The sequence below is a fragment of the Bidens hawaiensis genome, unplaced genomic scaffold (genome assembly GCF_021521415.1).
Source record: "Bidens hawaiensis isolate Kalapana, Puna unplaced genomic scaffold, B.hawaiensis_p1.1 tig00030250_1, whole genome shotgun sequence".
Lineage (NCBI taxonomy): Eukaryota > Viridiplantae > Streptophyta > Magnoliopsida > Asterales > Asteraceae > Bidens > Bidens hawaiensis.
Genome location: NW_027495041.1, coordinates 91,070 through 163,158, shown reverse-complemented (window position 1 = coordinate 163,158; position 72,089 = coordinate 91,070). Strand labels below are relative to the sequence as shown.

Genomic DNA, 72,089 nt, shown 5'->3' with positions numbered 1-72,089 from the left:
CACACCCGCAGGGTAATGGTGAGGTGGAAAGAGCAAACAAGAGCATCGTCGACGGCATAAAGAAAAGACTATTGGAGCATAGATACGTCTGGGTGGACGAAGTTCCACACGTCCTTTGGGCGAACAGAACGCTAAAAAAGGCAAGCACGGGCGAAACCCCGTTCAGCCTCACCTATGACACTGAAGCCATGGTTCCAGTCGAGATCGGTCTACCCTCACCAAGAGTCATAACTCAACCAGAAGACAACGATGCGGAAAGACGGTTAGACCTTATGCTAACCGAAGAACGCAGAGACTTAGCCGCAGCGCGTGAAGAGAACTACAAGAGACAAATGCGAAAGTACTACAACACGCGGATAAAACTCTGCAACTTCAATGTCTGGGAGGGGCCATACATTATTAAAGAAGTTTTGGGAAAGGGCGCATACCGGCTCGAAAGGCTCGATGGCACCCCCATCCCAAGAACATGGAATGGAGCTCAATTACGCAGATGTTACATGTAGATCAATTTCAAACTTGTAAAGAAAAGGCCTAGAGCCACTTCTAATGGAAATGATTCTCCTTATCACATTGTGTTGATAGCCTTACCTTTATACTTATGAACTGACCACACTGATATGCCGGTATTCACCGCATAAATAAGTGAGGGGAAGTAAGTCGTTGCGTGTAGAAAGCGGCACAACCCGCATAAACACAAAAACAGTAAATATTTCTAAGGGGAAGATGAGGAAAACCTTCACGCAGGTCAGATATAGGTAAAGTTTGGTCATCCTACTAAGTGAAAGTGACGGTCCTACCCGCACAATCATGATAGAGGAACAGAACATTAACCTATCATCTGACACGCGTCGAAAGATTAACTTATTCAAAACACTTAGAAAATTGCTAAGTTAAACTAAAATATGCATGAGCAAATCATATAATGTTTACAAGGAAAGACGTTAACAAAACATTTATATTCACAACAAAAATTCAAACATTACAAAATGGCTTGGTATTTACCCGCCTACAAAAATACAAATCTACCCTAACGGTTGAAAGGGATCTCAAGGTTCAAGCTTCGGGGCCACTCCCTCCAAACCCACTTGAACCCGCACCATCAGTTGGCTGCGGCGGTTCAAGGAAAGCTTTGAGAACAGCTAGCCCGTCATCAGCAGCAATTTCATTCACCTTCTCCACAACCGGATGCGGGAAGGCAGCATACTGGTTCACAGCTTGGTCGTAGGCAGCTTCAGTGTCAACATCGTGTAAAGGAAAGTTGGAAGGCGGGATGCCCTTCTCTGCAAATCCTAGACCAAGCAAGAAACCAGCTTTCTCCCCATCCTCATGAGAAGCATTGAGGGCTGCACTCATGGCATCGTCATAAGATGTGTTCGCGAAAATCCGATGCACAACCTACAGATATATATATATATATATATATATATATATATATATATATATATATAAAACTTTTCTAAGTATAAAGAAGCGTAAAGCAAAGAAATTATGGAACTATGCGTACCTGTGGCAACGCTTCTCGTAGAAGCCATCCCTTGTTGGTCAGAGCTTCTTGAAGGGTAGCTTGAGCTTGATCGCGAGCGCGTTCGGCTTCATTCTTGTTGAGGTTGGCAAGAAACACATCCTTGGCAGCAGCCTCTTCAATGCCCATAAGCTTGCGCTCAGTGCGATCAAGCATACCCTTCTGATTCAAGAGCTCTTGTAGCTTCTTAGCATCTTCTAAAGCCAAAGCATCATGAGCCTGCTGAAGCTTCTCTAGTTTGGCTTTAAGCTCTTCGTTCTCAGCGCGCAGAGGCTCAGCAACGGCTTCAACTTTGGGGGCATTCCGGTCGCATTACGCGCAGTTTCCTTGGCCAACCTAAGCTGTTCATTAACAGCTTGGGTAGCCTTGGAACGGGCCTCATGCCTGGCCTGGATCTCGACCTCAAGGTCCTTGAAGGCCTTCTCCTTCTCCGCAGCGGTGGCAGCAAGCTTCTTATTCTCCTCCCGCAGTGATCGCACCTGAGCCACTTCCAGGCTACGCGCAGTCTTTAGCTTGTCGTTTTCACGACAAAGTAACTCGACACGCGGCTGCATCCTAGCGAGAAGGATTCGGAGCTCGTTGGACAACCTGCCCTCCTGGTAGCTAGCCATTGCCTCCCCCAACGCACCGCTTGGGGAGGCAAGGCGCGCCCAGTCAACGCAGTCCGCAGCCGTCCGGAGGGTCGTTCCCCGGCGGATATTCAAACCTGGAGCATACACCTCATTGGAATCCGAAACTGCAAAAACAAAAAACAGTTAGGAAAAAAATGATAAGAATGAATAATAGGCCAAAGTAACCCCACACACCTGTAGGGTCGATAACAGGCCGGTAGCAGCCAAACTCATCACCCGAACCTAAGGGATATCCATCCAAGAGGTCAAGGAGATGGGAATGAAGCAAAGATTGGACCCCCTCATCAACAGAGGTAAGTCTAGAGGTCCCAACCCCAAACATACCTGAAGAACCGGCCAAGGACGAGGCAGTCGCTGACACCGGAGGGGGCACGGTAGAAGCCACTGTGGTAGAGACCATCGGAGATGAACTCATTTGAGATGAACTCATAACCGTGGTCGCCGCTGCGGAGGAGCTCGCAGAAAAAGTCACTGCCGGCCCAGTGAAGGATGTGGTAAAGATGGCACTGACGGCCGGCGGAGATGACGTCATAACTGGAACAGTTGCTTCAACAGTATGAGCAACTGAACCAGCACCGGAAACAGGCGCAGCCGCCTGGGTCATCGCCTCGGATAGGTTGACCAAACCTATCGTCGTGGGTCCTGAACTGCTTCCTCCCGCACCGCTCTGGAAGGCGGATATGTCCACTCCTGCATAAAGAACAAAATATTAAAAACAATGGCGGAAAGAAATGCAGAAAAGGTACACAAAAAATATACTTACGGGTTTTCTTAATCTTGAAAGACCTGACAGGTGGAGAGGAACCCGATGGAACTGGCCTCTTCACGCCATTCACCGTCGCAACGCTTGGTTGCTCGGAGGTGACAGCCGTCTCAACCTCCGAGACAATGGGCTCGCCACCACCAAGGTTCCCCGCCGCCTCCTCACTTTCAGTCTCGGAATCAGACTGATTTCCCAGGTCGACGATGGAAGTAACCTTCGCCTTGCCCTTCACGCCAGCAGCCTTCTTCTTCCTCACAAAGAAACGCCCATCTGCGGATCCCTCATCAGAAGATGACAAAATCAGAGGAACTCCAGCAGAAGTTTGAGCATGAAGAGGACGAGGATTAAAAAACTCCTTACCTGGCCGAGTGGCACTCAAAATTTCGTGGCCCGGCGGGTAGACCTCTACGAATCTATCCGCCGTTTGCTCCAGAATGGGCAACTCGTTCTCATCGAGATCACGAGTACCCAACCGTGCGGGACCACCAGTCTCCCGCGGATGCAAGAGCGACTGTAAGTCGTTCCCCTCTAAAATAAAAAAGATAATGTTAGAAGAAAAACCCTAAACCAACACAAAAGACAGAGCATACCGTAAGGGAAATAGTTCAAATCGTATTCAAGAATGATGGGTATTTGCGGCGTCCCAGACCCAGCATCCTTCCACACGCGGCTCATCCCGAGCAGCACCATCCCAGACTCCGCGAAGCGATAGACCGGAGTCTGGATCTGGGAGATCTTGGCGAACCATTCCGTCTCCTGGTAATTGGAGGCGTGAAGGTTGGGGAGCGCCCGCCCATTCTTGAACGTCATCGCGATGGGGACGATGCGAGCGGAGATGAAGAAAAACTCCCGCTTCCAAGAATGAAGACTACGCTCGGTAGCGCAGATTTTTAACCCCTTGATCCGAGTAACAAGGGTATACCAACCCTGGATGCACCTCCAGGTGTAGAAGGTCATCAGACGGTCGACGCGGGGCTCGATGCCCAAAATACGGCACACCCATTCGAAATGGCGAACTTTAGCAATCGCCATTGGGTGCACCTCCGTCAAATGCACACCGTGTTTCTCCAAAACACGGTATACGAACTTCGTTAATGGGAATCTTAGATTCCCATATATGAAGAACGAGGCGTAAACCCTATCTTGCCCTTTGGGGCATCGTACACCATCTGGTGAGGCTCCGGAAACTCTGGCTCATACGGCTCCAGCATGAACTTCTTGACGATGTAATGGTACACATCGACAGAAAGAGTATACTGGCACTCGCCAGCAGTACTCTTATCGTCCTTATCGGACGTAGACATCGGGTTCTCGAGGTAAACGTCAGACTCCTCGACGTTAACCTCAGGATCGTGAGTGGAAGAAGACATTTTTTTAAGAAAGTTAAAAGAAAGCGGTTTCAGAAGAATGCTCGCCGGAAAGGATGAGTATTCGCCGGAAATCGCTTTAAGAGGAAAAGAGTGAAGTGAAGGTATGGAATGAGATGCACCCTCTCCCCCCTTATATACTCATCGCAATGAATGCGATGAATTTAATGCGGAGGAGAGAGAGAGCGCAGGTGCAATGAAAGGGCGACACGTGGATAAAACAAGCTGGCAACAGGTGTCAGAATGGCGCGTAACATGAAACTCGCGCCCACGCGCATGAAAAAGCGTCCTGATTGACCACATGCTGTCACGTCGTCATAACTTCCTGCACGTCCTGAAACCGTCAGAAGACGCCAACGTCCCTTCAGCCGTTTGGATTGTCCTTATCCTTTCACCAACTCTTCGAATTTCAGAAAGATTCAAAAAGATTCAAAGATAAGAGGGAATATACCTCCTTACCTTGGAAATCAAGAAACCATAAAACAAGTGCGGGTACATTGTCAAGGCGAAACCCTTCACATACTTAGCACTTGCAGGGAATTGAAGCCAAGAAAATACCTTGGAAAACAAGGAACCGTAAGACAAGTACGGGTACAGTGTCAAGGCGAAACCCTTCACATACTCAACACTTGCAGGGAATTGAACCTAAGATGGATCTTATGGATCATGCTTGCGGAAAGGGAAATAACGCATGACGGGAACGTTGAGAACTTGATTGTTTGAAGCTTCAAGGTGGAATTGGTTGTTTAACATAACTGATCACTATGTCTAAAACTACCAGTACCCCGTGGAGAATCTATACAAGTGAAACTAAACGCTCCCGACTTGTGAAGAGGTTACGCACCTACCCGCATCATACCCAAAGATCATGCAGAAAAAGTCGGGAATTTTCTGCAAGTGACATTAGGAAAACCGCGGGAAGAATCCCCACGGAAAACCTTAAAAAACGAAAACCCCCTTTTCAAAACCCCTTGCTTAAAGTCCAAAAGTTCACCTCACTTATTAAAAATTCATGAGAAGAACAATGGATGGGGGGGACTTGAAGAGGTAGGTCCCAGCAAAGCCCAGTTGGACCCGCAAGACTCACCTTAGAGGTACGTTTGCGCAAAGACCAACTGGATTCGCAGAACCCACCATGCTCAGAGAGATGAAGACCTTACACGCAGTAAGCCAGCTGTTCCCGCAGGAAAGCCTCCCTTGGTACAGTACCCTGCCTGTTCCCGCAGCTATGGGTACAAACCAAGAAGGAAGGCTACCCGCACTAACAGTAAAGCTACACGCATAAAGCACTGACTCTTATACTTCAGCAATGTCACCTGAAGAAGGAATGAGCAGGGCGGGAATATTCCCGCCCAAAAGAGCCAGTCCGTACGCTTCCAGAAGATCTTTTGTACTATACCTACCAAGGTATGGACAAATAGACAAGATCTGGTAAAAGCGACCCATGAACCAATCACAGGGTGACAGCTCACCGACAATAGTACGAGGAGGAGCATGCTCCAGTACAAAACGTCGCCATCAGCCGCTGCCTACCCACCAACTCCCATCGTGGCACGAACATAGCCCGTAGTTGGTGGAAAAGGAATATTATACAGCTCGCCGTACCTGCTTGGAAACCTACCTTCGGCTATAAATACTCCAACACCTTGGAACGGTATCATCATCTTATCTTCTCTCTAGCTATTTATCTCAATATACACTTATATTCAGAGCAATCTAGTCTGATTCTCACGCCGGAGGGTGGTCACAAGGAGGAACCCCCCCTTCTCAGTGACGAGCTCACGGTGTCTGTTTTGCAGGTCGAGAAGAATAATCGTCTTTGCCGGACCTAACCCTCGTGGGAAACATCTACTTAACCCCCAGATTATCCTTAATCTGCCGGGGTCATTTAGTGTTTCTTCACGACATGCGAGATCATCTGCCTCCATTCACAGACCTGTGAGACCATCGAGTCTTCAGCAGACCGACAATAGCAAAGTCAACAATGTACTCAGCAAGCAGTCGATCAAGGCATGAAGCACATACAATATTCACTGACTCTTTTTAATCATTAGATTTCATGTTTTTGGTGGTTTAATTTTGAGAATTACTGCACTTATTTATGTGTATATTTATTTCAATGAATCAATGTTTCAATTTTTAATTTCCTGTTTCAATTTTAAAATGGTTGTGTTAATTTTTAGATACTATGGGGCTGTTTGGTTCATTCAGATCTGAATGATTCAGGTCTGAATGAGCCTCTGTCCCATTCAGAGGCAACAAGAAGTCTGAATGATTCAGACCTAATTTTAACCATTCAGATATTTTTCTGTTTGAAACCAAACAGTCTGAAGTCTGAATGAATCAGATGTTTACATCTGAATGGTTCCATTCAGATGTAAACAAACAGCCTCTACGTCTCATAATACTTCATTTTTTATATATTTTTATGGTAATTTTATAATATTAATGTTGATTTTTGCTATTAAGACTTTTATTTTGTTTATTGTTACTCTAAATTATATAATAGTTTTTGAGCTTGTTTTTTTAGGGCCCTTTTTTCTATATCCCATACCTTGGACTTTTATTTTTAGATTCTCGGGTACGTGATTATAATAACAAAACAATAAATAACAATGTTTCACCCACGTACACCCACACTAATTGTTGTCATATATAATACCTACTAAAAAAATTAATTAATTGACTATAACACTAAAGGAAGAAATTCAAAGTTGGAGCATGTGAGAATTTTTTGCTGATTTAGATGGGTTAGAGAAAAAAAAGTGGTTTTAGGTAGTGGACTAGAATTTAATTGCTTTTAGGTAATCATCTATCTGAGATGGCGGATTACATGTACACGCAAGCATGCTTTCCACGTGTCTCCAAGTCCAAGTCGGATGCCATGTCAACGGGTTCTACACGTGGAATCCTCTATCTAAGATAGAGGATTACATAAACTTATTTTACCAACATTTACCATATGGAATCTCCTTTTTTACCTCCTGGACACATGTCACAACCCTTGAAATCCTCTATCTCAAATAGACGATTGTCACACAAGAAATATATGGTAATAACTCTCGTGAATGAATTGTATTTAACCTTCATAATCTAGTAAATGTTATATTTGTACCATAAAAATGTATCCGGCTTTCTCGTGATCTTCCATCTTTGCATATAAAGATATGATTATAACTATTCTTCACACACTCTTAATACAATATTAATTAACTTTTAATGTCGACGAATATGTTACATTTACGTATAGTTAATTAGGGGCTGAGATAAAATAAAAAAATATATTTTATAAATCCTTCACTTTATTTTTAATATAATACATTACATTAAAAACAATAAAATGAAAGCACAAAACAATTCTTCAAACGATAATTTACATTTTATTGCTTTTAATGTAATGTAATATATTAAAAATGAAGGGATGGATTTATAAAATCTATTGTTATTTTATCACAGCCCCTAACTAACTATACCTAAATGTAACATATTCGTTGACATTAAAAGTTAATTAATATTGTATTAAGAGTGTGTGAAAATAGTTATAATCCTATTTTTAAATGTAAAGACGAAGTATTCCTAATGTTACATTTTAAAAGTCCAATGCAGATAATTCACTTATAAAAAATGGTTTTATTCATGAGAAAATTGAATACATTTTTATGGTACAAATATGACATTTACTGCTTATGAAGGTTTAATACAATTCATTCACGAGAGTTATTAGCATATATTCATTGTGTGACAATCCTCTATTTGAGATAGAGGATTTTAGGGGCTGGGACACATGCCCAGGAGGTAAAAAAGAAGATTCCATACGATAAATGTTGGTAAAATGAGTTTATGTAATCCTCTATCTCAGATAGAAGATTCTACGTGCATTACCCGTTGACATGGCATCCGACTTGGATATACACGTGGAAAGCATGCTTGCGTGTACATGTAATCCGCCATCTCAGGTGGAGGATTACCTAAAAACAATTAAATTCTAGGCCACTACCTAAAAACACTTTTTTTTCTCCAACCCACCTAAATCAGCAAAAAAATCGAGCATGTGATGGAAAATGAATAACCAATTAGTCTAGTGGTACTGATATGGTGTTCCGCTATTATAGTTATGACGTTATGGATTTAAATCCTTGCAAATGCAAGATAAAGTTGGAATTTTGTTGTTCAAAAAAATGTGACGGATAATGAACCTTTTTAAGTTTCAACAGAAGAAAAAACAAAAAATTAATAACTCGTACATTTTGAGTGAATTTATTTTTTGAACTGTTAACAAAATGAGAATTGTCTGGGTATTTCGTACGAGGTGATCCAATGACAAAAGAACACTGCAAACGTTTTGAGTGAAATTAGTTTTGCTTTTCAAGCCCTCAACTCATAAGGACAATCCTTTACAAGGGTTAAATTTTAAAAATTAAAAGTAGTCATCAAGTACCACAATTAAGTATAAAATATATTGGCTAATTACATGTGTTAATTACTAAAGGGCTTGTAGCTAATGGTCCTAGTGAGCGAAGATGTTTCTCCTTAAATGACTAAGAGCTCTAATTTCATAGTGAACATTGGTATAGATTAAGAGCAAGTTAAGTGTGTATTCGCTAAAAAAAGGTTACATGTCTTTATTGCAATATTTATTTCTCATGTTAAGTACTTTCATGTAATTTTTAATTTGGGTTTCTTCGAAGCATTTTTTTTTTACTTTTAAACTCATTTTCACTCATTATGCCTATAGAAGTTCGTGACATTGGTACGCTAAGTTATTTGACCATTGTAAAATTGTCATTCCAATAGCCATAATATTCTATAAATAGGCATATGGGAATCATGCATCTCCATCCTCAAACACCAATAGTTTAACAAATAAGCTAGAGTACGTTATGGGGTCTTTCAAACTTCAATATGCAGTTATTTGTTTCTTGAGTTTGGCCATGTTTCAAAGCACCCACGCACAAAACAACCCAGGAGATTACTTAAATGCTCATAATGCGGCACATCCCAAGTGGGTGTTGGAAACATGGTATGGAACACAACTGTGGCAGCCTATGCTCAAAACTATGCTAACCAGAGGGCACGAGACTGCAATCTCATCCATTCCAATGGCCCATATGGTGAGAACCTTGCCGCGGGTAGTGGTGCATTCACGGGTGTTGCAGCTGTGAACTTATGGGTAAGTGAAAAAGCAAATTATGATCACAATTCCAATACGTGTGCTAGTGGAAAAGTTTGTGGGCACTATACTCAAGTGGTGTGGCGTAATTCTAATCAACTTGGGTGCGCTAGGGTGCAATGTGTCAATAATGGTTGGTGGTTCGTTATTTGTAGTTATTATCCTCGTGGTAACTACATTGGCCAGTCTCCTTACTAGTGAACTACTTGATATATGCTGTTGGTCGGTTTACTTATGTGATGTATGAATAAACTTGAATTATCAGGTGCAATAATCAATAATAAATAATCAAGCTTGAAACGTTGAGTTCTTTTTAAGTTATATGTAATATCATATTCATATCACCAAATGCATTATTTTGTGACTGTTTATGCGACGAAAACCTTTTGTACATGACCACTTCACAAGCTATCTTTTTGCTACTGGACACCTTAAGGTCAATTTTTTTTTTGAACTGCAAAAGAAATCTTATTCCATCAAAAAGCTAGCAAGAAACTAGATACACCGGAAGAAACACCAAGAAAACAAAAAAAAAGAACAACTAAAACACTTAAAAAATAAGTCACTAAGCAGACTAAAAACACCATCACTCTTAAGAAACCGAGAGAAGCATCTAACAGAAGATGGAAGATTAAGATCAAATGGTGTTTAGATTTTAGAGATTATTACATGGTATTTTGTTTTGACAAATATTATATAGGAAGAACTATTTATTAAAAAAAACTGTTTCGTAAAATACGAATTAATTTTTCATTAAACACCAAGGAGGGTGGATAGCCCCACCTACGTTTTAAGCATTGCCATTGACTACGCCATTTTTCTTCGTCTACATTACTTTGTAAGAAAAAAATGTCTATTAATTACAGAAACGAGCAATAATACAAAGTTAAAGAAACAAATAATATTATATGTAGGTCTAATAAAACTCTATAAGTAGTTACTTATTTCCTACACTATAAAACCGAGTATTTATGATTAGAGGTGTAAATCATAATCAGTTAATCGAATCAAAACCTGTTAATAGTCGATATTGGAGAAACTCGTTACCATCCAATTGTTACAGGTGGTTAGGAACCGGTTATACATTTTTTAACTCCATCCGATTACTAATCGGTTAACCCAAAACCGATTATTTTTAATAAATCAAAAACTGGTTATATGCTTACTAACATTTATAGATGTTTTTGAACATCCTGACCCCTTTCTAACGGCTATATGTTGGGAATCCCGAGTCTCTGTGGCTTGGTGCGTGGGACGGCTAGGATATACATTGGCGTGCGAGTTAATGATTAAATAATATTAATCAATTTTATGGATGATTATCTAGTTTCCTATTGTTTATATGTTAGGAAGATGATTATTATGGAATTGGTTAATTAGAATCCCGGTTATAGTATAACGTGTTAGTTTAGATATAAATATCGTGTTTAGGGTATGAGACAAATTGTATCAAGTTTTTGAGTCAGATTTCTTGATCAATAAAGTTTGGGTGTTAGCCAAATATTGTTTCTTTGTTCTTGTTATTACGCACCTCTGATTACTACTATATAGCCGTTTATAGCAGTTAGAAACTGGTTATTGACCATTTTAACCCTCTAACTGTAACACCCCGGCTGGGGTGTGACACTAACTTAGTTTAAAGAGGTATTGGATTTTTTACGTTTGATTACACTACTTCTTCATCTGTCAAAAAGTCTCTAAAATGCAAAACCAACAATTCAAGTCTCATCCCAGTTTGTTCAAAGGGAAAATGCATAAAACATTGTTTGATGAACAACTAAATTTGGTTGAAGATCGACTTATGTTTAATGTCGGACAACACTTTAGTAGCTCGTTGCAAATATTGTAGCGTGTTCCTTAAAGCCACGTCCAACTCCACTTTGCGATTTTTGCCCACGTCCTTGTGAATACAGGCTCTATCCCTTGGTAATCCTATTGATAGATAGCCTGACTGGTAGGTGGCCCAGTTGTTGCTACCATGGCTTCGTCGATCACTGTAGGGGGCGTTAGCCTGTTAGGACAGCCGATGATTGTTGTCCTACTATTTGTCGTTGTTGCTCGAGTTGAATCACGGTTTGGGTCGTGTCCATTGAGGGGGCACTTTGATTAATGATGCATTGATCACATCAATATATTCTCTCGAAGACACAAACTAATTGAAGGACAAGTCTGGATACGCTTACCAGGTGGTCGACGTCTCCTAGTTCGTCTGCTAGGTCTTTAAGTTTCTGGCAATAGGCATCCATGGATGTGCATGAACTGAGTAGGAGATTGGTTATCTATCGCTAGGTCTCATGAGCCTTTTTTGTTTTAAAAATGAGTTCGACTTTAGTCCAGGCGATGGTGTCGTTCTTTAGAACCCGGACTAGCTGGTCGGTTGACAGAGTATTGTATACCCACCGTACGACTAGTGATCGAATTGAATAACAAATTACTTATCGCAACGTATGGGGATTAATAGATAGTTCCAAATCATTTTAAATGTGTTTCAAATATATCCTCTAATAATAATTAATACTTACGTAAAAGTGAAATGAAAACGATAGAATCATGTTTAAATTAATTTAAAGACAAAAACTACTTCCAGCTCGTTGAAAGCCGCGGACTCCCAAAATTTGAATCCTGGGATTTCTACCTAGCTAATGAATTAAACCAATCACCGGCCGAAGTTTGAAGCCCAAACGCCGACATTCTGGTAACCAACTTCAGCTCCTTGTGTCAATATCTTTGTTATTTCTTTCTTGGTGCTACTTGAAACAACTCTTTATACTATCTTTTGAATCCATTTTAATTTTGGTAAATTACCATGATGAAGGCTAGCTAGGCCGTAAGAATATTATCTACAGCTACGTTTTATAAGATGTCGACAACAACTCCAATTGGTATTGATCGATCTTGGAACAACATACTCGTGTGTTTCTGCATGGTTTAATCAACACAACTGTGTTGAGATCTTTACTAATGAACAGGGAAACAAAATCACCCCATCATGTGTGGCTTCTGACAACCACACACACCTTTTAGTAGGTGGAGCCGTGAAGGGGCCAGAAACCAAATCACCAGAAACCCTACTAACACAATTTTTGGTGAGTTGTACTGTATTAATTATGAACTTTGATATTTGTCACAAGAAATGATAGATTTATCCTTTTTGGAGTATATAATATACTAATTAGGAAAGTTTATGTACTTTCATTTTAGGTAAATTTCAGATGTTAATATTTGGTTATCTGATCCAACAGTTAAGCGTTTAATGGGGGGCAGATTCAGTGATATCAGGCTGCAAATTAAAAGACATAGAATCATGGCCTTTTAAGGTTATAGACGGAGCTAATGATAAGACAATGATTGTACTAGAACATATGGGAGGAGTTTTCACCTGAACAAATATCTTCTATGATTTTAAAGAACTTGAAAGTGACTGCTGAGGCATACCTTGGAACAACCGTTACTGTGCAGTTATTACCGTCCCTGCGTATTTCAGTGACAAGCAACAAGAGGCAACAAAGGATGCTGGTACACTGGCTGGTCTCAATGTCATGAGCTTGATTAGTGAGCCTACATCAGCTGCAATTGCCTACGATACCCAAACCACCCACAAAATAAAAAGTTTCCGTCTTTGATTTAGGTGGATGGACTTTTGATGTGTCACTTCTCACTATCAGCAGGGACGGAACCGTAACTGTTAAAGCAGTGGGAGGTGACACTCATTTGGGTGGAGAGGATTTTGACAACGCGGTGGTTGGTCATTGTGTATAAGAATTTATGAGAAGACAAAGGAAAGATATTAGTAAATATGCAAGAGCAATGGGGAGACTGAAAGTTGTGTGTGATAAAGAAGAGGGGTCTGTCTTCAACATCAGAAACTTCAGTTGACATTAGTTACATTATTGCTTGTATGATGGAACTGATTTATCAAATACCAATAAAGATCACCCGGACGAAATTTGAGGATCTGAATGCTGGTTTTTTTTAAGAAGCGCATTAAGCATGTTGAAAATTGTTTAAAAGATGGACATATGCACAAAAATAATGTTTATTATGGTGGATCAACTAGGATTCCTAAGATACAAACAAATTAATGCTGGGGGAATTCTTTGACGGGAAACCACTTTGCAAGAGCATTAAATAATGCAGATGAAGCGGTCGCTTATGGAGCAGCGGTGTTGGCTGCAAAATTAAGTGGTAATGGAAATAAATCTATGAAGGATTTGATACTTTTAGATGTGCTCCATGGGAACGCTAGAACCATAAGAGTTGTTCCGTTAGAAAAAGTCTCTTAGGGGTGTGGAAATCTACAACTGAGATAGACAAGAATTTTGTTAAATATGGCCTGGACCTTCATAGAAATCTTGTGTGCAAGGTTGGAAAAGGTGATAAAAGTTATTTTTGGGGGGATAACTGGGGCGGATTGGGCCTGTTTTGCGATATTTTCCCTTCCATTTTCAAATTAGCAGCTCACAAAAAGCTTTGGTTATGGATTGTTGTGAGGTTACAGGAGGGATCGGTTCTTGGAGATGGCGATGGAAACGGAGCCCGTCTACAGCTGAAGAACGAAACCAATTTCAACAGCTTACAGAAGTTTTAGCTCATAAATCTCTTTTCCAGAAGATGAGTGGGTTTGGAAAGATGGGTTACACGGCCGGTTTGAAGTAAAAATGGTCCGTCTTGATTTGGAGCAATCAAAAGGCATTATGTATCAAGTTCATTCTTTTGTTTGGGATTGTTGGGCCCTGTCCAGGGTAAAAATTTATGTTTAGCGTGCAATCGATGGTAAAATTCCAACCAAGAGTGGCCTAGCCTATAGGGGTATGGCATTTTCTGATTTGCTTTGTCCCTTTTGTTCTATGGAGGATGAAGACGCGAATCATCTTTTGGCGAGTTGTTCGTTTTTGGTGGCCATTTGGGAAGAGGTTTGTAGGTAGGTCAAAATTCCTAGCCCGGGTAATTTTGGGCATGTCAAGTCAATTTTGTTTTTTGAGAATGACTAGAGTTCAAATAAGGTGAAAAGGAAATTGCTTAATACTATCTTCTTCGTTACATTGTGGAGCGTATGGTGTAATCGTAACAAGAAGATTTTTGACGGCAAGGTTATTTTGTTTCATAAAGTATTGGGCGATATAAAAGAATTGACTTTCTTATGTTCTCTATACGGTCCAAGACATAAAGGAGTCGAGGTTATGATTTGGTTTTACCTTGGATGGTACGATGTATTAGGTGTTTTTGTTTAGCTCTTTTTGACCTCTTTGGGCTTGTTCCTTAACTTGTTGCTGAGTTTCTTTAACATATACTCTATTTTTATGTTTTTATATAAGCCTTGCTGTCAAATAATAAAAAACGATGTCACCCCTTTATCCCTTAGACAATCTCCAACAGTTTTTGGTTCAAACCAACCACATCACTGCCACATCGGCTTTCTTACCACCTTTTTACTCCAACAATACAAATTCTCAAACCATCTTTACATTTCCACATCATCACTTACTATTACATTTATTTTTTAAATAAGAATTTCACAATACTATAAAATATATAATCAAGATATGAACATACTTTTTGCGGATCGCTCGCATATGAACCCGAAGAGACCATCGATTCACAAGAAAGTATGTGACAAAATAATGGCGAAATACAGGTTGGATGACGTTGATTTGGATAAGTAGGACTTTTTGCAACCGTTTTTTTTTCTAGGACTCTTTGTAATGTCTAGGACTTCTTGTAACGTTTTTTTTCTAGGACTCTTTGTAATGTCCAGGACTTCTTGTAACGTTTTTTTATCTGTGATTTCTTGTAATTGTTTTTTTATTCGATTTAAGCGTCGTAATTAAATAGATAATAAAATCGTTAAAAAAATAGCCGTTAAAATATTTAACCGTTAAAAGTTTTTGTTATGTAAAAAGTAGACAAACAAAAAAAATACATATATGTATCATATTTTAATATATTTTATAAATATAAATATTGTGTGTGTATGTATATACATATGTGCGTGTATGTGGTGAAAGATGTAATGCTGGGGGCCATAATTAATGGTTTTTGGTGGTTTGAAAAACCAAACTTGAAACATTGGTTTTTAGTTTGAACAAAGCTCTCCAATGGTTTCTTGGTTTTTTAGGTTGGTTTGAACCAAACAAAAACCACCAATGGAGATGCTCTTAGTATTAAACACAATTTCCGTATATGAGTCTGTTAATCCCAAGGAACGCACCCGTGGACCAGCGTAATCAAGATATGATTTTATGTCCACGCTTAGTTAATGCCTCAAATTAAAAAAATATTATATATAAATATATATTAAATAGGCGTATTAGAAAGAAATATATCTATTGGTTTTGCGGTAACCTTGTGTGTTGCTAACTTACGGATCACAAGTTCAAGACTCATTATTAGTACATTTTTCTTGGTTTTTTAAAACAAGTCATAAAAGGGTCACAAAATTTCATTTTGATTTATGCCTTCAAATTCATTAAGTCGGCCTAATATACCTACCACAAAATAGGGTTTTTATCATACACTTGAGGACAACCAAGTAAAATTAGATGTATCTCACAACAACCCAAGTTAAAGACAACATCTTCCTTGATGAAACCCACCAACAACCCATTTCTTTGAATATGTCGACCCATTTTGACCCAAAATAAGGTGAAATTTCAAGTGACCTAATTTGACCATTTTTATTAAATATGTGACTCAAGCCAACCCATATAAGTTTTAAATCAACCTAAATTGACACATTTAAAATAATTTAGATCAAGATTGTCTACCTTCAAATCTTCAATACCATACGGATTATGGAATTGGGTCATGGGTCGTTCAAAACAGATCCATAGGGAACTTGGGCCAAAGCCCCTAAAACACTAGTAATCTTGAATGTACGGTGGGCCTTGGCCCACACTTAATCCTCTTTAAGGGTGTTTGACTGTTTGAGATTCCTTATTTTCATTAATTTATAACTTATAAACTTTTTTAAAAGTTAATTAGTGTTTGTCAAACCATAAGACCTTATGGAGAAGACAAAATAAAGGGGTTTTGAAAAGTTAGAAATTTGTAACTTATTAACTTAATGAGTTTGATTTACCTATTACACCTCACTAACCCTCAAAACTCATTACATTCCATTTTAAAAATAGTGTCATTTTTAGTCATTTTGGCTTGCCTAACACATAAGTTAATCCAAACATTTTTTTAAAATTTCTTTTACAAAATTCACAAGTTGATAGGTTCTTTTAACAAAAACTCTTTTTTTTTCTCTTAAATAAGCAACCCCAAACACACCCTTAATATAGATATATATAAAATTAAACACACCTAAGAAAAGGAAGAATTCCCAAAATAGTCCAAAACATGAGAGAGAAATCGAAAATAGTTCAAAAGTTGTTAAAATTCCCAAAATAGTTCATACAAACTTATCTGTAGCGTGACATTGGTATTCGTGACGTGAGATTTGATTAACTACTCACAGTTTGACACGTGTAAAGGTAACATGAAAGTTTCAAGGAGATCTGTCTTCGCCAAAGGTTTTCAACCCAAAATCATTTTCTCATAAATTCATTTCCTCTGATGCATTTCAGGTGAATTTGTCTCCTACGAGAAATTTCAAAAAAGTTGCAAAAAAAAGATACTTTTCCAATGAATTTAGTCTTGTTAGATGATTTTCAAAAAAGTTAAAAAAAACGATAATTTCCCAATGAATTTAATATCCTCAGATGATTTTCATAAAAGTTTTAAAATATGACAAGTGTTAAGAATGTGGTGGGTGGTGGTGGTGGATGATGGTGGTGGGTGGTGGTGGTTGATGATGGTGGTGGGCGGTGGATGATGGCGATGGGTGGTGGTGTTGGATGAAGGCGGTGGGTGGTGGTGGTTGATGATGGCGGTGGATGGTGGTGGTTGATGATGACGGTGGGTGGTGGTTGATGATGGCGGTGGGCGGTGGGTGGTGGTGGTGGATATGATTTTCAAAAAAATTTTATAAACAACTATTCTTTTTATGCAAAAAAAGATAACTTTTATCTAAAAACCATCGAATTTAAATAATTTATAACAAAATCCATCTTTTCTGACAACTCTTCTTTTTATGCAAAAAAAGACGAAATTCACCTGAAATGCGTCAGAGGAGATGAATTTCCGAAAAAATGATTTTGGATTAAACGGATATCCGAATAATCCGAACAATCCGAATTTTTTAAATTTCCATATCCGAATCTGAATTAGTTATTCGGATATTCAGATTGATCCGATCCGAATAAGAATTCGGATCGGTTTATTTGGGTTTCGATTTCGGTTCGGATTTCGGGTTTTTTTCGGATTTCTTGAACACCCCTAGCGAAGACAGATTTCATTGAAACTTTCACGCTACCTTTACACGTGTCAAACTGTGAGTGATTAATCAAATCTCACGTCACGAATACCAATATCACGCTACAGATAAGTTTGTATAAACTATTTTGAGAATTTTAACAATTTTTAGACTATTTTCAATTTCTCTCTCATATTTTGAACTATTTTGGGAATTCTCCCTAAAATTAAACACACCTAAAATATAGAACTAATTAATTAAGCACTAATATAAACCGTCGTACCGCTCAAGTTTTGCTTGATACTTCCGATTTCGTCTCATACCCCAGTCACATTACAGCAGTTTGAAATCCAAGTTTTCCGGCCACTGCCGTCATTCGTACAGGTTGAGATTAGTTTCATCGGCGTTCGGCTTCTACAGTAAGCTAACTTCGACCATTTTACTTGATTATTGTTTGGGTTTTAAATCGACTCTAGTTTTCTAAACGTTTTGCTTGGTAGATCATATTAACTGACAAAAGCCTATCTGGCAAATTATTTTATTTTATTTTATTATTTTCATTTCTGGTCCAATTACACGGTGTAAAGACTTTGGGTCTCTACTCAAGGGGGTTGTATTTTATTTTCTCTTTATTTTCATTTATGGTCTAATAACACCGGGATGATAGTTAAGACTTTGGGAACCTTGACGTCTCAGGTTCGAAATCCGACTCTAGGGGTTTCTCACACTCTCCTTGATGGTGATGGTGTTCTTGAGTAAGCGTCAAAATCAGTATGGACGATCACATGTCAGGTCATTGGGGGAGGGTAATTTTATACACTATTAAAAAAAAGGAAAATTGGTTTTTATTGGTCCCAACTATCGTCTTTTGGTCACTTTCGGTCCCAACTAACGAATTGGTGGCGGTCCCAACTTTTAACGTATTTGTTCCTAAGTCCTAACGGTCTGCGACTAACAGAATTCTAACGTCGTTAGTTTCAGGTCGCCGGAAAACACACATTTTTCCCAAAAACTCAACAATTTTGTTCCAAACATCACGGTAACTTTGTATCATATCTTTACAACATATTTTTAGTAAAAGCCCCAATTATTGAGGTCTTCGGAACTCTAGAACCATCGTCGGAATTAGTTGATGGTGGTTGGTTGGCAGTGAGACAATTGGTGGTGGTGGCGGTGTTCAGGTGGTGTTTTCCGGCAAAAAAATTGACTCTACCGGCCAAAAACGTTTTCCCGGCGACCTGAAACTAACGGCGTTAGGATTCTGTTAGTCGCGGACCGTTAGGAACAAATACATTAAAAGTTGGGACCATCAGTGACCAATTCGTTAGTTGAGACCGACAATGACCAAAAGGCAATAGTTGGGACCAATAAAACCAATTTTCCTAAAACAAGACTATTCGTTTTTAAAAAAATGGTTAATACTAAAACCTTTGTGTATGTACATTAAGGATTTATAGGAGATCGTATATACATTAGGCATTAGGCATGCTTCAAGGTGTAAGAGAGCATGTCAGACCTAGGGGGGGGGGGGGTTTAGAGTTTGAAAATTCTTTAGTTTTTTGTTTATACGTGTTTTTGTTTATTGTGTGTGTTGTTAAGTATTCAGTTTGTATGCGTTTTTATTTACCTTATGTTTGTTACCCTTGGAGCCCGGGGCCTCGCTAAAAGCCGCCTCTCCATCCCTTTTGATAGGGGTAATGCGTGTTTTCATTTAAACGCTCCCCGGACCCTACTCTGTGAGTGGTATTTTACGATGATAATTGATTGATTGAGAATCTTTGTGTATGTATAGCCACGCACGTATTCCACGATGCCAAGAACTGTGAAAACAACTCCCATAGGTATTGATCTTGGAACAACATACTCGTGTGTTGCTGCTTGGTTCGATCAGCACAACCGTGTTGAGATCTTTACTAATGAAACAGGGAAACAAGATCACCCCATCATGTGTGGCTCTTGACAACAACACACACCTTTTAGTAGGTGAGGGTGCCAAAAACCAAATCACCAGGAACCCCACTAACACGGTTTTCGGTGAGTTTTATTAATCAACAACGTTGATATTTGTCATACAAGAAAATCATGGATTTCTCTTTTATTGAGTATATAGTATGCCAATTATTAATAAAGTTTATGTGCTTTTGTTTATGGTAAATTTCAGATGTTAAGCGCTTAATGGGGGGCAGATTCAGTGACATCAGGCTGCAAAAAGACATAGAATCATGGCCTTTTAAGGTAATCGAAGGATCTAACGATAAGCCAATGATTGTACTCGAACACATGGATACAAACAAGAAGTTTTCAGCTGAAGAAATATCTTCCATGATTCTGAAGAAGTTGAAAGAGGCTGCCGAGGCATTCCTTGGTACAGCTGTGAGAGATGCAGTGATTACGGTCCCTGCATATTTCAGTGACAAAACAACGACGGGCGACAAAGGATGCTGGTACACTGGCTGGTCTCAACGTCATGCGCTTGATTAGCGAGCCCACAGCAGCTGCAATTGCGTACGGTCTAGACAAGATTTCAGACCCAAACCACCCACGGCACAAAAACGTTTTTGTTTTTGATTTAGGTGGAGGGACATTTGATGTGTCACTTCTCACTATCAGCAGAGATGGAACCGTAACGGTCAAAGCTGTGGGAGGTGATACTCATTTGGGCGGAGAGGATTTTGACAAGGCCATGGTTGATCATTGTGTACAAGAGTTTAAGAGAAGACAAAGGAAGGATATTAGTAATAATGCCAGAGCTATGGGGAGATTGAAAGTTGCGTGTGAGAAAGCAAAGAGGGACCTGTCTTCAACAGCTGAAACCTCAATTGATATTGATTGCTTGTATGATGGAACTGATTTTTCAATGAAGGTCACCCCGGGCTAAATTTGAGGATCTGAATTCTAGTTTTTTTGAGAAGTGCATTGTGCATGTAGAAAATTGCTTAAGAGATGGGAATATGCACAAAAATAATGTGGATGATATAGTTCTTGTGGGTGGGTCTACTAGAATTCCGAAGGTACAACAAATGCTTAGTGAGTTTTTTGACTGGAAACCACTTTGCAAGAGCATTAATGCAGATGAAGCTGTTGCTTATGGTGCAGCGGTGTTGGCTGCAAACTTAAGTGGTAATGGCAATAAAGCTGTGAAAGATTTGATACTTTTGGATGTCACTCCTTTGTCCCTTGGTATCTCAGTAGATGAAGGATATATGAGTGTACTTATTCCAAGGAACACACCAATACCCACCATGAAAGAGAATTTGTATGAGACAAGGTATGACAATCAAGTATCAATCGCAGTGCATGTGTATCAGGGTGAGTGTGGCAAGACGAAAGACAATATCTTTCTTGATGAATTCACTCTTCATGGTGTTCCACCAGCCCAAGCAGGTAAAGAAAAGATGAAAGTTTGCTTCAGCATAGATGCCAATGGTATTCTCGATGTGTCAGCTGAGTTAGTGTCCACTGGTAATAAAAGAAGTATAGTAATTGCTGGGAGTGGAAATGTGTCCAAGGATGACATCGAGACGATGCTGAAAAAGATAGACCAGTTCTAGTTCTATTGTTATAATTAGCATGCAGGATTAAAACAAGGGCATCATTTATGTTTTGCTTTTAAGTTGTTTGTTATCAACTCCTAGCTCTATTTCAATGCAGCTGCTATGGTTTTTGAAAATATATTAGAACTTGCTAAGGTTTTATGGTATTAAAATTATATTTACCATCTTTGTGTGAGTGTGTCAGCATTAGTTTAGAAAATGGGTTATGGAGTCTTTGTTTCTACATAATATTCATGTTTGTACTTTGCTTGAATCATGTATGAATTGATCAAGTTAGTATTCTAATCTCTATATTATCTCCTGATGACCAACCGTCAACAAATTCATCAGCTGCGGCGACCGTGAAAAATCAATCTCGGGTTCTCCGTGCTGATTCTCACGGTCGGTATGGTAAGTCTGGAGGAAAGTACGTTATCGAAACCCTGATGTACACTGTATTTCCAGTTTTCTGCCTTAGTCTACTCAATTAACATCACATTACACATACAACTTCTGTTGTTCAATTCTGTATGACCCAATTAGATTTCGCTATAGTGTCTATTGATGATTGAGCTTTTATGAATTTGGTTCAGTTTTGGTTCTTTTGAGTTAAATTGTTTATTTTACTTTGTTTTCTAGGTTATCAACATATGTGCATCTAACCTATTTTGATTTTGCTTCAAATAGGATGAATGTTTGAGCTTTCATAAACTGGATACAGTTTGAGTTGTTTTAAATTGTGTTTTAATGGTTTTATTTTATCATAAATTTTGAGTTCGAATTGTTTGGTGAATCTGTACAAACAGGGTCCAAATAGCAACAATGATTAATTCATCATTTATACGCCCTGCTTGTGGTGCGCGCATATAATGTATATATGTGTGAACCCTCGGGTGGGCAAAAGTAAAATTGCACTAATTTTGACGTTATTTTACTAATCTCGTGAAAATAACGTTAAAAGTGGCGGAAGGTTAATCAGGCATCATGTGGTGGCGTTGATAGCCGAAAGACAAGGGCACATGCACCGATCAGCCGGTGTCCCGATGATTGAGTGCTATGTGCCTTATGTCCAAGGCTTGATGCAAAACTACTATCGAGCCGGGGGTCTCACCGGAAGCAGCCTCTCTATCCCTATGGGATAGAGGTAAGGCTGTCTACATCTTACCCTCCTCAGACCCTACCATAGCATTGCTATTGGTGGGATATACTGAGTACGATGATGATGATGATGATGATTATCTGCTAACTCTCTATGCTGGAATTAACTGGTTCAAAGGTGTTATTTTGAGTATTACTTTTCGCTTTACACTGTTAATCCAAAATTAATAAGCTATATGACTTATCATAATCATCACGTTTTCCATTTTGAAGGCTGTGAATAGTAGTGGAATTGAATAAGGGAGAGCATAGACATCCGAGAAACAGTAGATGAGCATATTCGGGTGTTCGGTTGTATAAAAATTGAGTGGGAGAAAGATCATGGGTTAGTTTGCTAGGAAGAAATATTAAGTAGGTAGCGTGTTGGGCATGACGGCTGAGTTAGGTGGGACAGACGAGTTAGCCAGAATGGTACGAATTATGTTATTAATAGACCGATTTTTATGTTCGGCCTTACCATTTTGAGGTAAGGTATTAGGACATGAAAAATGGAATTAATATGCTAAACACACAAGAAGAACAAATAGACGAGCTTTTGGTATGGGAATCAAAGACAAACAAGATTTTAAAGAACGTAGATAGTCGCCCGGGTGACCGAGACGATGGTGCCACAGGTCTTGAGAGATTGAAGCAACAGGGATGATGTGGGAAGTGGCCAGATGTGTCTAGTCTACTGTCGCGTTCACGAAGGGTTGATCTATTTACAATAATTACATATCTAGCCTACTAATTACATATATTACATTAGCACCCTTTACTAACAGAGTTAAGAGTCCTTAACTGATTTCTAAATACTCTTTAACGAATTCACGAGATCGGGATTAATTCCATCACCTTATCGATGTGTGAGAACCACGCTTGTCTGTAAGTCATGGCCACAGGACTCCAAAGATCACACTATATTCAGCTTTGAATCATCTCTCGTAACCTTAATTGCAGTAAGTGTTAAGTTTTATTGTGGTTCGGTACACAACTAATTAAAAATAGGGAGAAAAAAAAAGCAGAGGAGGTAGATTCAGTTGTAATTAAAAATAACTAAACAAAACCAACTTGAATACATAAAGAAAACAAGGCTGGTAAATAACATTGATTTCCATAAAACCATAACATATTCTTAAGAATCCCAGAGGTTATATAACAATGTGATTGATAAAGAACTTCTTGAAAGCAAAGCATTAACAAATCTCTTGTTTTTATCCCGCCATGATATCGAGAAGATGCTGAAAAATATTGACCATTGAACTCTATTATTATAATTAGCGTGTGAGGATTAAGCAAGGGCATCGTTAATGTTTTGCTTTTAAGAAGTTTGTTATCAACTCTTAGTTCTATTTCAATGCCACTGTTATGATTCTTGAAAATATATTAGAACTTGTTAAGGTTTTATGGAATTCAAGTTATATTTATTAGCCTCGTTTCATTTATGTATTCAAGTTGGTTTCATGTTGTCATGTGGTCATTAGTTTAGAAGAAGGTTTATGAAGTAGTTAGTAGTTTGAAGGGTATTGTTATATATGTCTGTACTTTGCTTTATTTATCACACCTAATATTGGCACCATCTCCCGTGTCGCTAGTATTTCTCTGACCACCAATAGGATAACGGAGTGACACCTACTGTGGCGTGGAGACCTGTCTAGATCCTATCTTTGAGGACAAGGCTGTTTTGACAGGGCAGGGATTGTAAATTGTTACATGCATGATATTAGTTTAGGAGAACATGGGTTATGGAGTCGTTAGTAGTTTTGAGTCTTTGTTTATATTTATTATTACTTTTGTACATTGCTTGAGTCATACATGAATTTGATCAAATTAGTATTCCTAATCTCTCAATAATCTCCTGGTTTCTTCTCCAATATTCTGTCCCGAATCTGGACCATATCGCGTGGCCATACAGTCGGACGAATTTATTGGCTGCAGTGGCGGGGGAAGATCGCCTATTGACTCATGCTTAAAAGGAAATAACAGGGAAAAAGGGGAGGAGGTGGATTTAATTAAAAAGAGATAAAAGGGAAAAGGGGGAGGAGGTGGATTTAGTTGTAATTAAAAATAGCTAAATGAAACCAACTTGAACACAAGGTAAATAACATTGATTTCCATAAAACCTTAACAAGTTCTAACATATTTTTAAGAAGTTATATAGTAATGCAATTTGGAAATGATAACAAACTTCTTGAAAGCAAAACATTAACAATGCTCTTGTTTTAATTATACTCATGCTAATAGAGTTCAAAGGTTTATCTTTTTCAGCATCTTCTCAATGTCATCCCTGGACACATTTCCACTCCCCGCAATTACTATACATCTTTTCTCACCCGTAGATACTAACTCAGCTGACACATTGAGAATACCATTGGCATCTAAGCTGAAGCAAACCTTCATTTTTTCTTTACCTGCACGGGCCGGTGGAACACCATGAAGAGTGAATTCATCAAGAAATATGTTGTCTTTTGTTTCGCCGCACTCACCTTGATACACACACACACTAGTAATGTCACTTGGTTGTCCTCAAGTGTCTGATAAATACCCTCTTTCATGGTGGGTATTGGTGTGTTCCTTGGGATTAACACACTCATATATCGACCTTTTGTTTCAATACCAAGGGACAAAGGGGTGACATCCATAAGTATCAAATCTTTAACAGCTTTATTACCATTACCACTTAGGTTTGCAGCCAACACTGCTGCACCATTAGCAACAACTTCATACGCATTAATGTTCTTGCACAGTGTTTTCTGGTCAAAAAAGTCACTCAGCATTTGTTGTACCTTCGGAATCCTAGTCGACCCACCAACAAGGAGTATGTCATCGACATTATTTTTGTGCATTTTTCCATCTCTTATGCAATTTTCAACATGCTCAATGCACTTATTAAAATAAGCTGCATTCAGATCTTCAAATTTAGCCCGAGTGACCTTCATTGAAAAATCAATCACATCATACAAGCAATCAATATCAACTGAGGTTACTTTTGTTGAGGACAAATCCCTCTTTGCTTTCTCACAAGCAATTTTCAGCTTACCCATTGCTTTGCCATTTTCACTAACGTCTTTCTTGTGTTTTCTCTTAAACTCTTGTACACAATGATCAACCATGGCCTTGTCAAAATCCTCTCCACCCAAATGAGTGTCGCCACCCACCGCTTTAACACTTATGACTCCGTCTCTACTGATGGTGAGAAGCGACACATCGAACGTCCCTCCACCCAAATCAAAGACCAACACATTTTTTTGTTGCGGGTGATTTGGGTCCGAAATTGTGTCTAAACCATAGGCGATTGCAGCTGCTGTGGGCTCATTGATCAAGCGCATGACATTAAAACCAGCCAGTGTACCAGCATCCTTTGTGGCCTGCCGTTGTTTGTCACTGAAATATGCAGGGACCGTAATCACCGCATCTGTAACCGTTGTTCCAAGGTATGCCTCAGCAGCTTCTTTCAACTTCTTTAGAATCATGGAAGATATTTCTTCAGCTGAAAATTCCTTATCAGTACCCATGTGTTCAAGTACAATCATTGGCTTATCACTAGACCCTTCGATTACTTTAAAAGGCCATGAATGAATGTCTTCCTGCAATGTGGTATCGCTGAGTCTGCGTCCCATTATACGCTTAACATCTGAAATTAAGAAAAACTGAAGGTTCATAAACGAACGACCAAACTGCGGATACTAAATAAACGGTGTTAATAATTAAATAAAAAATTGTTGTTAAACTGGCCAATCAACTTACCAAAAACTGTGTTAGTGGGGTTCCTGGTGATTTGGGCTTTGGCACCCTCACCTACTAAAAGGTCCGTGTCATCATAAGCCACACATGATGGGGTGATCTTGTTTCCCTGTTCGTTAGTAATGATCTCAACACGTTTGCGTTGATCAAGCCAGGCTGCAACACACGAGTATGTTGTCCCAAGATCAATTCCCACCGGAGTTGTTTTACCACTTCTCGACATCGTAGGTAGCTGTAATCAAAGACTAAGGGGTAAATACCTGATAGATTGTACGTAGTAATGAAATCAAAAACAAGAAAAGAAAGAAAGAAAAAAGACGATTAGCAGAAAACATAGATACACCCTTTTGCTTAATAAGTTAGGATATGAGTTATGAGTTCACATGTTACCTTATGTGATCCTCGGAGAATAATTCAAAAGTGCTTTGAATAGTGTATTGTACGAGTTGAGTTGAGGGTCAGGTGCCTTATACAGGCCAGAGTTACTTAAATATTTATTTCAATAAATTAAATCGGCAATTTACAATTTAATTTTAAATTTGATATTTTCATAATTTTCTAATATTTCTGACCGTGAATAATCCCTTATCTATCTCGGTCCAAAAGTCTTTGGTTTTTGGTCTTTGTCTCATGTGATATGGGATATTGACTTTTCATCCGTAGACTATATCGTATATGTTCCACGCAATGAACCGTAACAAATGGGGTGAATTAAATGTATGCAAATCTGTTAATTTTAGCAACACATGAACATTTTATTAGTTTGGGAAGAGAGGCAAAGGTTAGTTATGAGTTTTTCAGAAAAAAAAGGCATTCTAATTTAATATACCTAATTTTGAATTTGATTGTAATCGCCACGTAGTTTATATACATAAATATTTTTAATTTTTAAAAGATAAAAAAAAGTTTCTTATATGTCGATATTGTTCTAAAAAAAGCTTGTTGATGTAGTGCATATATGCAATAATATTGTATTGCGTATAATACAACACTATTGTACATATTCAACACACACTATTGCATATGTGTATATACAAATACAACACTATGCCATTCACGTTATTACATATATGTAACATAACACTATTGCATATATGTACTACATTGATTTTTTCCCCATATAACACTATTGCACATATATACATGCAATACAACACTAATGCAAATATGCAATACACATTATTGCACATATGTATTATATATGTGCAATAGTGTTGTATAACATATATGTGTGTGTGTGTGTGTGTGTGTGTGTGTGTGTGCAATAGTATTGCAAATGTGCAATAATGTGTATTGTATATTTTCAATAGTGTTTAATTGCATATATTCAATAATGTGTGTTGTATATGTGCAATAGTGCTATATCATATGCAAAATATAAATAAATAAAAGTCAATGTAGTACAAATGTGTAGTAGTGTTGTATTACATATATGCAATAGTGTATCGATATGTGCAATAGTCTTAAATTGCATATTTACAATAGTGTATCAAATATATGCAATGGTGTTGTATTTTTATGCAATACAACATTCTTTCATATATGCAATACACACTATTGCACACATGCACTACACCGACGCGGTTTTTTTATTTTACCTTTTTAAACAATACCAACATGTAAGAAAATGAAAGAAAAAAAACTATAAAATACTTTTTTAAAAAAAGTTAAAAATAATTTTTAAATGTTTTCAAGTTTTCTCTTATATATATATATATATATGTGTGTGTGTGTGAGAGAGAGAGATACCATTGTATATATGCAAGATAAGACTATCACAAATATTAACATGCGTTTTAAGAGCCTACAGTGGCCTTAGAGTCGGTCTACGCTTGCGTGCGTGCCCAATAATGATGTCGGGTTTTAATAAATTAAAGTTCATTTGATATTAATATTAATTATAATTGCTTATAAACCTTTTAATACCATTAAACAATAACGAATTGCATGTAAAGATCCGTAGGGGCTTATAGTTTAATTGGTTGAAGGGGCTTATAGTTTAATTGGTTGAAACGTACCGCTCATAACGGTGATATTGTGCACACTAAACGTGTGTGTGAGTGAAAGAATATATTCTAAAACTGGTAATACATGTATATCTAAAACGCTTAAATGTGTGTGTGGGTGAAATAATATTTTCTAAAACACTTTACCATATGAAAATACCTTTTTGCTAAAAAAGATTGAATATGATCGGGCAACGTTTCTTACTACCATGTCTATATATATCTTGTATTTCTATTTATTGCCTTATATAAAGCTAATTAGGTTTAAACCAACTAGTTAAGCCCAACAGGCCACCAAGTCCATCTCTAACCCCAAAGCTTGTTCCATCCATCTATCTCGTTATTTAGTCAATCCCGGTTAACTAACTTAAGCAGGTTTTATAGTTCGTTACCCACGGTGTAACTCTCACGGTTCATAACCCGGTCGGCCGCGTTGAGTTAAGCGGACCGGTCCATATTTCCAACACGCCACACCCTCGTTTTTTCCAGTGAGCACCGTCTACGACTGTCAAACTAATTGGTGGCCGAATTTATAAAGGTGAAAAGCACAAGGGCTCAATTGTTTTATTTTACATATAAAGGACTCAACATACTCCGCCAACAAACCATAGGGATACAAACAGAAATTCTCTCGTAATAAAATGTTCATAATTTTAAATACACCTTTTTTTATTACATTTCATTGACTGGAAGATATTCTTGATGAATAATCTCCGGATGAAAAGTCATTACATGAGACAGAGTTCAAAGACCAAAGACATTTGGAACGAAATAGACAAGAAACTGTATTGTATTTCCCACGGCCACAAATATTACGAAGTATGAAAATAATAAATCAAAAAATTTGCAACTTGCGATTTAAGACAAAATAAATATTTAAGTAACCTTTTAATGCGAACTTACGTACGCGTAATAAATGATAGCTAAATAATTAAAAGGACAAATGAACTAACCAGTAATTTTGCTAAATAATTAAATATTTAAGTAATTCTGGCCTATATAATTAAGGCGCCTGACCCTCAACTCTACTCCTACAATACACCACTCAAATCACTTCTGAATTAATCTCCGAGAATCACATAAGGTAACATGTGAACTCATAACACATATCCTTAATTATTGTATGCATGCAACTTAAATCTGTACATTAAGGTTTCAATAACTTATTAAACATAAGGGTGTATCTATGCACAGCTACCTACGATGTCGAGGAGTGTTAAAACAACTCCAGTGGGCACTGATCTTGGAACAACATACTCATGTGTTGCAGCCTGGCTTGATCAACACAACCGTGTTGAGATAATTCCTAATAAACATGGTAACAACATTACCCCATCATGTGTAGCTTGCAACGACAGGGGCCTTTTAGTAGGTGAGGGTGCCAAAAACCATATCACAAGGAACTCCACTAACACAGTTTTTGGTAAGGTGATTGGCCGGTATAACAACTTATTTAATTATTAACACCTTTTATTTAGTATCCGCAGTTTGGTCGTTCGTTTATGAACCTTCAGTTTTTCTTAATTTCAGATGTTAAGCGTATAATGGGACGCAGACTCAGCGATACCACATTGCAGGTAGACATTCATTCATGGCCTTTTAGAGTAACCGAAGGGTCTACTGATGAGCCAATGATTGTACTTAAACACATGGGTACTGATAAGGAATTTTCACCTAAAGAAATATCTTCTATGATTTTAAGGAAGTTAAAAGAAGCTGCTGAGGCATACCTTAGAACAACGGTTACAGATGCGGTGATCACAGTCCCTGCATATTTCAATGACAAACAACGGCAGGCAACAAAGGATGCTGGTACACTGGCTGGTTTTAATGTCATGCGCTTGATCAATGAGCCAACGGCAGCTGCAATCGCCTATGGTTTAGACAAGATTTCGGACCCAAACCACCCGCAACATAAAAATGTGTTGGTCTTTGATTTGGGTGGAGGGACGTTCGACGTGTCACTTCTCACAATCAGCAGAGACGGACCATAAGTGTTAAAGCAGTGGGTGGTGACACTCATTTGGGTTGAGAGGACTTTGACAAGGCAATGGTTGATCATTGTGTACAAGAGTTTAAGAGAAGACAAAGGAAAGATATCAGCAAAAATGCAAGAGCAATAGGGAGACTGAAAGTCGCTTGTGAGAAAGCAAAGAGGGATTTGTCTTCAACAACAGAAACCTCAATTGACATTGATTGCTTGTATGATGGAACTGATTTTTCAATGAAGGTCACCCGCGCAAAGTTTGAGCATCTGAATGCTGGTTTTTTTAATAAGTGCATTGAGCATGTTGAAACATGTTTAAGAGATGGGAATATGCACAAAAATAATGTCGATGATATAGTTCTTGTGGGTGGGTCTACTAGAATTCCGAAGGTACAACAAATGCTTAGTGAGTTTTTTGACTGGAAACCACTTTGCAAGAGCATTAATGCAGATGAAGCAGTTGCTTATGGAGCAGCGGTGTTGGCTGCAAACTTAAGTGGTAATGGCAATAAAGCTGTGAAGGACATGATACTTTTAGATGTCACCCCTTTGTCTCTTGGTATTAAAAATTTTGATGGATCAATGGTGGTCATAATCCCAAGGAACACGCCAATACCCACCATCAAAGAGGTATCTCGTGTTACAGTGGATGACAACCAAGAAATAGTTGCGATATCAGTTTATCAAGGTGAGTGTCATGAAGTGGAAGACAATATTTTCCTAGACGAATTCACTCATTATGGCATTCCACCAGCACCTGCAGGTAAAGAAGAAATAAAAGTTTGCTTCAGCATAGATGCCAATGGTATTCTCGATGTCTCGGGTGAGTTGATATCCACGGGTAGTAAAAGAAGTATAGTAATTGCTGGGAGTGGAAATGTGTCCAAGGATGACATTGAGAAGATGCTGAAAAAGATTGACCTTTGAACTCTATAGTTATAATTTGCACGAGAGGATTAAAACAAGGGCATTGTTCATGTTTTGCTTGTAAGAAGTTTGTTTTAAATTCCTAGTTCTATTTCAATGCAACTGTTATGATTCTTAAGATTATATTTGATTTTGTTAAGGTTTTATGGAATTAAATTATATTTACTAGCCTTGTTTCATTTATGTATTCAAGTTGGTGTCACTTTGATATGTACGTGCATGTTAGTTTAGAAGAACATGGGTTATGGAGTAGTTGGTAGTTTGAGTCGTTTCTATTTGTTAATCACGTTTGTACTTCGCTTCAGTCATGTATGAATCGATTAAATTAGTATTCTAATCTCTATATTATCTCTTGGTGTCCTCTCAAATATTATGTTCACTACTTTAATTCTATACGACCCGATTAGATTTCGCTTCATATCATCTATTGACGATTGAGCTTTAATGTATTAGGTTCAATTTTGGTTCTTTGAATTATTGTTTGTTTTACTTTGATTTTTAGTTATCAACATATGGGCATCTAACCCATTTAGGTTTTGCTTCAAATGGGATGAATGTTTATTGAACTGGATTTAATATAAGTTTTTAGATTAAATAGTATTTTCAATGGTTTTCTTTGATCATCCATTTTGAATTTGAATTGTTTGGTGAATCTGTACCAACAGGGTCCAAATGGCAACAATGAGTAATTCATCATTTATCTGCTAACTCTCTATGCCGGAATTAACTGGTTCAAAGGTGTTATTTTGAGTATTACTTTTCTCTTTACCCTCTTAATCCAAAATTAATAAGCTATATGACTTGCCATATTCATGTTTTCCAATCAAATGACTTTCTTCTTTAGTCTTTACCCTATTAATAAGGAATTCTATATGCTTTTGGCATTTAATTAGCTATAACGATAAAAATATGTAGTAATTTCACACAAATTTAACAGATTACGTAACGTAAACTTCAGAAACAAACCATGTGTTAGCCTCAGGTTAATAGTGAGAAAAAAAATGTAATTTCTTATACTATAGACTAAATCTGAAAACATGTATGCCTTAAAAAGAATCCGTGCAATAAACACCAACGCGACGATATTCATTTGTAATTAACATCAGTTAATTCAATAATCAAGTTTGTTTCAGTCAGTAAGTTGTTGACATCAGTGAACATCGAGTGTCCATTGTTGAACTCTGATAATTGAAAGATAGGGCTGGACTGAAACGGAAGGGGATGTAGGTTGAGAGGTTGTGGTCTGTTGGAGGATGTTGGGCCGGTTGAGGGAGGGGTGAGGGTCAGTCTCGCAGGTGATGAATTTATAGAAATATGGTTCGGGTTTGTGAATGCTAGAGAAGGGGAAGATAGTCTATTGAAAAACAAGATATTATAGCATTTATTTCGGCGGTTTATGAATGGGTAACCAAGGGAAACACGCAGGGTTGATCGGTTTTGAAGATTGTGAATAGTAGTGGAAGGGAATAAGGGATAGCATAGACAGCCTAGAAACAATAGATGAGCACATTCGGATGTTCGGTCGTTATAAAAAAGTTGAGTGGGAGAAAGATCATGGGTTAGTTTGCTAGGAAGTAATATTAAGTAGGTAGCGTGTTGGGCATGACGAGTGAGCCAGAATGGTACGAATAGACCGATTTTTATGTTCGGAGGACATGAAAAATGGAATTGCAATCCAGGTGTGAAATGATTGATTATTATATATTGTCCCGATATCACATTGAATAGTTTTGATAGGTTGATTGAATTGCTTTTTAACAAGATTATAGAATTGAGTGTAAAATAAACTTGTGATTTTGTGGCCAAAGAATAGGTCCAAAGAAAAATTGGCTTTGTCATCTAAACGTTAACATGGTATTGATGACCACTTGAACTTATAAAAGGAGACGTCCACAAATCAAACGGATAAAGGGTAAATATGTAACTGACTTTTAATAAGAAAATGGTAATTAATATGCTTGCCAAACACACAAGAAGAACAAATAGACGAGCTTTTGATATGGGAATTAAAGACAAACAAGATTTTAAAGAACGTAGATAGAGTCGCCCGGGTGACCAAGACGATGGTGCCGCAGGTCTTGAGAGATTGAAGCAACATGGGTGATGCGGGAAGTGGCCAGATGTGTTGTATATATTGCGTACCTGGAGGATGAATTCGATCATTAATGCAAACCTGTAATATTGATTTCAATCTTGGTTTATTGAACAATTGCCTGGATTAATCTCTGAATCGTGAATCACTTTCAGATAAACCTATTTGCGGGTTACACACAATGATTTATCGGATAAGATAGAGATTTTCTGTACATGGAATTGAATTTTATTGTTCTTGATGAAGATCCAGAGAGAACCAGTAACCGTCGTTCTCTCTGTATGTGTGTCTCGAGAGATTATTAGATTGGAATTCTTCCAAGGAAAATCTCGATCAATATGTTTTTATTAATTCCCACATGAGCCCAAACAAATTAATTATTAGCCTATCTAATATTAGCCTTAAGCCCAAGTAAATTAATTACTTAAACCCAAGTATAAAATCCAATAATAAAGCTCAAATAACATTATAATTAAATTGAGCCCGCACTCCCGCGTCACCTAACTCATTTAATCTCTAACGTTATTTCCTCGATCGACAAGTTAATCCAATAACACTAAAATAACCAACAATCCTCCCCTATTTTAGAGATATCCATGATAACTTAACCATCGTCACAGAAACACAAACGTATGTATAAATGAAAATGTCCTACTGATTGAATTTTCATCTTAGTAAATTACAGGATCAAAATATTCGAATATCGGGGTGTCCTATGGATTGAACCCTTGCTATCCATTTGAATACTTCAAGACAAAATACACATACGTTTATAAATCCAAATTCTACTCGACACAATGTTTTACTAGCCTGTGTCCTAATCCTTCAAAGAATATATCAAAGCTCAAGTCCAAAGCTTCTTGAAGCGGCTAAACTTCATATTCTTATAGGTAGTTCATTATTCTCGCACCCGCAATGCAATTTATCAATGAACTATTAAGAAGCTATACTTCAACCTACTTTATCTCGCTGTCCGAACACCAACCTTTGGATGTTTATGATATTGTGTTCCAATATCTATATGACAAGTTTTCCGCATTAAATTCAGCATCTAACGTTGTATTAGATGGGAATTGGGTGTGTTGACATATGATATTAATGTATGGACTTTAAACCCATCCCCATGACTGATATGTTCACGAGATCTCTTCCTAACCTTCTAGTTAGATCATCAGTCAAATTATACTCATATATTACAAATCAACTGATATCACACATAGTATTGTATAACATATAACCGTCTAGACTTTCATTATACATTTGACATAGTCATCACTATCACACCTGATAGATTTTTGTGATATCGGTTCGACCACAATGGAATTTTGTAATCATGGTTTATTAGCCATTCAACCACTTTTATCAATTGTTGCAAATGCTAGAAACTCGAATTCCATTGTTAAATGATGCAAATTCATTCCTTAATTACCTAAAAAATGAAACCTTCTCCAAAAGAGAATACACATCCATAGTTAAGTAGTTTGTTTACTACTTGTGAGCACTAGGATTACCCACAACATACACTATGTAAGTCTTTTGTGCAATCATAGCATACATCAAATATCCAATTAATTTTGAATATTCTAATTGTGAAATAGAATCACCTTGATTAGACATAAACTTGATATTAGGATCTACATATAGGAGTGCTAACCAAATAACAATCAAACTGATTGAATTTCTTCAATACTTTCTCAGTATAATGAAATTGAATCATCTATACCATTGTTACTCCCTTTTATTATTATACGTAGGATAACATAAACCTCCCCCTAATCCTTTATATCTAAACTAAGTTCCTTCAAGATTCTATTTTTCTTTTCACTCCAAAATAATTCACATGGCCTAATGTGGCACGTCACAATATATACACATAGTCTACGCTACTTTGCAATAATTATGACATACAAACATATTCAATAATAAATGAGACATTAATATTTGGTTTAAATACTCCATTACAGGAATATCCAATCCAACAAAGGTTCATGTCAAGATAAAATATATTTATCTGACTTAATAACCTGGTTCCACTAGACAATAGATTCTTTTTAATCCATAAAACATACAACACATAATCTAAAACAAATGTTTTTCAGAAGTCAATACAAGTCAAATTTTACACTTCACATCCTAAGTATATATCCGTTTTCATATGATTTGAATTCTTCAAACCATCTTAGATCCTTGTATACATGACTCGTATCACCCAAGTCCATTCACCATGCAAGCATGTCATCCTGTACATATTAGGAATAAGAAATAAACCAAAAATAATTCTTCACCGAATTATTTTAAAACCATTAGACTTTTCGAGTCCAATAACAAATCCGAAGATCGAGTTTCCTTTATTTCACATCCCAAAGGGTTTTCCAACTTGTGTACTTCTAATGAGTTAATTATTACCCGGGTCGTGGCCCATCAACCCCATGTGTGTACCATCTAAACAAACATCTTCATTAATACTTCTTATCAACATGTCCTTAATGGCAAACTGAATAAATTACAAAACTCATGATTTACTACTCACAAACTCAATCATATATGAACAAGAGGAGTCACGATTTCTGTTTACTGGATATCCATTTCATAGTAAGCTAACCGTCACACATTAAATCTATCCATAATGTGTTTAAAATAAAAACTTTTTGAAGAAATTTTATTTAATTAACAGTCACAAACATCGCACTAGACTCTTATGTTTTGATATATATGTCATCAAATTTAGATATCGATTACTTATCTATTCATTGTAGCTTTTCAAACTTTTCAAAGAGAAACACTATAGATAAGTGGCCAGTCTCTATGAATTCCACTAAAATTTAATCATATGGAATCTTCGATGGAGTTATTGAAATCACAAATTGTATTTAGTGATTGATGCATAACTTTTCAGTTAATATATACAAAAGTTTCACATTTAAGGAACTTAATACCAATAAATGCATCATAAAAATCCTAGACATTCATATGACCATGTGTCATATATTTTCATACTTGCATAAATCATTCTTTCTATCTTGAAGATGAATTCATAAAATGTACCATGGTAGATATAAAGCATGATACCATGAATATAAACCAATTTGTTGAAGATTTAAACGCATATATTATTCACTCATAATTGGTTTATGTCCATTTGTAATATAATATAAACAATTCTCAGTTTTCTAATGATTGAATTACCATCTTCAAATTAGACTGAAGATAAAATCATACTTTTATAAAACATATTAATATATTAATTAATGATATCATATGAAATTTATTCACATATGTATGATAATTCAACATAACCGTCCTACTGAATTATCACATGCCACAAAACATGTAATTGCAATCGAAATTCCAACACCTATCTGATCAATTTCAATCAAATCACTATACCATACAAATTATAATCACTATATGCAAAAATAGGTTTCAATAAAACTTCCATTCTAACCCAGGCATATTAACCGAACCAGTTAATTACCAAATCAAACCTGAATAGGTTTATCTTTGTTATATATATTGCGTACCTGGAGGATGAATTCGATCATTAATGCAAACCTGTAATATTGATTTCAATCTTGGTTTATTGAACAATTGTCTGGATTAATCTCTGAATCGTGAATCACTTTCAGATAAACCTATTTGCGGGTTACACACAATGATTTATCGGATAAGACAGAGATTTTCTGTACATGGAATTGAATTTTATTGTTCTTGATGAAGATCCAGAGAGAACCAGTAACCGTCGTTCTCTCTGTATGTGCGTCTCGAGAGATCATTAGATTGGAATTCTTCCAGGGAAAATCTCGATCAATATGTTTTTATTAATTCCCACATGAGCCCAAACAAATTAATTATAAGCCCATCTAATATTAGCCTTAAGCCCAAGTAAATTAATTACTTAAACCCAAGTATAAAATCCAATAATAAAGCCCAAATAACATTATAATTAATTTGAGCCCGCACTCCCGCGTCACCTAACTCGTTTAATCTCTAACGTTATTTCCTCGATCGACAAGTTAATCCAATAACACTAAAATAACCAACAAGATGTGTCTAGTCTACTGTCGGTTTCACGAAGGGGGCGCGACATAAAGGTTGATCTATTTACAATAATTACATATCTAGCCTACTAATTACATATATTACGTTAGCACCCTTTACTAACAGAGTTAAGAGTCCTTAACTGATTTTTAATTACTCTTTAACAAACTAACGAGATCGGGATTAATTCCATCACCTTATCGATGTGTGAGAACCACGCTTGTCTGTAAGTCATGGCTACAGACCTCCAAGGATCACACTATATTCAGATTTGAATCATCTTTCATAACCTTAATTGCACTAAGCGTTAAGTTTTATTGTGGTTCGGTACGCAACTAATTAAAAGGAGGAAGAAAAAAGAAAACAGAGGAGGTAGATTCAGTTGTAATTAAAAATAACTAAACAAAACCAACTTGAATACATAAAAGAAAACAAGGCTTGTAAATAACATTGATTTCCATAAACCATAACAAGTTCTTACATATTCTTAAGAAACACAGAGGTTATATAGCAATGTGATATGGAGTTGATAAAGAACTTCTTGAAGGCAAAACATTAACAAAGCTCTTGTTTTAATACCGCCATGCTACTTATAACAATAGAGTTCAAAGGTCAACCTTTCTCAGCATCTTCTCAATGTAATCCTTGGAAACGTTTCCACTCCCCGCAATTACTATACTTCTTTTGTTACCCGTAGACACCAACTCAGCTGAGACATCAAGAATACCATTGGCATCTATGCTAAAGCTAACCTTAGATTCTTCTTTACCAGCAGGGGTTGGTGGAATTCCATGAAGACAGAATTCATCAAGGAAAATGTTGTCTTTGCCTTCTTTGCACTCACCTTGATACACGGAGATTAAGATGACCTCTTGATCGTCCACAGATGTCGTATAACTACCCTCCTTCAAGGTGGGTATTGGTGTGTTCCTTGGAATAAGTACACTCATATATCCTCCCTCTAATGAGATACCAAGGGACAAAGGAGTGACATCCAAAAGTATCAAATCTTTCACAGCTTTATTGCCATTACCACTTAAGTTTGCAGCCAACACCGCTGCACCATAAGCAACAGCTTCATCTGCATTAATGCTCTTGCAGAGTGTTTTCCAATCAAAAAACTCACCCAACATTTGTTGTATCTTAGGAATTCTAGTTGAGCCACCAACAAGAACTATATCATCCACATTATTTTTGTGCATATTCCCATCTCTTAAACAATTTTCTACATGCTCATTGCACTTCTCAAAAAAACTAGCATTCAAAGCCTCAAATTTAGCCCGGGTGACCTTCATTGAAAAATCTGTTCCATCATACAAGCAATCAATATCAATTGAGGTTTCAGCTGTTGAAGACAGGTCCCTCTTTGCTTTCTCACACGCAACTTTCAATCTCCCCATTGCTCTTGCATTTTTACTAATATCCCTCCTTTGTCTTCTCTTAAACTCTTGTACACAATGATCAACGATGGCCTTGTCAAAATCCTCTCCACCCAAATGAGTGTCACCGCCCACTGCTTTAACATTTATGGTTCCGTCCCTGCTGATAGTGAGAAGTGACACATCAAACGTCCCTCCACCTAAATCAAAAACAAAAACGTTTTTCTGTTGTGGGTGGGTTGGGTCTGAAATCTTGTCTAGACCGTACGCAATTGCAGCTGCTGTGGGCTCGCTAATCAAGATCACGACATTGAGACCAGCCAGTGTTCCAGCATCCTTTGTTGCCTGTCGTTGCTTGTCACTGAAATATGCAAGGACCGTAATTACTGCATCTGTAACCATTGTTCCAAGGTATGCCTCAGCAGCTTCTTTCAACTTCTTTAAAATCAAAGAAGATATTTCCTCCGGTGAAAATTCCTTGTCGGTACCCATGTGTTCTAGTACAATCATTGGCTTATCTTTAGGTCCTTCAATTACCTTAAAAGGCCATGATTCCATGTTTTTCTGCAATTTGTTATTGTCAAATCTGCATCCCATCATACGCTTAACATCTGAAGTTTAGCAAATGTGAAAGCTCATAAACTTTAACAATTAGCAAATTATATACTAAATGAAACATTGTTAAATATCAAAGTTTTTTATATCAATCAAACTTACCAAAAACTGTGTTGTTAGGATTCCTGGCAATTTGGTTTTTGGCCCCCTCACCTATTAAAAGTTCAGTGTGGTTAGAAGCCACACATGATGGGGTGATTTTGTTTCCCTGTTCATTAGGAAGAATCTCAACACGGTTGTGTTGATCAAACCAGACAGCGACACACGAGTATGTTGTTCCAAGATCAATACCGATTGGAATAGTTTTAACTGTTGTCGTCATCTTGGACTAGTAGCTGTAAACAAAGACTATAAGTAAATACAATGAATGCCATTTGTAATGTTAGTGAAACTGCCAACAAATACAATATCAAAAACATTATATTATAAGTTTTAAAATCAACTTAAAATCGAATAACCACTTTATTATATATCAAATTAATGCAACCAGAATAATGATATGTGTTTACAGTTTAACTATTACCTGATCCTTGACGTTCAAGATCTTCCTGTTGATTGTGAAGCCACTCTTGTGGTTTGTCAAAACAGAGGCAGAAAAACATGTGTGAAAACTGCAACCATGTTTGTAGCCTGTCAAAAGAAGTTGCTCAAGACACTGTGTGTTATCCATTTTCTTCTGCAGCATTAATTTCTTTGTTAGACAAATTTCTATATAATCTCTATATAAGAGACTGATCTTGTATCTGTTTTGCACCATCACAAGTAATTTTAAACTCCTAGTTACCTGGTGGACGTAGGTTGCAGTGTAGCGACCGAACCACGTTAAATCTTTGTGTTCACCTTGTGTTCTTGAGTGGCAGAGAGGGAGAGTGTGTGGTCCGAGTGTTCAGTTGTTCGTGTGTATTCCGCAATTCGTGTTCAACAGGTGTTGTCGATCCTAACACTTCCAGCAACGTTCTCAACTAGCATGAATATGAGCCAAGCACCGTTCTAAACTAGCATGTCCTTATCAACTATTACCTGATCCTTGACGTTCAAGATCTTCCAGCAACGTTGGTAAATTGGTTTCTTGAAACTGCTTCGAGGAGTCCATATAAAGAATTGGTTTCTTGAACTCCAGGAAGTGCAACAGGCAGCGTGCATGGAACCAAGAGTCAGCGTCCATATTTCTATTTAATTACTTTCATACTTACTATTGTTTTATTGCATTATTATTAGAAACTATTTTAATATTTTCAACCTTTTATTTCACACATTCAGGTTTTGTAAACTAGCTCACATATATTAGTTTGTGATTAAATCTCGCATGATTGTCTTAGGGGTCGTTTGGTTTATGGAGTTAATTAACAGGAATTGTAATTTGAATAGGAAAACATTCACTCCAAAATTGCGCTTGGTTGGTTAAGGAACAGGATTTTGAAAGCTTTCCTTCGATTAGTGGAATTCACTTTCCTTCCATTATGTGATGGAATTATAAGATTGCCCCCACGAACCATGAGTAAGAGCATTCACATCCCATTTCATATATTTTTTCCTATAATTTAGCTAAAAAAACACCATTTCATAAATTTATCTATCATTTTTCAAAAATCTTTCACATTCTATTCCCTATTCATATTCATAAACTCTTGTTTTATTATTTTTTTTCTCTTTTGTCTTGTTATATAGTATATGGTGATTGGCAGATAGTTGATATATTATATGGTATGTATCAAAAGTGAGTCTCTATATTTAGGTTTTTACTTTGGTTGCCATGTAATTCATCCATGTAATAAGGAATGGGTTGGAGAGGTGATTTTGATAATTTTCTCAAAATTTACCATAAATTATATGGGTTTGACAACTTAGAGAATGGGCTGGGAATTCTCTAGCAAGAAAGACCGAAAACCATCGATTCAACAAGAGATTTACCATTTCATTAAACATAATAAATCATTGATTAAATAGAAAAAAAAAACAGGAAATATTTAGTAAACAAACCAAACCAAACCAAACCATTTAGTTAATCCACTCGCCCAACAATACTGACCAAAAATTTATCCGCTTCTAAGCGTTTACCACTGAAAACCTTATCATTCTTCGCCTTTAAAATACAGCATAAAATCAGTTAAATATATTTTTGACCTATATAAACCTTATATACGACCTTTTGATTGTTGGGTTTCGTAGGCCTTTTGGTGTAGGCCCGGTTTATTATTTGAAGTCCAAAGGGCAGGCCAGGCCCGACCCGGTTTGAATTTCTTGTTTAATAAGATACTAACCCTAGTCGCATCTCTCTATATATATGTTTGTCATGTAGTTGTAATCATGTCACTCAATAAAGATATACCTAGTTGCCACCCGTGGACGTAGGTCAGCTTAGACCGAACCACGTTAAATCCTCGTGTTCATTTATTGCTTTCGTGTCGTGTTCAGTTCATATGCGTGTGTTTAATCCTAACAAGTGGTATCAAGAGCTTAGGTTCGTTACACACAGAGAACACGTTTGAACCAGTCTCTTTTGTCGCCGCCGCACAAGAGATCGGAGCTAAGGTTCTGTCGCGTAACCACTTGCTGCCGGTTGAGTTTTCTGTGCCGTCACAGAGATTATAAAAAAAACGAGATCTGTTATATTTTGTTGGTTCTCTTCGAAAGCTGTAACCACCAATTGTTTGATTGAGTGTCATTTTCTCTTTTGTGTTCCTGCTGTTGCGTTTGACCAAAGAAGAAACAAGAATTAATTTGTGTTTCTTGGAGTTCAGTTTTCGGCTGTGGAAATCATTGGGCAGGAGGCCCTTTGTTTTCTTTCCTTTAGTTAAGTGGGCTGGGAACAAGGGCAAGGCCTAAACCTGTCAGTTTAGGCTTGTGGCTCAAAATTTTGAGCAGTTTCATCCGGAAATAATTTAGGTTGAGAACCTATTTGGTAAAGTAAGAGCCAAGAACAATTAAATAAAGAACCTATTTTTTTAGGAACCGCTGTCAATCAGAAAAAGCGTTAAAGAAACCAAAACCAGTGCCAACCGCGTTTGTCAGGTTTTATCATTTCAGTTAAAGTTTTAATTTTCTGATTTACAGTTCGTTATTCCGCTGCATGTTTAAATAGGTTGATTGTTTAACAGAGTTCAGAAGAACAGTTGTTAAGTTCAGGCCCGTGTGATTGTTGTGTCTGTCTCTGTTTTATTCAGTTTTTCGTTTTAGTCATTGTCATGGCAGAAGACGGAAAGGTTTCGATACAGAAGTTTGATGGACAGAAGTTTGGTTGGTGGAAGATGCAGATTAAGGCGCTACTTTGTCAGAAAGACTTGGATGTAGTGCTTGAGGATGAAAAACCAGAAAAGTTGTCAGAAGTGGAGTGGAAGAAGTTAGACAAGAAAGCTAGGGCTTGTATTACACTGTCGTTGTCAGAAGATGTGGCGTTTAACATCATGAAATAAACCACAGCCCGTGGTATGGTGGAGGCACTATCCAACATATATGAGAAGCCTTCGGCAGCGAATAAGGTCTATCTTATCCGAGAGCTTGTGACAACTAGAATGAAAGAGGATGGGCCAGTTACAACACATATTAATAATCTTAATTCGAACCTCTCCCGCTTAGTGTCAGTTGGCATTAAGTTTGATGATGAAGTTCAAGGTCTTTTGTTATTATCCTCTTTGCCCGAAAGTTGGTCGCAAACAGTGACTGCGGTTTGTAGTTCGTCTACAAAAATTACTTTTGATGGGATTCGGGATTTGATTCTTGGAGAAGATTCAAGACACGGAAGTTCAGGTGAATCAGCAAGTAATATATTAGTCACAGAAGGCAGGGGTAGGGAAAAACAACGAGGCAGTGGGAGCAGGAAGAGGAGTCAGTCTAAGACTCGTAAAGATATTGAATGATGGGGTTGTAAAGAGAAGGGACACTTCAGGAATCAATGTCCGAATGGTAAGAAAGATGTGAATGCAGAAGACGACACAGATGACAGAGTCAGTAGTGATGAGTTTTTAGTTCTTAGTGTTGAGAATAATGTTGATTCTTGGGTGATGGATTCCGGTGCATCGTTTCATGCCACTCACTGTAGTGAAACGATGAAGAATCTAAAGTTTGTGGATTTTGGAAAGGTTCGACTAGCGAATGATGATATTTTAGAGGTTACGGGTATAGGAGATGTTGATTTGATCACTTCAGCCGGTACTTCTTGGACTTTGAAAGACGTGAGGGTTATTCCAAGTTTGAAGAAACGTTTGATTTCAGTTGGGCAGTTGGATGACCAGGGGCACGATGTTAAGTTCGGGAATGGGCAGTGGAAAGTAGTCAAATGGAATCTTGTGGTTGCTCGTGGCAAGAAAATGGATTCGTTGTATATGGTCGATATGTCATCGAAAGGAGTGGATCCAGTTTTGGTGAAAGACAAAGTCCGGTTCACAGAATCTCATGGACAAAAGAAGGTTCGTTTTGCAAGTAACAAACCCAGAGCCAGAGTGAAGATTCAGGATGAACGAGCTAGGAAGGTTAAATCAGTCAAAGGACATCGTGACAGTGGGAGCACAGGTCGTGTTTCCGTTACAGTTCCAGGTCGACAGTGGATTAAGAAAACCAGTATTCCGGCTGTTAAAGTCTCTCCACTGAATTGCTTGTTGAATATGAAGAGTGTTTGTTCTCAGGGTATCTCAGGATCCGGTAGTTTGTTTCAGTGGGAGCCGGTAGGGACAGAGAACGGTTCAAAGGCAGTTTTAGCCGTGACTGACGTGTTGGAGCTCCGAGGAGCTTCAACGGGCCTCCAGGTTAATTGATGAGAATGCGGTGGAAACTAGAAGTTAAATGTTTAGATTACAGAAGTACAATCAGGAGTGCAGACGAGAGTACTCAAGGCCCCCGAGTGGGAGTTTGTTGGGTTTCGTAGGCCTTTCGGTGTAGGCCCGGTTCATTATTTGAAGTCCAAAGGGAAAGCCCGGCCCGGTTTGGATTTCTTGTTTAATAAGATACTAATAACCCTAGTAGCATCTCTATATATATGATTGTTATGTACTTATAATCATTGTCACTCAATAAAGATATACCTAGTTGCCACCCGTGGACGTAGGTCAGTTTAGACCGAACTAGGTTAAATCCTCGTGTTCATTTATTGCTTTCGTGTCGTGCTCAGTTCGTGTGTGTGTGTGTTTAATCCTAACATTGATAACCCCCACGACACTGGGAATGCAAAGAGTTCAGCTATATATTGAATTACTTGGAGGTACATTCACAAATATATAAGTTGTCAACAGATGGTTCACCCCACCCCCCCCCCCCCCACACATAACCACACACACACACAACATGCATATGCCAAGACTTCCACAATATTTATGATTTATCCCTCTCTTAACTGAGCTAAATATTTGTTTGTTTGATCTTGCACTAAGTGGAGATTATTGTATATCAAGTGTTGCGGTCAAAGTCAGCCACGTCTAAAGGGCATGGGCATATTAGTATTTTTCTAGTAGTTAACTTGAGTCCGTTAACCATGCTTGGGTTTGTTGCAATGAGCGGATATATATAAGATGCATCGATGATAGATTAGATCATTTTGTGCACTCTTGTTTTTCTAGTTTTCTGCTCATTGTAATCATATTTCATATTCAGCAAATGTAACTATTCAGTAACGAATCAATAGGAAGCTCCAACCACTTGAGGCTTTTTTCTTTGTTCAATTCTTTGATTCAATTTCTTTGGTGTTTGGATTGACAATTTCATATTTTACATAACACATTTAATAAACATTCACTGATATACCCGGATCAAATTAATACTCTAATCAAACCATGGATTATGTGTAACCTTTGAAATATTAAGTTCAAACTCAAACTGGCACAATGCAAAAGCATGAACTCACGGAAGTTCAGTAGCTGTAGATAGTGAAATAACACCAAACCAATACGTATATTAATATTTTCGTTTATGGACCAAACTATCGACTTGCAATTTTCTTCCAAAGAGTGCAATATGAGTGCCAAACCAGATTTTTTTGTTGATTTAGGTGGGTTGGAGAAAAAAAATGCTTTTAGGTAGTGGACTACAATTTAATTACCTTTAGGTAATCCTCCAACTGAGATGGCGGATTACAGGTACACGCAAGCAAGCTTTCCACCTGTGTCTCCAACTCGGATGCCATGTCAATGGGTAATACACGTGGAATCCTCTATCTGAGATAGAGGATTACATAAACTCATTTTACCAACAGTCACCGTGGACTTACCAAATGGAATCTCATTTTTTACCTCCTGGACACGTGTCACAACCCCTGAAATCCTCTATCTCAAATAGAGGATTGTCACACAAAGAATCTCATTTTTTACCTCCAACGTTTTCAAAGAGCGAATTTTCGGATTGACCAAAATCTAGGTTGCAACCCACCTGTGGTGGCGTAACTTCGGGATATTGATCATTGACGATTCTCTATATCGTCTCCATGTCATCATTAAACAGGTTTTGGACACTCGAGGTCCCCGCTTCTTCGTCCATTAAGACACCACCTCTTCTCATGTTCCTCCTACGTGTCCTTTGAGGTTGGTTTTGGTTTGGCCCCAAGTCAACCAGATCTGTTTGTAGACGTGAAGGATATTGTAAATGCTCTCCTTCCTGAATCATCCCCAACATTTGAAACCTAGATTTTGGTCAATCCGAAAATTCGCTCTTTGAAAACGTTGGTGGTAAAAAATGAGATTCTTTGTGTGACAATCCTCTATTTGAGGTAGAGGATTTCAGGGGTTGTGACACGTGTCCAGGAGGTAAAAAATGAGATTCCATATGGTAAGTCCTCGGTGAATGTTGGTGAAATGAGTTTATGTAGTCCTCTATCTTAGATAGAGGATTCCACGTGTATTACCCATTGACATGGCATTCGACTTGGAGACACAGGTGGAAAGCTTGCTTGCGTGTACCTGTTATCCGCCGTCTCAGATGGAGGATTACCTAAAAGTAATTAAATTATAGTCCACTACCTAAAAGCACTTTTTTTTCTCCAACCCACCAAAATCAGCAAAAAAATCTGCCAAACCAGTAGTAGAACTGTGATGATGGATACTGAAAACAGTAAAGAATGATGAGAGAAAAACTAAATAGAGAAAGTAAGTATTTCATTAATTGTGTTTTGATTGATTTACAATGAATAACAAGACTCTCTATATATAACTAACTCTAAGAGTTAGTTAGACCTGTAACAACTCAAAGTCAACTTTAACAAACTCATGGTCAACAACAGAATACTCTCTAATATGCCCCCTCAAGCTAAACGGGCGCAGCAACGTGAAGCTTGGACCTCAAAGTGTCAAAACGATTAGATGACAGCCCTTTAGTCAGAACATCAGCTAGCTGAGATACAGTAGGAACAAAGCGAACACAAAGAGTCTGCGCCAAAACCATATCACGAATAAAATGCAAATCAATCTCGATGTGTTTCGTTCGCTGATGAAACACGGGATTGGCTGCTAAATATGTAGCTCTAAGATTATCACACCAAAGGTTCGGTGAACATGATAATGGAATGTGAAGCTCTCGTAAAACATATGTAATCCAACAAAGCTCAGCAGCTGTTTGAGCTAAAGCTCGATACTCGGCCTCCGTGCTAGAACGAGCAACAGTATGTTGTTTCTTGGAACTCCAACTAATGAGGTTGGGACCAAGAAAAACACAATAGCCAGTGGTAGAACGACGATCATCAGGACAACCAGCCCAATCGGCATCAGAATAAGCATGAATATCAAAACTAGAAGCACGTTGAAAACTCAAACCATGAGAAATAGTACCCTTTAGGTACCGTAAAATACGCTTGACAGCGCCCCAATGACGATCAGTAGGTTTCTAAAGAAACTGAGAAACCTTGCTGACAGCATATGCAATCTCAGGACAAGTCAAGACTAAGTACTGTAATGCACCAACTGTACTCCTATATAAAGTAGGATTTTCAAGAGGAATCCCAAAATAACGAGACAATTGTTGTCCTGAAGAGACCGGAGTAGACAAAGGTCGGCATTCAGTAAGACCGGTATGGTGTAACAAGTCATGTAGATAACGCTGCTGTGACAAATGTAGAACATCATCTAAAAAAGTGGCCTGAACACCTAGAAAATATGACAATTTTCCCAGATCTTTGAGTGCAAACTGGGAGTGTAAGTGCTCAATCAAATCTCTCATAAAGCTGGAGCAACTCCCGGTGATAATAATGTCATCAACATAGACCAATACATAGCACATAGTCGTGTCACGACTATAGACAAATAATGAGGTATCCGAAATACATTGAGTAAAACCCAAAGAAATAAGTGCAGAAGATAGCTTGGAAAACCAAGCACGAGGCGCCTGCTTAAGGCCATATAGAGCCTTCTGCAACAAACAAACATGATGAGGTCGATCAGAGTCAACAAATCCAGGAGGCTGAGACATGTAAACTGTCTCCGATAAGTCACCGTGAAGGAAGGCATTGTTGACATCAACCTGACGAATATCCCAACCTCGAGAAAAAGCAACCGATAGAACACGACGTATAGTAGTAGGTTTAACCACAGGACTAAACGTCTCAGTGTAATCAATACCCTCAGTCTGATTAAAGCCCTTGGCAACAAGTCGGGCTTTATAACGACTAACAATCCCATTAGGATTGTGTTTGATCCTGTAAACCCACTTACAACCAACAATATTGGCGTAGGCAGGAGCGGGAACCAAGACCCAAGTTTGGTTTGAGTGCAAGGCTGCAATCTCAGAACGCATCGCATCCCACCAAACAGGCCACTTCTGAGCCTGGCTAAAGGTGGATGGCTCGGTAGAAGGACTAGTACAAGCATGAAAAAGAACATGATTAGGAAAGTGTCGAGGTTGGCGAGTATGATCATGAGAACGGGTGATCATAGGATGAGATGGGGGTGGGGGTGGGGGTGGTGGTGGAGGAGGAGGAGGAGGAGGAGAGATAGAAGAAACAGAAGGAGAAGTGAATGATAAAGGAGGGGATTGAGAAGATGGATGAAGTGAAGAAGAATGAGAAGTGGAAGAGATTGTAGGAGTAGCATATGACGATGTGGGAGGAAAAATAGGAAATGAAAAGGGAACATGAGGAGAGATGTCAGAAGAAGATGTAGAAGTGGGAATAGAAAATATGGACTCATGAAAGGTAACATGTCGAGAGATAAATATGCGACATGTAGAGGGATCATAACAAAGATAACCTCGATGATCAGAAGCATAGCCAAGAAATAAACATGGAGTGGATTTAGGTGAGAGCTTATCCGCTCGAATATTGCCAAGAAACGGATAACACAAACACCCAAAAGTACGAAGAATAGAGTAATCAGGACGAGATCCAAAGAGAATTTCATAAGGCGAAGAGTGATGTAAAACGGGAGAGGGTAAACAATTAATAAGAAACGTTGCTGTAGCAAAAGCATCATACCAGAATTTTTGTGGCAGCTGAGCATGAAATAGTAAGGCACGAGCTGTCTCAGATAAGTGGCGGTTTTTCCGCTCGGCAACCCCATTTTATTGGGGTGTGTAAGGACAAGATATGCGATAAGCAATTCCAGCATCAGCAAGATATTTGGCCATGTGACCATGAATAAGCTCGGGAGCACCATCACAATGTAAGTATTTAATACGACAGGAAAATAGATTCTCAACAAGAGGTTTGAGATGACAAAAACAATCAACCGCTTGAGAGCGGTTAGTCAAAGGATACATCCACGTAAACCGACTAAAGTCATCAATGAACGTAATATAATAACGATAGCCCATACGAGATATAGTAGGTGAAGGCCCCCAAATGTCACAATGTAAAATATGCAAAGGTACAGTGGAATGAGATACAACAGAAGTAAATGGTTTTCGAGTTGCTTTAGAAATACTACAAGAATTACAATTTTTATTCAACACTTTAGAAGACAAATGTAAACAAGAAAGACGTGAAAGCACGTCATCTGATGGATGTCCCAAGCGAGAGTGCCATAAATCCCGAGAGGTGGAAAATGTAGCCGATTGTGAATAGAGTTGATAAGGACTAGGAGGCATGCGGTGGAGGACATCCCCTGCTAATGTCTGAATAGAAAGACCAAAATGTGAGAATATAATAGCAATAGGATGATCAATAACAAGTTAAGTAATTGATAAAAGATTTTTGGTTAAAGCTAGAACAACAAGAACATTTTTAAGAAGTAAAATGCGATGAGATAAGCGCATGAAAGAATGACCAATATGTGAATTAACGAGCGCCGTACCGTTACCAACAATAACGCGCTCTGAACCTGTGTAAGATACTGCACCATGTACCATAGAAATGTCAGAAGTCATGTGGGCGCTTGCACCAGAATCCGGAATCCAAGACTCAACCTTGTGACACATATCTGATAATGTTGCCGAATACCCATGATGAGAGTTATTAGCTGTAACCCAATTTTGAAAGTGTGCTGATCCAAACTGTGATGCATCAACAAAAGGATTTGAGCTAGATGGGCCCACAAATGCATGTTGATCTGGTTGTGAAACTGGACCAGAGCCCAAAATGCCTTGATTTAGATTTGGGTTTGAGGGATAAGTTGGGCCTAAGGAAAATTGGTTGTAACCAGGTGCCGATTGTGGTGAAATGACATGCGAGTCAGCAGTTTGACCTGAATAAGATGAACGTGGATCAATTTCTGAATGAAGGCCGAAATTAGGGGTAAATTGATTAGCAAAATTAGCCGAGTGCGATCGCCCGCCACCATACGACGGCGAATCTCCGCCATTCCATGACGAACCACGGCCTCCTGACACATAATTTCTTTGCCGACCACTGTACGACGGCGAATCTCCGCCATTCCATGACGAACCACGGCCTCCTAACACATAATTGCTTTGCCGACCACTGCGATTGCGAGGAAAACGGCCACCGGTATTTCCTCTCCACCGATGGTCCACCGCTATAGGTAACACCTCCATTACCACGACCTTGAGACGGCGGTGCATATCGGAAATAACACTGTCGAGCATGATGACCGGATTTGGAGCAGATTTGACAAACAGTTTGTGTTTCCTGATTAACACTAGAAGACTGATGCGATGGTCGTATATTCATGGCCGCCATCGCAGCAATTGGAGGAGTTTTAAACATTGATTGTTGCTTCATACGAGCCTCATGTGCAAGCAATTTAGCTCTTAATTGAGTGAAACTCGGTCTTGAATCATTGTTTTCAATATCCGTGACAAAATATTCAAACTGTAGATCAAGACCTTGGAGGATTTGATGAATTAAATGTCATTCAGAGAGTGAATCACCAACAGCATGTAATGAATCAATCAGGTACTTTGCCTCATTACAGTACTCGGTAATTGATCTTCCATTTTGTTTTATTAGATGAAATTGTGTACGAAACTGATTTTGCTTAGAAAATAGTTGTTGTGAAAATGACTCTTCAAGATTTTTCCACAGTTCTACAGATGTAGACGTACCTCTTGCAAGATGAATTAATGAAGATGAAAGATTAGCAGTAATCAATGCTGAAACATAGCCATCTTGCTTGTCCCAATCATCAAGCTCAGCAGATCCAATTTCAGGGGGAAATAAACTGTTATTTAAGAACTTTAATAGACCGAGAGTCTTCAAAATAGTCACTATTTGAAACTTCCAGTTCAAATAATTGTCTTCATCTAATTTTATTGCAGCAAGATGAGTAATATTTGGAAGTGTTGTTGTATAACTTGAATTTCCTCCATTTGAAGATGAAGATCCTGATGTTGAATCTGATGTATTCATACTCAGTAATATGATTTGATTAAGATCTGAATAATTTTGCAAAAGAACAATCACCGGAGCAAAGAATTTGATCGGAGATGAAAAACGAGTATGACTAGAATGTGATCAGAAGATTACCGGAGCAGAGAGCCTGCTCTGCTACCATGAAAACAGTAAAGAATGATGAGAGAAAGTAAGTATTTCATTAATTGTGTTTTGATTGATTTACAATGAATAACAAGACTCTCTATATATAACTAACTCTAAGAGTTAGTTAGACCTGTAACAACTCAAAGCCAACTGTAACAAACTCATGGTCAACAACAGAATACTCTCTAATAGATACAATTGCCATAGTGGCAGAGGCCGCTAAGTGGTGACAGTAGGAACCAAAAGCATTGGAGTTCTCCTTCCAGAATGAATAATGATACACCAGACACGTTAATTATTAGTTTAAGCGTTATTATTATTAAATAGAACCTTTTTAGATATTATTCAATAGAAGTATATCACTAATGAAAAGGTCAGCCTTATTTTTGTTTAGTTTACCTTTTTAATGGCTAACACAGTTTAATCTTATAAGTAAATCTACGACACATTTTTTCACCACGGACATGAATCCTTAACCACCTGAGAAGGGTTATATTTTTTACCACTAGAACATGCGTTTTCGTATTTACCCACCCGAACTAACAAGTTACCCTTGTTTACCCACTCAGCTAGAGAAGTAACCGACAAGTCGAGACTCTTCCGCACAAAGTCGAGACTCTTCTACAGGTGGATTGGTTTGATAAAACAAGTGCCTGATCTAGATAAGAACATTGCTTGTCTGCAAGTCATGGCTACAGGCCTCCAAAAGAGTTAAGAGATTAAAGTGGAGGAGGATTAGTTGTGATGTAAATTAACTAAAAGAAACCAACTTGAATACATAAACAAAATGAGGCTCGTAAATAATATTGATATCGATTTCCATGAAATCATAACAAGTTCTAATATATTCTCGAATCATAGTTTCATTGCAACGATATCCAAAAATTAAAGCATAGTATAATAGATATTGGAGTTGATGACAAACTTCTTGAAAGCAAAACACTAACATTGCTCTTTTAACTCATGCGAATTATGACAATAGAACTCAACGGTCAGTCTTCTTCAGCATCTTCTTGATGTCATCCTTGGACACATTTCCACTCCCCGCAATTACAATACTTCTTTTATTACCAGTAGATAACAACTCCGCATTAACATCAATAATACCATTGGCATCTATGCTAAAGCAAACCTTCACTTTTTCCTCACCAGCAGGGGCTGGTGGAATACCATCAAGGTAGATGTTGTCTTTCACTTTAGCACACTCACCCTGATACACATCTACTATCATGGTTTCTTGGTTGTCCATCGATGTAAAATAAATCTCCTCTTTCACGGTGGGTATTGATGTGTTCCTTGGGATTATGACACTCATATAACGCTCAGATGTGACACACATATATTTCTCATATGTGACACTGGTACCAAGGGACAAAGGGGTGACATCTTGAAGTAACAAATTCTTCACAGCCTTACTGCCATTACCACTTAAGTTTGCAGCCAACACTGCTGCACCGTAAGCGACAGCTTCATCCGCTTTAATACTCTTGCTAAGCGCCTTCCCATCAAAAACTCCCTCAGCATTTGTTGTACCTTGGGAATCCTAGTCGATCCACCAACGAGGACCACATCATGAACATTATGTTTTTCCATATTCCCATCTCTCAAACAACTTTCCACATGCTCAATGCAATTATTAAAAAAATCAGCATTTAGCTCCTCAAATTTTGCTCGCGTAAACTTCAATGAAAAATCAGTTCCTTCATACAAGCTATCAATCTCAATGGAAGTTCTAGTTGTTGATGACAAATCCCTCTTAGCTTTCTCGCATGCAACTTTCAGTCTCCCCATTGCTCTTGCGTTTTTACTTATATCTTTCCTTTGTTTTTTCTTAAATTCTTCAACACAATGATCAACCATGGCCTTGTCAAAATCCTCTCCACCCAAATGAGTGTCGCCACCCACCGCTATAACCCGTATGACCCCTTCCTTGCTGATAGTGAGAAGTGACACATCAAAAGTCCCTCCACCTAAATCAAAGACAAAAACATTTTTCTGTTGCGGGTGTCTTGGGTCGGCTAACTTGTCAAGACCATAGGCAACTGCAGCTGCCGTAGGCTCATTGATCAAGCGAATGACATTGATACCAGCCAATATACCCGCATTCTTGGTTGCCAGTCGTTGCTTGTCACTGAAATAAGCCGGGACGGTAATCACTGCATCTCTAACAGGTGTCCCAAGGTATGCCTCGGCAGCCTCTTTCAAATTCTTAAGAATCAAGGAAGATATTTCTTCAGCAGAAAACTCCTTGATTGCACCCATGTGTTCAACTACAATCATTGGCTTATCATCAGATGTTTCAACCACCTTAAAAGGCCATGTTTCTATGTCCTTCTGCAGTTTGATATTGCTGAATCTGTTACCCATCATCCGCTTAACATCTAAATATATATCAGCAAAAAAGAAAGTATATAAAATGTATGATAACGGATAAGCAACAAAGTTGTACATGAGATCAACTTACCGAATACTGTATTACTTGTGTTCCTGGTCATTTGGTTTTTAGCACCCTCACCTACCAAGATTTCGGTATCGTTGAAAGCAACACATGACTGAGTAATTGTGTTACCCTGTTCATTAGGAAGGATCTCAACACGGTTGTGCTGATCAAACCATGCAGCAACACATGAATATGTTGTTCCAAGATCAATTCCGACAGGTGTTGTTTTAACACTTCTTGACATATTTAAATATGTAGCTCAGGACAAAGATTCAAATGTTGTGAAGGATTTGAGAAGTGCTAGCAAAATGGATAATATAGGAGTCAAAAGAGATTAGGGGAGCCGTTTTCTTGAAGTCCTAGTAGCTCAATAGACACCAGGATTGAAGAGTCAGAACGATGATGGTGTACAACCGTTATTAATTTGATGATTATTCAGATGTATTAATGTAAACATTTACTCATAATTAAAAGCCAATGAACCCATTTCCGGGTCCACCCACGGACTTCAATTTGAAAAAAAAAGAGGAGGTTCGGGTTGAAGTCTAATTACATGTAACAAAAACGAGAGTTCCATATAGAGTCATGGGGTTTTCTCTTCTTTGGTGGGGTTGAAATGAAGATGATCAATGGATTACTGGTTTGTTAGTGATCCAAATGGCCATTAAAAAAATTAAAAACTATTAGATATAAATTTCATTAATAATGTAATCGAGTTCTAATAACTAATTTGACCAATTATTAATAAATTTTTATAAGTGTAAACAAACTATAACTTATAAACATTTTGGAAAGTTAATAAGGTATATAAGGTGTTTGGCAAAAAATAAGGCCTTATGGACTTTAACTTATGGAGAAGACAAAATAAATGAGTTTTGAAAAGTTATGAATATGTAAGAGCATTCACATCCCATTTCATATATTTTCCCTATAATTTAGCTAAAAAACATCATTCCATAAATTTATCTATCATTTTTCAAAATTCTTCCACATTCTATTCCCTATTCATATACATAAATTAATTCTTTATTATTTTTTTCTCTTTTGTCTTATTATATAGTAAATGGTGATTGGGAGATATGTGATACATTATATGGTATGGATAAAAAATGAGTCCCTATATTTAGGGATTTACTTTAGTTGCCATATAACTCATCCATATAATAGAGAATGGATTGGAGAGGTGATTTTGATGGTTTTCATAAAATTTACCCTAAATTATATGGGTTTGACAACTTTAGAGAATGGGTTGAGAATGCTCAGTTAGAGCATTCTCAACCCATTCTCTAAAGTTGTCAAACCCATATAATTTAGGGTAAATTTTATGAAAACCATCAAAATCACCTCTCCAATCCATTCTCTATTATATGGATGAGTTATATTACAACTAAAGTAAAAACATAAATATATGGTCTCACTTTTGATCCATACGAAAAAAATAAAAAAAAAAGTATTTATGTATACAAATAGTGAATAGAATGTGGAATATTTTTTGAAAATGATAGATAAATTTATAGAATGATGTTTTTAGCTAAATTATTGGGAAGAATATATGGAATGGGCTGGGAATGCACTTAATGAGTTTGATTCACCTATACACTCTTTTAACTCTCAAAACTTATTACACTTCTATTAAAAAAGATTGTCATTTTTAGAGTATTCTCAGCCCATTCCATATATTGGTCCCTATTATTTAGCTATAAGATATCATTCTATAAATTTATCTATCATTTTTCAAAAATCTTTCACATTCTATCCCCTATTCATATCCATAAATTCTTATTTTATTTATTTTTTTCTCTTTTGTCTTGTTATATACTATATGATGATTGGGAGATATTCGATATATTATATTATTATATGGTATGGATCAAAAGTGAAACCCCACATTTAAGTTTTTTACTTTAGTTGCCATATACTCGTCCATATAATAGTGAATGAATTGGAGATGTGATTTTGATGGTTTTCTCAAAATTTACCCTAAGTTATATGGGTTTAACAACTTTAGAGAATGAGCTACGAATGCTCTTAGAGCATTCATAGCCCATTCCATATATTTTTCTCTATAATTTAGCTAAAAAAACCATTCTATAAGTGTATCTATCATTTTTCAAAAATCTTTCACATCTATTCCCTGTTCATATCCATAAATTCTTATTTTATTAGTTTTTTCTCTTTTGTCTTGTTATATAGTATATGGTGATTGAGAGATAGTTGATATATTATATGGTGTGGATCAAAAGAGAGTCCATATATTTAGGTTTTTACTTTAGTTGTCATATAACTCATCCATATAATAAGGAATGAATTTGACACAGGTAATTTTGATTATTTTCTCAAAATTTACCATAAAGTATATGGGTTTGACAACTTTAGAGAATGAGCTAGGAATACTCTTAGTCAATTTTGTTTTCCCCAACACATAAGTTAATCCAAACATTTTTTTAAAATCTTCTTTTAAAAAATTCTTAAGTTAATAAGTCATTTAAAAAAGTCCATTTTCACTCCCAAACACACCAGTAACTCATTTTGAAATTTGAAAACATGATAATAAAAAACCCAACATTTTTATTGCAAAACCACAGTTTCGGAAAGGATCGATTATTAAATAGAAACAATTAACTGGTTGGTGTTGGTTTTTCTGATTCGGTACCAAGCTGACAATGGAAAAAACAAAAGACTATTGGACTTTTCCACAAATTCGCACGATTCGGCCTATGTGGGTCAATTTTTCCCATCCCTAGCGTTCATGTTTCGAAAACCAAACCCGAATGAAATCGGGCCAAAACTAAAATATCAAAACCACTAGACCGCATAGTGTATTTTGTGTCATCGGGCTATTTGGGAAATCAGAACCACTAGACCACATCATATCGGCATGCATGACAAAAAGTTACTTGTTTTAACAATCTTTTAATGTTACTGCAGTTCAGTAGTGATTTTGAAGGTCGACAATGACTTTGAAGTTCGATAGTAAAACTAATGGCAGCTAGTGGCTTTGGAACTTCGGAAGCTGTTGGGTCTGCTACCAACATACAACTTCTAGTACCGAAGGTAAGTGCTACTTAACACTCTTAGCTACCATAACTACCTTTGTAAAGTTGCGACGTTCCACCCAACCTTTATATTGGTTCAACACCTGTATAAAGAAATCACTTGCTCATGATCAAATTTCCTACATAAAATTTCACACAAAATCACCTCATTCTTTGATAAGAACTTTGCGTATTATCTGATTATTGATATCGTGACGCTCAAGATACTTTAATCTCAAATACTTTAATCTGATAGTGAAAATAAAACAATTTAAAAAGATATACAAGTTATAGACTAAATTGCAGAATCAAGTCCATTCAGACCATGAACCTAACTTAGAATTTTAGGTTAAGCACTGAAGCCTAATTCTTTGAATAAAGACAGAATTACAGAAATTGTCCATTATCTTTGCACCAAATTTCAGTGGTTGTCCTTTATCTTTAAAAGTCACATAATTTACACTTTACATTTCAAAATGTTACATCGTTTGTCCTTTGGCACTAACTCAGTTAGTTTTTCTTGTTAACTTTGGTCATGTGCAAGGCACATGAGGGTAAATTGGTCATTTTACCTATTGGTTTAATAAACATTTTAAAAAAGAACGATTAAAATTAATATATTTATAAATATTAATATATAATCTAACTATACTATTAAAGCAATAAGCTTTAAGTCCATATACCCCCTTCCTATTGGTTGGTTCTCATAGTTTCCATTTATATCAATGTCTTCTCTAATTTTCAAGTTAATAAAATAAATTAATAATATATTAAATTAATATTCATCAATGCTATTAAATTATTATCTTTCCTCTTTTCTTTAATCTTTAATTTTTCATTTTGAATACTTAAATAATAAATAATAATGTAATAATGTAATATTTTAATATTACATTTAGCTAAAAGTGTAAATTTAGATTAATTAAATACGAAATATTATTTAGCTATAGTTTGAATACGAAATATTTAAGTATTCAAAAATGAAAAAAATCAAGACAATAATACGAAATATTATTTAGCTATAGTTTGAATACCAAATATTCAAAATTTCTTTTTGAAAATTTAATTATTTTTGGTTGATTTCATTCACCACCTTTGTTATTTTTTGCTTGATTTCATTCACCACATGTGTTAATTTTATAGATAATATATAATAAATAATGTAATTAATTATTTGTTATTTCATCAATAGAAGAGATTACGGATAATATATATATATATATATATATATATATATATAATATATAGAGATACCGATATAAAATGTTATAATTGTGTTAAAATATTATATTATTTAAATTTAAATAAAATAAATTAAATATGTCAAATTCGTAAGGAAATTAGGAAAGGATGACTCATTTTATTAAGGTAAGGTTTAATTACGAATTTGTAAATTTTTAAATTTGATATTCCCTCCTTCCTATTTGAATTAAGTTTTACTATAATATATAATAAATAATTTAATTAATTATTTGTTATTTCATCAATAGAAGAGATTACGGATTTAATATAGAGATTACGGATAATATATATATATATATATATATATAATATAGAGATACCGATATAAAATATTATAATTCTGTTAAAATATTATATTATTTAAACTAAATTTGTCAAATTCGTAAGGAAATTAGGAAAGGATGACCCATTTTATTAAGGAAATTAAGGAAATTACGGATTTATAAATTTTTAAATTTGATATTCCCTCCTTCCTATTTGAATTAATTATTGTCTAAATTATGGTCCAAATTTGAATGTAAATTTTATTTAATTAACAATCATTAAGTTTTACTATAATTACGTTAGTTGACCCATTGACCCACTGATTTCATTACAGTCATTTACTTTTAAGAATTAAAATACAAATCCATTGACCTTTTCACCCATTCACTTATTATTGTCAATATATTACAACAATTAATAACTTTTTATTTTAACACCTTATATGAATTACAATACATACTATATAATTAGTAACTTACATTTTTACATTATGTAACATTGCATTTTACAGAACTACCATTACATAAAATTCAAAAATTTGTAAATAAATTATTTGTATTTCGAATCTAATTATGTAACATTGCATATTATTTGAAAATCTATTAATTACGATATCAATTCTATTCCTTCTTACTATAATTTTTTTGAAAGTTTTTGAAATTTCCTAAATTTATGTTTCTAATCAAGAACATTTATACATTCCTTCTATAATTTTCTCTACCCTAATTCATTTGGTATAAATATGTACCTTTGATAGGCTAATTCTTACACCATCAAGGTATCTTTAGCAAAAACGAGTTGCTTTGTGCCAAGGTTTTTAGATTTTGTTGTTTATATATCTTCCATTTTCATATTTCATTTTTGAGGCTTAAAATTGTTATTGTTATTTAATTTTAATTTTTTTGTGTTTTTGTTAAATTTTACTAGCAAGATGGAGCCAACAAATATCACCATGTTGAACCAACTCGATGTTCTTAACAGTGAGTGTATCCTAAAGGTCCGTATTTTGAAACTTTGGCGGCTGAAGGACAACTCAAAGCCCGGGCAAGATTGGTCCATCGAAATGATTGTTCAAGACGAAATGGTATTCTTAACACATTCATTAATTTACTATATTATTCATACAACTATTTACTAATCTTAATAATAATTTGGCAGGGCAACAGAATGCAAGCCTATGCAAGGAAGCCTTGCATTCCCAAACATGATGTTTGGCTTGCAGAGAATAAATCTTTGATTGTTCGGAAGGCCTCGCTCGGTGCAAATATGTCTACTTACAAATACATCGATTGCCCACACAAACTTTGTTTCGCAGCCGAGACGCATCTCTCTAATTCCTATGAATTTGAAGGCCACTTGTATGGGCTGAAATTTGTTACTTTTGATGACATAAAAGCCAAAAACTTTCCACATAACGGAACTATAAGTTATTTGTATTTATTTTTTAACACCTCATTTTGATTATTAAACATTTTGTGACTAACTTTAAATATAATAACCCTCATAATATGTATAATTGTTTATATATTTTATTTCTAGATGTCATCGAACATGTTACCAAGTTTTTTGATAATAATAACTCATTCTTAAGGGAATCTCAACATCAAAACCGAAGAACAATGGAGTTTTGTGATTTGAGGTATAATTATTATATTTTTTTGCTAATATTTTGTTATTATATATGTAAAGGTTTGTACAAATTCATAAAGTTGTAAAGGTTTGAACAATTCATGTTAAATTTAGGAAAGGATGACCCATTTGATTAAGGAAATGGTTTAATTACGGAATTTGTAAAATTGAATTAATTATTATCTATTCTTTGAATGTAATTAATTTGTAAATTTGCATTAATTATTGTATAAATTATGGTGTAAATTTGAATTAATTAACAATCATTAAGTTTTACTATTATTACGGGTGTTGACCCGTTGACCCATTGACCCATTGACCCACTGACTTAATTACGGTCATTAAGTTTTAACAATTATACAACGGATTTTGACCCATTAATTTATTCTAAATTAGCAGTTAATTATTTAAATATACAATTTTGACCCATTTTAGTATAATTTCGCAAATTATCAATTAATCACCTTTTTGATTATGGAATTATTTATTTACGGTAATTGTATATTTTAATTAAAAGTTGTATATTTTAATTATAAGTTGTATATTATTTGAATATTTGATTAAGCATTTAAGTGTTTACTATAAATACAACTGTTAACCCATTTAATGTTTCTAAATTAAGTAAACATTGATATAAATATATTATTTTGATTTATACTTTTAAATATTAAAATTCTAATTCATATTATTCTAATTGATAATAGAGTTCAATTCTATTTAAAATGTTTTAATGTTAATAAATCAAAACCATATTAGTTAGTTATTTTTTCACACCTTATATTAAGTTTAGAATTATTTAAATGCTGATATATACCGTAATTTTATATTTTATATATAACCTATTACATTATTTTCAATAATTTTATAATTTTCAATCAGGGTATTCAGTATATAAATATATACCGTAAATTTGTATTTTAGATATAACCTATTATATTTGTTCAATCATTATATTTGATGGCATTCAAATACATATTTATAATATTACATTTTCGGGAGGTTTTGTGCTTCAGTGGTTGTACCCTTTGCAACAAAAATGGTATACCCATACACGTGTTATCACCACAACTTCCTCCAATTATTATCATCCATGCCTCTACATATTCATTGGTATTATAAGTAGCTCTGTCTCCTCCTTTGATATAACAACCACCCTTTCTTCACTCTCCTATTGAGTCTCTCAAACGGTTGACATGCTGATTCTTTAGTTTCTCTGCTTGCTCTCCGATTGATTGTGTCACTGTTGCCAGGTTTGATTTCCGGATCCTTGGAGGCGGTGGTGTGATGTTTCCACCGTTTACTGTTGCCAGGTTCGATTTCGAAACCATAGGTGGCGGTGGCAGCATGTCGCTTCACTCTTCTTCCTACCATCCCGTTACAGTCAAACACGCTTGAGAAACGACAAGTACGTCCAATTTCTTTGGGCACCCATATGATTGGTCTGTATGTTCATTCACTTTTTTTTTCACGATCATACCACATTGTAGTTGCATTGAGTGTTAAATCTTTTACTATTAGTCTTAGATTGCAAAATTGATTTGTATTTTATTTCAATCTAATACTATTTCAAAATTGATTTCATTTGAGTTTGATTTCAATTTGATACCAGTAGTACTATTTGTGAAAACATGTATTTGCTTTTCATAACGAGGTTTGACTTTTCCAACTACCGATGAACTTAAATGTTGGATTAGTGGTTAAGGTATACAGGAGGGTAATTAGATTAAAATGACTTATTATCATTTGGTTCACATCTTTTGTAGAGTTGTATTATGTTTTTGTCAACAACTTGATAGCTTGTTTTTGTGGTAGGTTAAAGGCGGCCTCGGAGGGCTTTTCTTTTATATGCTCCACCCGGATCAGGAAGTAATATTTGGCCAAGGTTGTTGCTACCGAATCAGACTCTACATTTTTAAGGTGTTAAATCATAGTAAACATAGATTCTTATATTAATTCTACATGCAATGTAACTCTCTTTGTTAGGTTTTATATTTGTAGTTTGTACATACGAAATGCTGACAACTGTGGTCAATGATATCAGGCTTTTTTTTCTAATTTACATAGCTACATATGCGTGTTGTGAGTATGTATGTAATATGTAAGTGTGGATGCTCCTAAAGAAATTAACTAAATTGATGCATGTCTAATGGGTTGAATGTTATCTGAACTTGAAGTTTATTAAAAGGGAAAATACCTTCGAAACTGATTCATTAGAAAAGTTAGATAATGAAGGTGGTTGATGGTTCGTCTTTTCTATAATTTGGTGGGACATTCTGTAATTCGGTGGGTAGTGTCGATTTGCTATGGTGAGTGTCCGCTGCGTAATAATTAGTTGACATGCACTGTAGATAGTTATTTATCATTCACTATCTAATATACCGAATTTGCTCATCCCTAATTGAAGTGTGTGTTATTATTTGTGTGTATGAGACCCAATTGATCAGATGTTTGTTTTTACTTTTTAGCTTTCAAATGTTAAGTGTGACTTGAGTGGTGTCACACCCCGTCTAATGCCTGGGAGCATAACCCAATAGTTGGTGTCGTGATTGTAAATAAATCAGAGTTGCGTTAGTTTGCGGAGGACTTATAAACTTTAAGGATCGAAAATGTAATTTATAAAAGACGGGATTATAAACACCCGTTTAAAGTTACAAAAGATTTGTGTTTATATTTACAAACCACCATATTAAGTTTACAAAAGAAATCCGAGCCATCGGATATATCTAAGCACTTCGTCACTCCAAGTGCTAAACTTGTTCACCTGCAAAATGTAATAAAATACGTCAGCAACGAATGCTGGTGAACACGCTGACGCAAAATAATTCTTTTACTTAATTACCCCTCGAGACTACGCCTGCCTCGGCCCAACGTGGCTTAGGAATAACCAAGTCAAATAACACATTATAAACTAGAGCCTCTACACTAGGTCACATCACAAACACTGCAACGTTTGACTTCATTAAGTACCCGTAAATATACACAACGGTCGTACTCCCTGCAGGAGAGCGTCCTACGACCAAGGGTGGTGCGATCATGCCCATACATCGCATAGTACCACCTATGTAAGTATCCAAAAATATGTATGCCACAGCCTGAGGGCTAGGTTTATACCCATAGTTATAACGGTTTTAGGAACACATAGTTCCTTGTAAACAATTTCACATAACAAGTTTGACTCATTTTGAAAACAAGTTTAAAAGTTTGGGGGCGTATTCACCTTATCTCTTTAGGATCGGCTTCACTCACCGTCCAAGGGTCTTTCCCTTTCTTTATCTCGAACCTATAGTTACGAGTATAAATATTTGTTAGTCGGATACACGATCCGGCTTAAGACCTTTAGTCGTATATCTCAATCCTCGATTGAACCTCTAGTTCAATTCTTATTTACTTGAAAACCTTTTGTTTAAAAGTAAATTATAAACCTTTAGTTTATATTCAAAACCCAACGTTTCTTCTTCTCCAAAAAACGTAATCATTTTCTTTTATTATTTAAGAATACTCTTTATTCATTAAATAATATTTCATAACAAAGAATATTTACATATATACTTACACACATATATATGTTATCACAATATTCAACATCTTATCATTCATTCATTTCTTTGTTATGTTTTCTTTTCTTTTATCGAGGTATCGAGTATAACCTCGACTTAAGGCTTAAGCCTTGAATATAATATTGAATTATATTGAATTCGATATTACGCCTAACCTAAATGGCGTACCGAAATCCTAGGGACTTGTGCAGCACTCCGACGCCGCTTTACTTCTCGATCGTCAAACAATTACACCAAACTTCAATACTCGTTGACTCGCTTATCGAGATTCATTGCCATTTTAACAACACCTTCTTGGTATGTGGGTGGAGGGTGGCACGTACTTCAAGGAAACGTTGTACACAAATGAAGGCTCGGGATACGTTTCTCAAGGAATTATGACACGTTTATCGAGGAAACGAGGCACGAATTTCGAGGTATTCTAGAGAGAGTAGAGAGAGGTAGGAGCTGTGTTTGGGATGCCTGGAGTGAGATCCCCATGGCCGCTGTTTATAGACATTATTTTGGACCCTATCGCGATACGCGATGGGTCACTGGACAGACCTATCGCGTATCGGGATATAGGTCTGTCGAGTCACACATATAGGCCTGCCACGTGTTGACACGTGGCAGTCGCCGCTCCACGTGGCAACACGTGGCAGCAGTGTTGCCAAGTGGTGACACGTGGCTGCACCTAGTGCTACCATGTGCCACGTGGCACACGTGTCACAACTTGTCAAAAGCCCCATCGCGATACGCGATGGGATTCTCCTCTGACTCATCGCGTAGCGCGATGGGTCAGGAAAATAGAATTTTCAATTTAAACCCTCAAGTTTGGATTTTTGGCAATTTTAGTCCCTAGACTTTGTAAAGTTGATACTTTGAACTCAAAATTTTCATGTTGTTACAAGTGGCTCTGATACCAATCTGTCACACCCCGACCAAAGGCGGCGGAACATGCCGGGGTGCAATGATTGCTCATAAGCGCATGACACTATTTAAACCGACAATATTTAACAAACTGATTTCATTTCACAACATCGAAAATGTCACATAACCAAATATTCATAAGTCAAATACAACAAAATATAGCAAATCAAATATTGTTCATTTTTGCTAATATCCTAACGGTATTTGTGACGTTTTCTTCACCGAACTCCAAAATCAACCTAGATGCAAATCTGTAACATTTCATAAAATAAAGTTTATCAACACAAAGGTTGGTGACCAATTCATAAGTTTGAACAATAGATATATAGTATGAAAAGCCACAAAACTAGTATACAAAACCATAAATAATAGCTATAAACGTGGATAAATAATTATCGCTAACAAGTTAGCGACACCCAACTATAAGGGGTTGCCAAATAGTTTAGGATTTTATAGTTATCGTTAATTTCATTACGTTAACGACACCTTGTCATGAGGGGTTGCCAAATAGTCTAGGATTTATAGTTCCACCATCCAAAAGCGATAAACACATAGGCAAATAAGCATAGAACACCAAATCAAGCAATTATTCAAGTAAAGTATACAACAACGTTTGTGGTTTAAGACCCAAGTATAAAACATTTAGTTTAGATAAGATGAAATGTCACCCCCAAAATAAAAGATAGAAAACGGGGTATGAAGTTACTCACGTTCAAGTATAAAACTTGATCGGTAAAAGATGAATAACCGGATGGATGAAGTTTAACGAGCAAGGCCTAAATGACAATAAAATCTTGGATTTAGAATGGTTGTCTTGAAGATCTTTAAATAAAATAATTGTTGCAAAAAGTAAACAATTAAAGTTCAAGGTTTAAAATGTAACTATTTAAGAATTTATAATAACAATCCTTTAAAAATGTAAGTTTGCTCGAAACCGGGTTAAAGTATCTAACCTTAATATTTACTTAACCAATGTTAAGTAATAAGGTGGGAAAAATGCTAAAATGCAAGTTCCTTTGGGACAAAGATACTAAAATGGGTCTTTAACGAGTGTTCGGGTTGTCGGTTCGGGTCTTGACAAATGGTCAAACCCAAAGTCAACTTTCCAACATATTAATTGTTATGAGATAACTCATTAAAATATACTAACACTTAACCAAGTACGTAGATCTATTGTTTAGAACTAACAACGCACGTTAAGCGAGTGTTCGGTTTTGTCGGTCCAAACTATGTGATGAGATCAAGTTGGATCCAACAATTCCAAGTACTTAAGAAAATAATTAAAATCAGTTTGTAAACTATTTTTAAAGAAATATACAAGTCTTGATAGCTATAAACACACTTGTGTGTCTTAAGCTAGTAAAAGTCGGTATAGTTCGGTTTGGTTCGGTCTCCATCTCACAAATAGTTCATAGATGGTTTCTACATGCCCAAATATTATAGAACTTGTATATTGGTTTATAAATGAAGAAACTTAAATTTTACAACTAAAAAGTTAACTACAAGTCTTTTAAGCAAAAGTTTCGGTTTATTTCAGTTTCCATCTCCCAACGAGTTCATAGATGGATTCCATATGCTTAATATCAAAGAACTTGTAAAAATGATTTTTGAAACTCAAATCTAGCAATAAACATGTTTAAACAACTATTTTAACAAAACTAGTAAACAAAAGTTCGGTTTCCGGTTTGGACTAGTTTCGGTTAAACCGAGGTTAGTCTTATACAAACCCACACCATGAAACTTGTAAATAAGATGAACAAACTAAAAAGGGTTAGAAGTTAGTCATAAGTGATATATATAATAAGTTACGTGTGTGTAAATATATATCAAGAACACGAAGTACTCCATGAAGCCTTGCCTTATGACATTCGAAACTTAACCAACCGGAGTCAGTGAAGTAACAAATAAAGGAAACAAGGGGTGTGTATTATATATATGCTGTACCACCATATTCAAGTGTTAGTAATATTAGATGAACAAGTTAAAATGAAAGACTATAGTTAGTTGACCTTAAGAAATCAAAATAACAAAATGTTAAAGATGAATACTTGGATTTGAGATAGATTTGGAGAAGATGAACAACCAAAATGGTGTATGGAGCCTTGCTTTATAATGGTAAGAGTATGGTTCATACAAATAGGGTAAAGATGTATGTGATGGTTGAAATGGTCAAACAAGTTTTTGGTAAATGGCAATAATAGTTGTGACAATCGTCAATTTCAGGTTAACTCCGTTAACTCAACTCCGTCAATTCAAACTTAAAGATCACTGAATCTATAACGCACACCTCATTACATTTAAACTAGGGTTTAAATGACGCTTAACACTTACTACATGTGTAGTCTTTCGGGAATTGCACCGAAACGCAAACGAGTTGACGCAAACGATTGGTGAATAAACGAAAAACGTCAAAACAATAATTATGTGATAATTATGTGTTAGACTTATGTGTTATGTGATAACATAGTATAAAACGCTAACTCAAGATGCAAACTAGTTAATTTAGGCTAGAAAAGTACAAGTTAGAAGTTGAGGGACCAAAGTGTAATATATTATTATTAATAATATTAAAACCCTAACCTCCTTCTCTCCCTCACAAACCCGATCGGCCAGCCCCTTTCTCCCCTCCCTCTTGCGACGGCAGCCTCACACACACACATATCACACTCGTTTAAGCTTGATTCTTCATAATCGGAGCATCCTACACTCGTTTCTAAGCACCCCTCACGTTTCCCTTGGTTTATTTCTGCGTTTTAAGGTATAAATATGAAACCCTAACTATTGAATATCATATTAAGTGTTCTTATGATTGATTATTGCTAGAGAATGATTGATTATGTATTGGTTGTTGATATTGAGGATCATATGTGATTTTGAACGGTGAAAGATTGATGAATCGTTGATTGTTTGTAAACCCTAGAGGGTTGCTACTGATTTTCTATGATTAATTATGTGTATTACATGTTTTGGGTTATGTCGTATGCTTAGGATGCATATTAGATGATTGTTTAGGCTTGCTGAGTTTTTGACAGCAGTGATTGTTAAGATTGAATGATGTGTAACTTGTTGAATATAAAAGAAAACTGAGCAAATTATGAGTCTACAAGGTAGTACTCTGAGTCTAGTTTTCATAAAGTCCAACCACGCCAAATTTGGAGGTGTTTTGGTTGGTCAAACGATTTAATTGTGATTAAAGGTCAAAACTGGTACTGGACAGATTGTAAGTTATGTTTAGACGACTGTAAATAAATGTTAATGTGGAAATTGGTTGAGGTTGTTAACACTACAGGGTACTTTGTTGAGTCTAGTGTTTATAGAGTCCAAGTTTGTAATTTTTGGACGAGTAAAAGTTAATCTTTATGATTTTACAAAACTGAAGTGCGAATCTGAATTGTGAGACCTACTGTTAGGTTGTTTTGTAATTAGCATATCTCATGAACTACGAGACCAATTGGGTTGGTTTCACTTCTGGAAGTTGACTTGTTGAGTTAGGAACCTAACCCAAGTGGTCTTGCATTTGTTGGATTTTTCATTCAACGGGAATTTCAAATAACATTCTGTTGCGCATGAATTTTACTGTTATGAGTTTGCTGTAATGTTTTGATCATTGTGAGAAACATATGTGGAATAAAAATAAAATAAAATATGTTCTGGAAACGTAATACATGTATGCTTTTGTGATGATTTTTGATGAATTAATTGAGATGCTATGATCGGTGGAATAGTGTAATCTTTCAAGTAGAAATTCTGTCTCGGTAAAGTTAACTGCCGAACTTTGTGAAAATGCATGAAAAGTGCTAGTTGCTAGTTAATTGTTAGGTTTTGACCAAATTGCCCCTGCGGGGAATACTTGCTAAATAATTGTGGTATTTTGACCAAATTGCCCCTGCGGGGAATAGTTGCTAGTGATGTACATTATAAATACATGACACGTAAATAATTGTTCACACATGTAACGTATCACAAATATACTTGTTAAAGTCACACACGATTCACAAACGAAACACGAAACGTAATATTTGCATAGGTATTACGTGTCAGGTCTAGAGACTCGTTAATAGCTTGAATACTTAAAAAATCTCTTTGTTGTTTTAGAACGCTAGAGAGAGTTTTCTGTGACGCTGTAACATCCCGAAATTTCCAAAATGATATTAATTATATTACTTAATAATAGAGGGAAAGTTTACTCGGGTTATCGGGAAATAAATAAATAGAGTAGGAGTTGGTATGGGTCGGGCTAGTGTTGGGTAATGGATATGGGTTATGGACTTGGGTTATGAAAGAAGGAAGGAGAGTCCATGGGCTTAAGCCCATGATCCCTAAATATAAATACCATTAACCAACATTTAATCCTCATTCTCACATATTCCATATACACACACCCAAAACACACACGACCAGAACCAAGATCCGAAGGCGAAAACCCGAGCTTGTTGGTGCTGGAACGTTGTGACGGACCAAAACAACATCAAGGCTTCCGTGTTCGTAGTTCGACTCGTTCAAGGTACGTTTATAGTTAGAAATCGTTCGTGTAGGTTCGGGTTGATTTGAGAAATGATAGATCTGAGTTTGTATGGTAAAAACGAATCCAACAAAGCTAATCTTACTGAAAATGGTTATGATTTGATGGGTTAATCGATTGATAAAAAGAACCCGTAACCTATATGCCTAAATCGCACCCTTTAAACATCGATGTTAGGTCGATTTGATGGTTGGGGTTTGTAGGCGCTGGTCAGACGATCCCGTGGGTACCTAAATCGAGTTATTTGGTTAAGAAACGAAGGTGATTAAGGGATTTAAGAACGAACAGTAGCTGCAGACGACAACTTCGCCTGCAAGCTAAGTTCGCCTGATGAACTTCGCCTGCAAGCTAAGTTCGCCTGATGACAACTTCGCCTAAAGCCAAGTTCGCCTGATGACAACTTCGCCTAAAGCCAAGTTCGCCTGATGACAACTTCGCCTAAAGCCAAGTTCGCCTGATGACAACTTCGCCTAAAGCCAAGTTCGCCTGATGACAACTTCGCCTAAAGCCAAGTTCGCCTGATGACAACTTCGCCTAAAGCCAAGTTCGCCTGATGACAACTTCGCCTAAAGCCAAGTTCGCCTGATGACAACTTCGCCTAAAGCTAAGTTCGCCTAAGGTTTAACTTCTCCTAAAGTCAAGTTCGATTAGAGAATAGATTAAAACGATAAGTAAAAGTAAGCTAATACTAGGCCACCAGATTAGATCAGGCGAGTATTGATACGTGTAACTTATACAGTCAGCCGAGCACAGTTAAAGAAGGGATTTACAACTATCAGAGGAAGAAGCAGAGTTCAGGTGAGTTTCTAGCCCCATTCCTTGTTATGTTTTCGGGGCTGTGTGCATACTCGATGTGTTGTTAATACATTTATCCTAAGTGATAAGTGTATGCCATATGTGATATATGTGATGGATATGAATGATTGCTTGTCGGTACGGGAACGATCTTCGGATATTGCGCGTACTGTCAGGTTAAAAATAAAGGTACGAATATTATATTGAATATGTATGAATATTACAAATGAATACTTGTCGGGGCGTGAACGATCTTCGGATATTGCACGTAACGGCAAGGGGTATGGTTGTTAAATGAAGGATGTAAAGAACGCCTAGAGTGTTCTTATGCTATAATGTAATTATTGTATATGTGAAGTATGTGTATACAGGTACACGAATGGTATGTGAGTTCTACGTTTGACATAGTAAGTTAGGATGGCAAATCCCTCTAGCTTCTGTCGGACATAGACTCGGCTGGTGATGGCGTAGTTAAGGACTGCGGGCCTTATACGTAATGTAGATGATAGATGTAAACGTAGATAGGGACGGTGGGACTTATACGTGTTACAGATAATAGACGACAACGTAGTTAAGGACTGCGGACCTTATACGTATTATAGATAGGCATCAGCATAGGGAAGGACTGTGGACCTTATACGTGCTGTGGTAGCATAGGAGAGGACTGCGGACCTCGTATGTGCTATGAATTAGGTTGCAACATAGGGAAGGACTGTGGACCTTGTACGTGTTGTGGAAGTGGGATGGTATAGGGAAGGACCGCGGACCTTGCACGTACCATGAATGGTGAAAATAGGTAAGGACTGCGGACCTTTTACGTGTTCACGACCTTGAGTACAGGTATAGACGGCGGACTATGAACGTACTCTCGGTAGACTGAGGTTAGTGATTGTAGATATGTATGTATGTATGGTAGCAAGTATGTATGAAGAACAGAAGGGTAACTAGTTAAGTATGGATATGTATCTTCGGATATGTATGTATGTGTGTGTATTGTGTGGCGTCCGATTAACTAGAACTCACTCAGCGTAGCTGACTTTTAGTATGCACGCAGGTGAGTAGAATGAGACAGCTAGCTTGAGCGGGCACATGGTGGGCGAATAGGAGACTGGCATCTGAAGACTCAAGATGTTTTAATGTAATTGACGTTTATTTTGAAAGACAAGAATGTTTAATTAAGGCAAGTTTTGGATTGCTGTAACGTTTCATGAAAGTTTTTATATTCCGCGAAAGTTTTAATGAACTCTGATTTGTAAGAACTGTGTTTATGAGTAAATCCGACGCTAAAGTAAGGCTACCGGGTTCGGGGCCTTACAAGTTGGTATCAGAGCATAAGTTCGAGAGATTTAAGCATCCTACATGCTTAGACTCAAACAGAGAATGAGATTTAAAATGAGAAAGAAAAAAGATGCCAGTTCAAGAATGCCATGTGTCGCTCAAGCAATATCAGTAAAGGTAAAGTGTATGATTAAATGATATATGTTAATGAGAAAGAAAAGATACGTGAAAGGCAGGGATAGGAATAATTGATTGTTTGATTTGACTAACTGCTTAAGTAGAACCAGCACAAATAGACTCATAAAGGGAAGTGTATAGGACACGGAAAGCAACGTGATCTGCTAGTCACAGCTGGCCACTGTTATTACGTGTTAGCCTTGCTATCCTTGTACTAAATAGTTCCTTGAGTGATGATGTTTGTGTTTTCCCTTTTAGAATACTAATGGCTGGAGCTGGGGAATTTGTTGGAACTGGGGGTCGCACTGGACGTCGTGGCAGGCCTCGTCTTGTCCGGCAACCCTCGGTAGAAGAAGCTTCCCACTCCGAAGATGAAGGAAGCGCAGCTGGAGGAGACCAGAACAACAACGAAGAGGTTCAACTCAGCCCTGCAGTTCAAGCAGCCATTGTTCAAGCTGTAGTTGCTGCTGTGAAGAACCTGAATCCCGAAAGATCTGCTGGAAGCCGTGAACGAACTGCTGAAGGGGTAGGTGGTGATGGTAGGAAGGATGGGGGAGGAGAAAGAGAGGCCTCGAGTGAGGATAAGTCTGTGAAGGTCGATGAGAGGAAAAGAGGCCAAGATGGGTGCAACTATAAGTCCTTCAAAGGATGCGACCCGCCAAAGCTGACTGGGTTGGGAGACGCAATCGCTACTCTCCAATGGATAACCACTATGGACAAGATTATCCGCATTAGCGAATGCCGTCCCGACCAAGCTGTGGGTTATGCTACTCAGTCATTTGAGGAAGAAGCTATGTATTGGTGGGAAAGTGTGGAGCAGAGAAAGACTAGGGATGAGATCAAGGCGTTGAGATGGGACGATCTGAAAGAGTTGGTGATGAAGAAGTTTTGTGCAGATGCCGAGGTTGAAAGGACGGAGATGAAGTTCCTGAATTTAAAGGCCGGTATGATGACGCATCGTGAGTATACTACCGAATTCAACCGACTATCTAGGTTGGTGCCTGATATGGTTGACACTGAGGTCCAGAGAATCAAATGTTATGTGAGGGGATTGCCACAAAAAGTCCGCATGTTAGTCAGGGCAAATAAACCTGATACTTTTGACTCTGCTGTTGAACTTGCAGAAGTGGTTTATGCTGACCTGGCTGAGGACGATGTGGTGGTGGAGGAAAAGAAGGAGAAGAAATG

General features: G+C 36.9%; 2 protein-coding genes and 5 pseudogenes across 5 annotated transcripts; 3 read left to right on the top strand and 4 right to left on the bottom strand.

Annotated features, from left to right (window-relative positions):
• Positions 1 to 9,115: 9,115 nt before the first annotated feature.
• On the top strand, positions 9,116 to 9,803 carry LOC143580136 (pathogenesis-related leaf protein 4-like; annotated as a pseudogene).
• Positions 9,804 to 18,024: 8,221 nt separating this feature from the next.
• Positions 18,025 to 21,814, top strand: LOC143580130 (heat shock cognate 70 kDa protein-like; annotated as a pseudogene). The gene is made up of 3 exons (XR_013143591.1): positions 18,025 to 18,172; positions 19,546 to 19,787; positions 19,915 to 21,814. The product of XR_013143591.1 is annotated as a heat shock cognate 70 kDa protein-like (transcript).
• A 2,836-nt stretch (positions 21,815 to 24,650) lies between these two features.
• LOC143580128 (heat shock cognate 70 kDa protein-like) lies at positions 24,651 to 26,607 on the bottom strand (annotated as a pseudogene). Its single transcript, XR_013143590.1, has 3 exons — positions 26,558 to 26,607; positions 26,171 to 26,399; positions 24,651 to 26,057 (listed from the first exon to the last, which is right to left on the bottom strand). The product of XR_013143590.1 is annotated as a heat shock cognate 70 kDa protein-like (transcript).
• A 2,599-nt stretch (positions 26,608 to 29,206) lies between these two features.
• On the top strand, positions 29,207 to 31,427 carry LOC143580135 (heat shock 70 kDa protein 3-like; annotated as a pseudogene). Its single transcript, XR_013143593.1, has 3 exons — positions 29,207 to 29,257; positions 29,368 to 29,596; positions 29,704 to 31,427. The product of XR_013143593.1 is annotated as a heat shock 70 kDa protein 3-like (transcript).
• A 6,353-nt stretch (positions 31,428 to 37,780) lies between these two features.
• On the bottom strand, positions 37,781 to 39,676 carry LOC143580129 (heat shock 70 kDa protein 3-like). The gene is made up of 2 exons (XM_077063245.1): positions 39,314 to 39,676; positions 37,781 to 39,207 (listed from the first exon to the last, which is right to left on the bottom strand). The coding sequence occupies exons 1-2, from the start codon at positions 39,531 to 39,533 to the stop codon at positions 37,823 to 37,825; spliced, it is 1,605 nt and encodes a 534-aa protein (XP_076919360.1). The 5' UTR covers positions 39,534 to 39,676; the 3' UTR covers positions 37,781 to 37,822.
• Positions 39,677 to 50,426: 10,750 nt separating this feature from the next.
• Positions 50,427 to 50,924, bottom strand: LOC143580139 (uncharacterized). The gene has a single exon (XM_077063249.1). It carries the CDS (start codon positions 50,922 to 50,924, stop codon positions 50,427 to 50,429), a length of 498 nt encoding a protein of 165 aa, XP_076919364.1.
• An 898-nt stretch (positions 50,925 to 51,822) lies between these two features.
• LOC143580134 (heat shock cognate 70 kDa protein-like) lies at positions 51,823 to 53,816 on the bottom strand (annotated as a pseudogene).
• Positions 53,817 to 72,089: the final 18,273 nt, after the last annotated feature.

What these genes read in the sequence shown, in the direction of transcription:
- LOC143580139 (XM_077063249.1), bottom strand. Translation starts at nt 50,924, where the DNA reads ATGAATACATCAGATTCAACATCAGGATCTTCATCTTCAAATGGAGGA.
- LOC143580129 (XM_077063245.1), bottom strand. Translation starts at nt 39,533, where the DNA reads ATGACGACAACAGTTAAAACTATTCCAATCGGTATTGATCTTGGAACA. An exon ending in TCCTAACAACACAGTTTTTG is followed by an intron (nt 39,208 to 39,313) that starts GTAAGTTTGATT and finishes GCTAAACTTCAG; the next exon opens with ATGTTAAGCGTATGATGGGA.